Here is a 70,394-nt window from a genome sequence, read left to right as displayed (position 1 = left end):
ATTGTGAGAGGCTTAAGTTGATTACATCTCCAAACCAACTTTATGGCTAAATGGCAGAAGATGCCTTCGGGACAATGAGAAAGGAAAAAGATATCCTCTACGATTACTCCCTTCTGGGTGAGAGATAATGTGAGGTTTTGACTACATGCCTTCTGTGCAAAGGATAGCATATTTTAATTCATTTACAATCTCGCTGTACAGGTAATCCTCGACTTGTAACGCTTCATTTAGTGACTGTTCAAAGATATAACAATACTGAAAAAAGGGACTTATGACCGCTTTTCACACTTACGATTGTTGCAGCATCCCCATGGTCACATGATCAAAATTTGAATGCTTGACAACTGGCATGTATTTATGACAGTTGCCATGTGCCGGGATCATGTGATTCCCTTTTTGCAACCTTCGGACAAGCAAAGTCAATGGAGAAGCCAGATTCATTTAACAACTATGTTACTAACCTAACCGCAGTGATTCACTCAACAACTGTGGCAAGAAAGGTTGTAGAGTGGGACAAAATTCATTTAACGGTTGTCTCGCTTAGCAACAGATATTTTGGGCTCAATTGCGGTCGTAAGTCGAGGACTATCTGTACACCATTCTTCCTAATACAGATAGTCCTCAAGTTATGACCACAATTGAGCCCAAATGTTATGTTGCTAAGTGAGATGTTTGTTAAGTGAGTTTTACCCCATTTTATGATTTTTCTTGCCACAGGTCTTAAGTGAATCGCTGCAGTTGTTAAATTAGTAACATGAATCTGGTTTTCCCATTGACTTTGCTTCTCAGAAGGTTGCAAAAGGTGATCGCGTGGCCCTGGGACACTGCAACCGTCATAAGTATAAGTCATTTGTCAAGCATCCGAATGTAAATCACGTGACCCTGGGGATGGTGCAACTGTTATAAGTGTGAAAAATGGTTATATGTCACTTTTTTCAGGGCCGTTGTAATTTTGAACGATTACTAAGTGAACTGTTGTAAGACTTAAGTCCTGGCTTTCAGTACTTGATTATTGCTTTGTACACAGGATCCAGAACAAGAGATTCGGAAGATAATGGAATTCCTAGAGACGCCAGCTGATGAAAACTTAGTCAAGAAAATTGCACACCACACCTCCTTCAAAGAGATGAGCCAGAACCCAATGGCTAATTATACAGGCGTTCCCATTTCATTTATGGATCACACCATCTCTCCTTTCATGAGGAAAGGTAAGCCTTTCAAATAACCAAACTGGGGTTGGATGAGGTTTCTAATGCTCATAGGAGGAGGAAATAATAGTACTGCCTTCTCCTGCTTGACTAGCTCCGTATGTGTTAGATTTACAATTCCCAGCTATCAGGGCTAATCACTGTGCTGATCAGGGAATATGGAATTATTATTATTATTATTATGAAGCCGCTGGGTGAGATCATTCGTGGTTTTGGAGTTGGGTATCACCAATATGCTGATGATACCCAACTTTTTATTTCCACCCCAAACCACCCCAGCGATGCCCTCGACGTGATGTCCCGTTGCCTGGAGGCGGTCCGGGTCTGGATGGGGAGGAACAGGCTTCGACTCAACCCTGACAAGACTGAGTGGCTGTTCGTGCCGGCATCCCGGGAAATTCCGATTATTCCATCATTGGCCATGGGGGGTGAGCTATTACCCCCCGTAGATAGGGCTCGCAACTTGGGGGTCCTTCTAGATTCACAGCTCTCTTTGGAAGAGCATATTGGAGCTGTGACTAGGGGGGCCTTTGCCCAGGTTCGCCTGGTGCGCCAGTTGCGGCCCTATCTAGACCGGGATGCCTTGCGCACAGTCACTCATGCGCTCGTGACCTCTCGTCTAGACTACTGTAATGCTCTCTACATGGGGCTGCCCTTGAGGTCCACCCGGAGACTCCAGCTGGTGCAGAATGCAGCCGCGCGAGTTGTCTTGGGAGTTTCCCGATACTCCCATGTTACACCTCTGCTCCGCGAGCTGCATTGGCTACCGGTTGCTCTCCGGGTGAGGTTCAAGGTGTTAGTTATGACGTACAAAGCCCTTCATGGCATGGGTCCGGATTACCTACGGCAACACCTGCGACCGGCGTCAACTTCCCTCCGTCCAGTGCGCTCCCACAGAGAGGGCCTCCTCAGGGTGCCGCCGATCAAAGAATGCCGATTGGCGACCCCCAGGGGGAGAGCGTTCTCTGTGGGCGCGCCAGACCTTTGGAACAGCTTACCGGTTGAGCTCCGGACGGCCCCCGACCTTCGCTCCTTCTGGCGCGATCTTAAAACATTCTTTTTCGAACAAGCTGGCCTGGTCTGACGGGGTGGGGTTGGGTTTTTTAAAATTAGTTTTTAACTTAATATGTATTGATTTTATGGGCATGATGTTTAATTGGTTTTTAATGGTTTTTTAATTTTTGTATCTGATTTTTATTGTGTATTGCCCTGTTCACCGCCCTGAGTCCTTCGGGAGAAGGGCGGTATAGAAATCAAATTATTAAATTAAATTAAATTATTATTATTATTATTATTATTATTATTATTATTATTATTATTATTATTATTATTATTATTGTAGTTGTTGTTTTGTTGTTGTAGTAGTAGTAATAATAATAATAATACTAATACTAATACTAATAATAATAATAATAATAATAATAATAATAATAATAATAATAATAATAATAATTCCATATTCCCTGATCAGCACAGTGATAATAATAACAACAATAATAATAACAATAATAATAACAACTACTTTATTGTCACTTTGAATGTACACCAATCGGCATACATCAAAATGAAATTTCATTGCATACAGCTCTCCAAGGGTCAAAGTTTCTGCTTCTAATATCAGCACCCGAGGGAAGGTGGAATAAAGGTCAATAATTGCAGCATGGAAATGTAATGTTGTTGCAGGCAAATAGGGTCCTTTTTATACATGTTACAGGTACAACAATCTTCACCAACCTGGGCAGCCTGCAGATATGGGGGGCTTCATGACTTTCCAGCAAGAATGACCATGATTAACAATGCAGTACAATGGCTTGGGAAAGATTAACATGGGCCATTCTCAGAGAAGGTTGTGGCTGAGGTCTTCAGCAACTAGATGGTTCTTCTTCTATTATTATTATTATTATTATTATTATTATTATTATTATTATTATTATTATTATTAATTATTATTATTATTATTATTATTATTATTATTATTATTATTATTATTATTATTATTATTATTATTATCATCATCATCCTTTTCCTGGGATTTCACTACTTCTACAGGGATCTCTACGTAGGAAACAATCCTAATCAAGATGGGGAAAAAAACATATGGGGAGAGAAATAGTAATTGTGCCTGCCTTGTGCTAGCTTCTGCATTCTCCCAAATACACAGTAATGTTGTACATCAGCCTTTTATTTCCCCCTCTGCCCATTTTCCGATAATTTTTCTCTCCAGGGAACATACTGTATGTTACGGACCCAACTTTATTTTATCCAGTTTTAAATATGGTGATGTTGAAATGGAAGATAATATATGTTATTTAGTTGGGTAATGAAAGGTCTGCAAGCAAACAACCAAGGCCAAAGACCATCAAAGGTTCCACAATTGAACCGTGAGTTGCATACTGTATACTGTTTTCTATTGCAACATCACTACGTTTAACTTGTTACCCAGTTGACTGATGAAATACCTGCAAGCAAGCAAGCAAGCTCAGCAAGTACTAAGGACCTCACAGTTATGTTGACTATCATTTTCCCCTCAACTTAGGAGTTGCTGGCGACTGGAAAAACCAGTTCACAGTGGCACAAAATGAACATTTCAACGAGAATTACAAGATGCAAATGAAAGGAACTACATTGCAGTTTCGAACAGATATATGATTGTTGTTGTCCCCCCCGTCCTTGACTTTCCATTTTCTTACTCAGAATTAAAATAATCCTACACATTTTGTATATGTGCCTGGAATGTAGGTCAGCACACTGCACATGCCTCCTAGTTAATAAGATATGTCCAACAGTACAGGCTGTCAAGGTAATCTCTAAATTGTAGAGAATAGAATAGAATAGAATAGAATAGAATAGAATAGAATAGAATAGAATAGAATAGAATAGAATAGAATAGAATAGAATAGAATAGAAATAGAATAGAATAGAATAGAATAGAATAGGACCTTGGAGGTCTTCTAGTCCAGCCTCCTGTTCAAGCAGGAGGACCTATACCAGGGGTAGGCAACCTCAGCTCTTTTAAGACTCATGGACTTCAACTCCCAGAATTCCTCAGTCAACTATGCTGACTGAGGAATTCTGGGAGTTGAAGTCCATGAGTCATAAAAGAGCCGAGGTTGCCTACCCCTGACCTATACCATCTCAGACAGGTGATTATCCAGTCCCTTTTTAAACACTTCCAGCGATGGAGCACCCATGATTTCTGGGGGTAAGTTGTTCCAATGGTTGACTGTTCTCACTGTCAGCGTGCTTGGAGAATAACACGTTTGGAAAAATTTTGGCTGCACATTTTGGCCAGACACATCAAGTGAAAGTCTTAATTGACCAAACCTATGATAGAAGTTAAAAACAAGAGCAAGTAAATGAAATGGTTTACCTTACTATATATGGAAAACCAATGGAGAAATGTTCAGACAGACGCTGGTAGAAGAGTACTGGGTAGCTTGTGATTTGTTGTGAGCAAGACATATTGGTTGAAAGAAGACAAAATGGCTGTGAACATGATTGGAGTAAGAGTAAATAAGTGCTGAATGAATATGGACGGAATACAAAAGTGAATACCATTATGAAGGAAATACTGCACAGTGAGGAGTTTTGATCATACATTGTAAAGAGCAGGGATCTGCCGTGCTTTGGATTCAAACAGAAAACGAGATGGTTGAGGGGGGGGGAAAGCAGCATGGTGGCCTAGTGGTGAAGAAGCTTGCCTCCTATTAGGATGTTTGAGACCCCAATCCTAGGTAGTGGCAGATATTTATCTCCTAGGGCACAAAGAAAAAAAAACTTGCTACAAACTTCCTGTGGAGTCAGGGAGGGCATCCGGCCAGTAAATGCTCAACTCCATTCAGTTGCCCCAACTCTATCCAGAATTAAGGGATTACAGGGTCGTTAAAAGGACGTTACAGTTGAGAGAGAGAGAGAGAGAGAGATGCTGAAAATATGGGACAACTGCTTTGGAGCAGGGCTTTGTTGTTGTTGTTAGCTGCGAAGTCGTGTCCGACCCATCGCGACCCTATGGACAACATTCCTCCAGGCCTTCCTGTCCTCTACCATCTTCTGGAGTCCATTTAAGCTCACGCCTACTGCTTCAGTGACTCCATCCAGCCACCTCATTCTCTGTCGTCCCCTTCTTCTATTGCCCTCGATCTTTCCCAGCATTAGGCTCTTCTCCAGTGAGTCCTTCCTTCTCATTAGGTGGCCAAAGTATTTGAGTTTTAGCTTCAGGATCTGGCCTTCTAAAGAGCAGTCAGGATTGATCTCCTCTAGGACTGACCGGTTTGATCGCCTTGCAGTCCAAGGGACTCGCAGGAGTCTTCTCCAGCACCATAGTTCAAAGGCCTCAATTCTTTGGCGCTCAGCCTTTCTTATGGTCCAACTTTCACTGCCATACATTGCAACTGGGAAGACCATAGCCTTGACTATACGCACTTTTGTTGACAGGGTGATGTCTCTGCTTTTTAGTGTGCTGTCTAGATTTGCCATGGCTTTCCTCCCCAGGAGCAAGCGTCTTTTAATTTCTTGGCTACAGTCCCCATCTGCAGTGAGCCCAGGAAAATAAAATCTGTCACTACCTCCATTTCTTCCCCATCTATTTGCCAGGAATTGAGAGGGCCAGATGCCATGATCTTGGTTTTCTTAATGTTAAGTTTCAACCCAACTTTTGCACTCTCCTTCTTCACCCGCAACAAGAGGCTCTTTAGTTCTTCTTCACTTTCTGCCATTAGAGTGGTATCATCTGCGTATCTTAGGTTGTTGATATTTCTTCTGGCAATCTTAATTCCAACTTTTGATTCATCTAGCCCTGCCTTTCTCATGATGTGCTCTGCATATAAGTTAAATAGGCAGGGCGACAGTATACAGCCTTGCCGGACTCCTTTCCCAATTTTGAACCAATCAGTGGTTCCATGTCCAGTTCTCACTGTTGCTTCTTGACCCGCATATAGGTTTCTCAAGAGACAAATAAGATGGTCTGGTACTCCCATCTCTTTAAGAACTTGCCACAGTTTGTTATGATCCACACAATCAAAGGCTTTAGCATAGTCAATGAAGCAGAAGTAGATGTTTTTCTGGAACTCCCTAGCTTTCTCCATGATCCAGCGTATGTTGGCAATTTGATCTCTAGTTCCTCTGCCTCTTCGAAATCCTGCCTGTACTTCTGGTAGTTCTCGATCCACATACTGCTGAAGTCTAGCTTGTAGGATTTTAAGCATGACTTTACTAGCATGAGAAATGAGTGCAATGGTGCGATAGTTTGAACATTCTTTGGCACTGCCTTTCTTTGGAATTGGAATGTAAACTGATCTTTTCCAATCCTGTGGCCACTATGGAGTTTTCCAAATTTGCTGGCAAATTGAGTGTAGCACTTTTACTGCACTGTCTTTTAAGATTTTGAATAGCTCAGCTGGAATACTGTCACCTCCACTAGCTTTGTTGTTGCTCAGCTTTTCTAAGGCCCACTTCACTTCACATTCTAGGATGTCTGGCTCGAGGTCAGTGACCACCTCATTGTGATTATCAGGGACATTAAGCTCATTCTTGTATAGTTCTTCTGTGTAATTTTGCCACCTCTTCTTAATCTCTTCTGCCTCTGTTAGGTCCCTGCCATTTTGGTCCTTTATCATGCCCATTTTTGCATTAAACGTTCCCTTCATCTGTCCAATTTTCTTGAAAAGATCTCTGGTCCTCCCTATTCTATTGTTTTCTTCTATTTCTTTGCACTGTTCATTTAAGAAGGCATTCTTATCTCTTCTAGCTATTCTCTGGAATTCTGCATTCAATTGGGCATATGTATGTTTTTCTCCCTTGCCTTTCGCTTCCCTTCTTTCCTTAGCTATTTGCAAAGCTTCCTCAGACAGCCATTTTGCTTTCTTGCATTTCTTTTTCTTTGGGATGGTTTTGCTTGCTACCTCTTGTACAATGTCACGAACCTCTGTCCATAGTTCTTCAGGCACTCTGTCTATCAGATCTAATTCCTTAAATCTATTTGTCACCTCTACTGTATATTCAACAGGGATATGATTTAATTCATACCTGAGTGGCCTAGTGCTTTTCCCTACTTTCTTCAGTTTAAGCTTAAACTTTGCAAGGAGAAGCTCATGGTCTGAGCCACAGTCAGCTCCTGGTCTTGTTTTTACTGACTGTATAGAGCTTCTCCATCTTTGGCTGCAGAGCATATAGTCAATCTGATTTCTGTGTTGACCGTCTGGTGATGTCCATGTGTAGAGCCGTCTCTTGGGTTGTTGGAAAAGAGTGTTTGCTATGACCATCGTATTCTGTTGACAAAATTCTATCAGCCTGTGCCCTGCTTCATTTTGTACTCCAAGGCCAAACTTGCCTGTTATTCCAGTTATCTTTTGGCTTCCTACTTTAGCATTCCAATCCCCCATGATGATAAGGACATCATTTTTTGGTGTTAGTTCTATAAGGTGCTGTAGGGCTTCATAGAACTGGTCAATTTCATCCTCTTCAGCACTGGTGGTTGGGGCATAGACTTGGACTACTGTGATATTGAATGGTTTGCCTTGGATTCGAACTGAGATCATTCTGTCATTTTGAGGATTGTATCCCAGTATTGCTTTTCCTACTCTTTTATTGACTATGAAGGCTACTCCATTTCTTCTGAGGGATTCTTGCCCGCAGTAGTATACCTGATGGTCATCTGAATTAAATTCACCCATTCCTGTCCATTTTAGTTCGCTGATACCTAAGATGTCGATGTTCAGTCTTGTCATTTCTTGTTTGACCACGTCCAGCTTTCCTTGATTCATGGATCTTACATTCCAGGTTCCTATGGAGAAAAAATCTTTACAGCATCGGACTTTCCTTTCACCACCAGACACATCCACAGCTGAGCGTCCTTTCGGCTTTGGCCCAGTCGCTTCATTCTTTCTGGCGCTACTAGTACTAGCCCTCTGCTCTTCCCCAGTAGCATATTGGACGCCTTCTGACCTGAGGGGCTCATCTTCCAGCATCATATCGTTTTGCCTTTTGGTACTGTCCATAGGGTTTTCATGGCAAAGATACTGGAGTGGGTTGCCATTTCCTTCTCCAGTGGATCACATTTTGTCAGAACTCTCGGCTATGACCTGTCCGTCTTGGGTGGCCCTGCACGGCATAGCTCATAGCTTCATTGAATTACGCAAGCCCCTTCGCCACGACAAGGCAGTAATCCATGAAGGGGGAGCAGGGCTTATGACCCCCAATATCACAGCTGCTAGCACCTCCTAAAGAAATGGTATTTGTCATAGTAATCACAGTCTTCTAGGGAAATGCATACTGTACTTCAGGTAGAGCTCCAACAGGGCATCTCTTCCTACTCCAAGCAGATGACCCCCCCCACTCCTCAAGTGTCTCTTTTCCTTATTTTCTGGAGATCACACACCACCATTGTGAAAAACATTTGCTGTGCAGGTTCTGAGGTTTCGCTTGATAAAAAAAATAACAGGAAACCAGAAGTTGCCTTTAAGCTTTATGTTTTGATTCAGCTGAACAAGGACGGGCCCCTCTAAAAGAGAGAAGCCCCGAATGACAAGAAATCCTTGTATTTATTCTTTCTGATTACATAAGCAATCCACCCAGCAAAGCTGACGCACATAAGATAAAGATTTCACCCAGTAAGTCTGACACACTGTAGATAAGAAGGGAGAAAGCAGAAGTAGCTAAAAATGTTCCCTTTTGGGTGTTTCCCTAAAGACATTGTAGGTTCCCGGGTGAGGTAGGGCATTGGGCGTTTTCCTTGCTGTCTTTCATGACCCTGCATCCATGACTCTGCAAGTTCCCAAAGACAGCAGGGCCATCTGCACATATTCACAATTGATACTTCCTATGCTGTCTCCTAATTCCAGGTCAACACACTGTTTCTTCAAAAGAGACATTGACAGATACTCTATGTATGCAGATACCAGACATGCTCACAGCATGGAGATGGAATTGATGACATTCTCAAAAAAAGAGAAAGGTGAATAGTTTAAAGAACAAAAGGCAATAGATGTGACTGTGTACTTCACAAGCAATTGTAGTTGTAAGGATACTGTGCTGCCACCATGTGGCTGTTTTGGAGAAATTACAATGTGGGCAGTCAGACCCTCCTACTCTATGATGTATTTCCTCTTCCCTCCCCTTTCTGGGATGGACTTCCTCCTCCTTTGTCCTGGGAGATTTCCATTCTCCTTGAACCAGCTAACATGTGACAACAGCAGACATGTGCAGACGCTGGGAGTATTACCATTTTCTGACCATTCTGGATCCAAAGCCGTTGTACTGTAATTAACCCCTTGTTAAGACTTCTATGGTCTATATAAGCAGGCCATTACCATTAACAGTTCTCTCCAGATAGTTTGAACTTGTGGAAACACCATTTATCATATAGAAATACCTTTATTGCATGTAAAGACGAATACAGTAGGTGGGGTGCATTAAGATGACGTTGTACAGCATTTCCAAGATATTTCCAAGGTATCTCCAAGGTCAGAAAATGGTAATACTCTGCAAAGCTGGAAAGGGTGGGGAACTCTGGTCTAAGGGTTAAGATATGAGGCTAGGAATCAGGAGACTGTGAGTTCTAATTCCACTTTAGGCATGGAAATCAACTGGGTGACTTGGGGCCTGTCACCGTGGTAGAATCTCCAGCTAGAGTTGGGGGAGGTATGAAGAGGGGGCCGAGCTTAGAATCCTTGCACAACAGAAAATGCCCCAGGCCTTACCTCCTCTAGAAGTAAGCCTTATCTGACTGTTCCCAAGAGACTGCAGTCAGTCTGGCAAGATTTTTGTAATTAGGCATTGCAGACAATAAAGAACTCTGAACAATTCACAGTGTAAGCTGGGTTCCTTGTGCCTGACAGTCATTCTCTCTCAAGCCACAGTCAGGCTTGGACAACAAGCCAGTCAATAAAATCCTTTAGGAACCAATGGATCAACACTTAGTTGATCAGAAAAAAACAACAACCCAAAACAAAGGCAGACCCTCTATTTGCGGGAATAAGGAGGAAGAGGAGGAGGAAGACCTTATATTTATTTTTTTGAACAAACTTCACTCTCAAAGCTGTAGAGGTAATCCTCATCTAGCAACTACTACTCCTTGGAACCTATGATGGTGCTGAAAAAGAGGTAGTTAGAACTGGACCTCAAGGCGATCACAGCATCCCACAGTCACATGACTATGATTGTCAACTTTCCCCACTGGCTTCCTGCCAGAACTGCCATCCCCATATGGCAGAGTTATGTGGCTTTTTGATTTACAATCGCATTGCTTAACGACAGATTTTCCAGCACCAATTAGCACCATTACACAAGGGCTACCTGTACTGTTCCTCTTGGTTTGAGCCAAAAAAAACCGAACTACTCCTCCAGAGGGTGTTTCATTGATGAATTGTTTTAGTTAGAAATATTCTTTATTCATTAGCTTGAATTGGATCACAGCTCACATGTACGTGACTTGAATGGCAAAAGCCGTCTTGAAGCAACCTGGAATTAAGGAGAAACTTCCTAACAGGGAAGGCAGTTAACCAGTGGAACAGCCTGCCTTCAGACATTGTGGGTGCTTCATCACTGGAGGTTTTTAAGAAAAGATTGGACGGCCATCTATCTGAAATGGTCTCCTGCTTGAGCAGGGGGTTAGACTAGAAGACCTCTAAGGTCCCTTCCAGCTCTATTCTGATTGATTGACATGGCTTCTCAAACTTTAGGCTAAGGCCAAGTTTGAAGATAGACAAATTGTCTGGGGTGGCCGTGGCTCCCAACAAGATGCTGTTAGATTTTCTGTTTTTCTTTTCTTATAGGTTTTCAGCTCTATTTCCCTTTGGCTGATGTGGTCAGGTTTTCCCCCACCCACCCAGATTTGGGGCTGAAGTCAGCAAGAACCTTTTCTTTCCCTTGTCCCATTTTCAATCTTTTTGCAAAGTGCTTGTAGCTTTCCTTTTTCCACGCAGGCCCTAAGGAATAACTGGAGCACCTAGCACGTCTCAGTATGATAAAGGGCAAGCTAACACATAGCATTTACATAACCCAAATGTTAATAGCTAAGAGTTGTGTAACAGCAAAGGAAATGAAAATCTATGAAAACTTCCTACTGCGGTTCAACCACAGAAGTGGCCCAGAGCCAGATTGGAGTCGAAATCCAAATTGCAAATGGAAAGTGGACTCAAGTCAAATTAAGCCAGCTTTTTGATCCTTTTCATTGCAAGGATCAAATTGCACTTCATGATTCAGTTCTTAAAAGTATGCTTAAAGTACTTATTTTAAAAGGAATGAAAAGCGCACTGTGGAATGGTATAGCCTTCGGCCGAACTGCTCATTTTTAGGGACAAATGGAAAAGTGTGCTGGAAGATTTTTGAGCGGAGTGGGGTCCCAGATGTTTTTTCTTCAACATAGAAAAGTAGATGCTTTAATTACACCTTTTAAAACATCATTAATATGTCATAACATAGTTTCAGCCTCAGTCAAACAGACTAAGATTTGAATAAAGGCCTCCTTTCCAGATTCATTGAAAGACAGAAATTAATTATTGAAGAATTTTTCTAAGTACAGGTAATCCTCGACTTAACAATAGTTCATTTAATAACTGTTTGAAGTTACAACAGCACTAAAAAAGCGGCTTATGACCATTTTTCATACTTAGGACTATTGCAGAATCCCCATGGTCATGTGATCAAAATTCAGACACTTGGGAACCGACTCATATTTATGACAGTTGCATAAGGTCATGTGATCACCTTTTGCGACCTGACAAGCAAAGTCAATGGGGAAGCCAGATTCACTTAACAATCATGTTATTAACTTGACAACTGCAGTGATTCACTTAACAACTATGGCAAGAAAGGTCGTTAAGTGGGGCATAATTAACTTAATGAGTGTCTCACTCAGCAACAGAAATTTTGGGCGCAATTGTGGTTATAAGTCGAGAACTACCTGTAATCATGCTCCACCATATAGTCGGAATATCTTTATGAATTCTATGAGGTTTGCTATTTTTAGTGTGGTAGGTGGTCCTCATTTAATGACCATGTCAATGCTACTAACATTGGATGTTTTGGCATTGACAACAGATGCAAATGTAGCCATCTTTTTCCTTTCACTTTTAGAATTAGATGATGCTGGAAGGGGGGATGTGAATGAGAGTTTAGCTAGACATAACAACACTAAACATAGCGTGAGAACCAAGGTTATTGAACTCAGAGCAGATAAAGAATTGGCAGGGCTGGAGAACTGGAGAGGAAGCCCGGGCTTCAAGCTAATTGGGGAATGTGATTTATGACTGTTAATTGGAGGAGGGAAATGTGCTTTGATACTAGGTACTTAGGGGAGGGGAATTCAGTTTTTGGCTTCGATTATGCAGTGCCGATGTTACGTTACTCAAATAAAAGATCCTTCAAGGTAAACAATGCCTCAAAGTTCTTTTGAAGAGTTTCATCTGTCGGAAACATGACATGTTCAGCAACCATTCGAACTTACAACTGTGCTTAAAGAGTAGTAGTAACAACCGGTCCTCATATTTATATAGGTTGCAGTGTCCTGGGATCATGTGATTTCCACTTGTGATCTTCTTTGTTAGCTTCCTATAAGCAAAGCCAATGGGAAAACCACAGGGTCTCAAATGGTGTCATGATGCCCTTGCTTAACAATCCAGTGACTCACTTAATGACAGCAACTGGGAATCCTGGAATTTCTGTTGCTAAGCAGTGCAGTCATGTGACAGTGTTTTAGGACTGTGTTGAAATTCTGATCCCTATTACCATTGTTAAGTATTATCTGTATTATCTATGAATGATTGATTTGAAGACCTCTGAAATTTTTAAAATGAGATTGTAGGCTCTCTCCTTTATTTCAAATAGCTGCCTTTAAGGTTTACTTCATTTTTTTATTTTCTTGGTTTTGCTCTTGTATTTCTTTTGATATGAAAATGATAAAACATAAACAAATTTAAACCATTTTTTAAAAATCCTTATGAAACTATTTCAGATTTGTCCCTTTTTCAGGTTTTCCCTCCCCCCCCCAAGAAAAAGATGGTCACTGCAGGTATTATATGCTTCAGGTAAGCTAAAGTTATGAGACATTATGCTATGCTGACTCAGGAATTCTGGGAGTTGAAGTCCATGAGTCATAAAAGAGCCGAGGTCGCCTACCCCTGCCTCAGTCCAATCATAAAAACATTGGGGCACACCAGGCAAAATGATCAAAGTGAGGGATGACACCTGATGCTTAGTAAATGTTCCATGCACCCATAGAAAAATCCTTACCCAAATCTTCCTAACACAATTCATTGAGTTAATCAGCAAACCATTTCCTGGCCTTTAATGAGTTTAAAAGGCCACGGGATAAAGTTCACTACTGTGGGAAGTCAGCCCCCCAGAGAAAGAAATATTAAAAGGGCAGAAAAAATATATTTCCTAAAAGGATCTTAAAGAGGCAGAAAAGCATGCCCAGTTTTTCTAAATAGCTCCAAGTCTCCCTCCCCCCAAGCAGAAACCAGCTCTGTAGAAATGCAGATAATTTTGTCAGAAAGACTGGAATCAGGAAACTGGGATTAGGAAGAAAGATCCCTAGAATCAACACCAAAAATCTAAGAGTCATCAGCCATAGCCACAGGGAAGCAGGATATGACCCTTGGGACATAATAGGATTAACCCACCACCATCTTTCTGTCTGGCTCTGCTCTTCAATAAACTACAACATTCTTTCTATAGCAGTTGCCATGTTGTTTATTCCCAGCTTGAACCATGATAAAGACTTTTCCTTCAACACTACCCAACCAAAAGACATGGGGCTGACACAGACAATGAGAGATGAGAGAATGTTCATTTTGGAATCAAGCAATGGGGAGGAAAAAAAAACTGGCTTCAAAGGAAAGCATATAAAGTTGTAGGGAGTTATTTATTTAGCATATGGCTGGTCACACACAGAATTAAAAGCACTTCATATTTATAAGTTAGAACAGTTAAAACAATTTTTTTTAAAAAAGAAGCAATTATAAAACCTAAGAGGAAAACAGAAATAACATTTCAGAGTTTAATGTCGAGTTTGGAGATCCAGTCAGTAGCTGCCGTTGTTACGCAGAGGAAGTCCTTAAAATCGCCTGGGTATCTTCTATTAGTGCATTCCCTCACTATATGCTGGATAGTCTGTCGGGGAGCCCCGCAATCACATTGTGCTGAAGGTGTCTTTCCCCATTTATACAGAGAATCGGCACACACCCCATGAGTCATTCTAATTCTATTGTATGTCACCCATATGTGTCGGGGTAGATTAAATCCTGGAGGTATACTATTAGGATTAATATGCTCAGAAATATCTTGGGAGGTATAGCTACTCCATGCTTCCATCCACTTTTGTACAGTGCTCTGATGTTCGGCCAGCAGCTTAAGCGCTGTGAGGAGTGGTGGATTTCTTGACTTTAATCGACATCTTAAGAGATCAGAGGTATAGGCATGTAGGGAGTAAACTCTTGGTATGCAGTACCAAGAGAAAAGTCCCAAAGCCAGCAAAATAGCAGTAGCCTTCCATCCTGGTGGTCTATTGATTTTATTCAGGGCAGCAACCCTGGATCACTTCTTCCCTCCCAATCATGCCTATCCTCTCACAGCCTCCTAAAACAGAACAAAACTGACAAATGGTAGCAGGAGCCAGGTTTCTTTGGTAAGATTTTGTTTATTCTGAGTTCAAGCTTGATCTATTGAGGAACACTGCGTCATGCACTTTTTCTCAATTTCCTCAAGAAGAAAAGGTCACACAAAACATTTACATGGCAGCTATTGTTTCTGTTCCTATACAAAAAAAAATCACTTCAAAAATTTGGTAGGTAAAAAAGCCATCTTTAGCTGACACCAACTAGAATTCATTTTTTTTAATTTTCATCATCTCTTTAAAAAGAAACAACACTGTCCTTTTCCCCCCATTTTTCACTAAGTTGGTAAATATTTTTACTGGGCGAAATGTCTATGGAGATTCTTAATCATCCAGGTCATAGTTGTTCCAAAGGTACCTTTCAAAAGGCAACTGGTCTTTCTTGGTCTTTTTCCCTTGAAAACGTTTCTTCTCACCCAAGAAGCTTCTTCAGTTCTGAAGAAACTTCTTGGATGAGAAGTAAAACATTTTCAAGGCAAAAAACCCTACGATGTTTAAGGGTTCTCCTAAAATTGTCAGGGAAGAAGAAAGAAATCAAATGTTTATAATGTCCCCATTTCTGGAAATATAATTTTTAGTTCTATACTTCTTCCTAATGAATACTCTAGAGATTGAGGGCCACCATTATCTGGTCTTTGCACTTCCCAGTAACATTTTTAAAAATATTATATAGATACACTCTCCTTTGACATACTTCAAAAAACTGTTGATTGTGTAATTTCTACTGAAGCCACCAAGCAATTATCAAATGCATTATGAAGTTCTCTTCTTCATCACTAGTTTTTTAATTAGTAGTTACTTCTTTTCTACTTTGCTTTTGTATTTTTATTTTTGTGTGGTTTAAATGTTACAATTTGTGCAGTAAAGTTATGCAATCTGTTCTTTTAAGACTAGTTCCAAGTCATCATACCGAGTTTTGAAAATGTTCCAATCCTGGGAATCAAATCCTATTGGAATTCTAGTCATATCAGAATAGTAACACTTTTAGTTTTTCTCGCAGTGATGAAATGAATAAAAGTGGCAATTGTGCAACACAAACAATTAGCAACATTATCTCACTCATTCTTTTCACCCCAAAATAATAAAAAAATTTCCCCAACACCCTCCTACTTTCCTTTAGAAATTCACAAAGTCAGGTCGAGAGTCTTTGTGTTTCAATTGCTGGATTTAATTCCAAATCTTTTCTTCACACAATCTTCTGCAATCTTCTTCACACAGGGGGAAAAAAAACCCTGGGGGAAAAAAATCTAAAGTATGCAGCACTTCATAGCAGCCTAAGCTGAAATAACACAGCTGCAAGGGGGAAATTTTTTTAAAAAAATAACAGAAATCGACAAATAACAGACAAATTGCCTGTTCTTTACTCACAGAATTTTAGTTGGCTATTTCCAAAGCAGCTAACGATTCTTGCAAATAGTAGTTAACCTTTGTAAGTAATCATGGAATCGTTTCTCACAAAAGCTAACTACTGCCTGTGTTGCAACTGGAATGCAAAAGTCTTAGGTTAATAAATTAAATTCCTGCTCTGGTGGGTTTCTGCTTTATTTACTGTCCCTCTGCAGAAGTTCACCGGGACAGACCTTGTTCTTCACCAAGCTGCGGTTGGCAGGGCAACGTCACTTCTTCTTCGTTTCTTTGCAAGCCACAACGTAGCGCTGAGCTACGTTGAGAGGGGGAGAGTAGCCATCCGCATAGCTGGTATCTTCAAAGAGGACTGAGTAGTCGTCTTGAGGCTGAGGCCAAGAAAAAGAATGGATTTTGTTACCTCCCACAGGGGGATGGATGGCCATGCAGTCATGCTCTCCACTGGATTATTAAGCAGCTTTCTTTTCATTCTTCTCCTCACCTCGTCCTTTTCTGTCTCCTTCTTCTCGTTCTTCCTTCCCACTCTTCTAGCCACGTCCACATTGCAGTCCTGACATACTGAACCGTCTTAGTAAAAATAGACAACTGCATCTTACTGATACCTAAGGCTTTTTAGACCCTAATTATGAATGGATTGGGGAAATTTTGAAAGATGTTGAGCTTTCCTGCTTTCCTGTATCCAGAGCTAGGAAGAACATGCCCTGATACATGACTTCATAGAAGTCATTTGCCAACCCCTGCTGGAAAAAAATTATTTGGTCTTTTAATCTGTCTGATCTATCTATCATCTATCTATCTATCTATCTATCTATCTATCTATCTATCTATCTATCTATCTATCTATCTATCTATCTATCTATCTATCTATCTAATCTATCCATCCATCCATCCATGCTTCTAAGATGCTTAACTTGAAGTGTGTATGTGTGTGTGTATATATTTATTTTATTTATTTATTTTAATTCCATTTATATCCCGCCCTTCTCCGAAGACTCAGGGCGGCTTACAAGCTTAGCAGTAGCCTTCATTCTATGTATATGCCTGCTTGTTAGGACTCTCACACACACACACCCCAAGCGGCATTATTACAAAGTCAGCTTAATTGCCCCCAACAATCTGGGTCCTCATTTTACCTACCTCGGAAGGATGGATATATGTGTGTGTGTGTGTGTGTGTGTGTGTGTGTGTGTGTGTGTGTGTAATTTTTTTTAATTTTGCTAACAAAGAATTAAAGGGAGACTGATATGCATTTCAAACTTATTTGTTTTCGTCATATCATATCATATCAGTCTCCCTTTAATTCTTTGTTATCAAAACTAAAAAATTTTACACAAATATGTGCTGTCACCGGTGTGACTACTGCCTGTCGATGGCCTTCGGTTAGGCTGAAACAGGAGATAAAGATTTGTCCCATGTTTGGGGCCTAGCAAGGTAATCTAAAATAGTTAACAAGCATTTGACATATATATATATATATATATATATATATATATATATATATATATATATATATATATATATATATATATATATATATATATATATATATATATCCCAAATTTCATAATTAGCATAAGATATGTAATGCATTACTGCTAAGCTTGTAAGCCGCCCTGAGTCTTCGGAGAAGGGCGGGATATAAATGGAATTAAAAAAAATAATAACAATGAAGTAGCAACTCTAAACATATGCCTCTGTATTCACATATCTAAATATTTTTTTTCCTTCCACATACTAGCAACTTAGCTACTTCACCATCATGACTCAACACATTTAAAATAGTTGTAGTCTATCCAGAATGCAACATCTCCCATGGTTGCTCCCCAGCTAATTGTGATTTAGTCTCTTTTTTTTTCTTAGATAGCTTGACTTTCAAATCTATTTCCCTTCTATCTGCGCTACTAATTGAAGACAGAGACTGATAATCTGGCTAAACTAGCAATACAGTAGCTAAGGGACAAAGCAATGTAACACTGACCAAGTGAAATCCCAGTGCTGAATAAAACAATCAAGGATTTTGGATTTGGCAAAATGGGATGGAAAGAGAACAAATAATGTCGTCTGGTGGCCCCCAGGGGGAGGTCCTTCTCTGTGGGCGCCCCGGATTTATGGAATCGGCTGCCGGTTGAGCTCCGGATGGCGCCCGACCTTCACTCCTTCCGACGCGATCTGAAGACTTATTTGTTCGAACAAGCCGGCCTGGCCTGATGGGGGATGGGTTGGGATTTTATTGCTGTTTTAAATATATTTACTTATTGTTTTAGCTTGGGCATTTCATTTACCGTATATACTTGAGTATAAGCCGACTCGAGTATAAGCCGAGACCCCCAATTTCACCCCCAAAAACTGGGAAAAGTTGTTGACTCGAGTATAAGCCGATCCGCCGTTCTGCAAGCCTCCGCCGCCGGCGGAGGCTGGATCCGCGCTCTGCAAGCCTCCGCCGCCGGCGGAGGCTGGATCCGTGCTCTGCAAGCCTCTGCCGCCAGCAGAGGCTCGATCCGCCATTTTGCAAGCCTGAATACACAGGAATACCCTGTGTGGCCGCGGCTCTCGGGGAAGCCCTGGCTGTCCGCTTCCTCGCTCCACGCTGCCATTCGGGGCCCGCGCGTTCCCCGGGCAAATCGCGGCGCCCAGCAGGCGAGGAAACACGCCCGCTCCAGTCGCCCCCCCTTCCCTCAGGAGACGCGAAGCACGTGACCGCCCGGAGCTTACCGAGGACTTGCGCGCGGCCGAGGCTTCGGTGCTTCCAGGATCGCGCGCACCTCTCCCAAGCCGTCGCCGTCCGGAGACCTGCCGAAGTTTGGGGAGGTTTGGGGAGGTGCGCGCGCACCTCCCCAAACCTCCCCAAACGTCGGCAGGTCTCCGGACCTCCGTGCCCTGCCTGCCTGCTTCTTTCCGCTGCGGAAAGAAGCAGCCTGCCTGCCTCTTTCCGCAGCGGAAAGAAGCACCCTGCCTGCTTCTTTCCGCTGCGGAAAGAAGCAGGCAGGCAGGGCGCGGAGGTCCGGAGACCTGCCGACGTTTGGGGAGGTGCCCAAACCTCCGGACCTCCGCGCCCTGCCTGCCTGCTTCTTTCCACAGCGGAAAGAAGCAGCGGCCGATTTTTCCTTCTCCAGGCCTCTGCCGCCCGTTTCTGTCTCACACACACACACGCACGCACGCACGAGGGGGAGAAACAACGCTCTGGGCGGCAGAGGCCTGGAGAAGGAAAAATCAGATTACCCCTTCCACACGTAAAACTTCCAGTTTAATTACAAAGGAAGAAGAGAGAAACTTAGATCAACAGCTCACCTTCCTTTTCCTCTAGGTTGCAAGGGGAAAAATAAAAATCAAAGATCCTTGGAAGTAATGGTTGGAAAAGTTTGCAAGTCTTTGGGAAAGTTCAAGAAGTGAAAGGAATACCCTCCTCTTGAAAGACCAGATAAGGCAGACAGGGAGATGAAGAGTTCAACCGAGTTTCCTCTTTTGTTCAGGCTCCCCGATCAGACAAAGAACTAGCCAGCGGCAGGTTTCTCCCCTTTTCCCTCCCATCTCTCTTCCCCCAACCCTTGGGTCCCACAGCAACTCACGAACTCCAGCCGCCCCTTCTCCTTCGAAAGGTCTAGATCCCGAGATAAGATATATACAGAAATATACATAAAGAGAGAGACGGACGCAGGCTGTTGGTTTCTCGCCTCATCCCTGGCTTCCAGTTCAAAACTTCCCTCTAAGTGAGCCTCCCAGAAAAACAAATCTTCATGGAGGCGGAGGAGGCAAGGAGAATCCCTCCGATCGTTGTTTCCGGCAAATGCACCTCTTTGTTTGGGTCCCCTTTGACAGGCGCGGAGAACGATCTCCCCTCGCAATTCGGCCGGGTGGGCGCCGGGAGTCCTCTTCCCGTACCCAAGGACGAAAACCGGGGCTTTCAAGAACCCGGGATGGGAGCCGGGGAGTGGAAGGGCTACTACTCAAAGCGCCGCGCTGGGAGGAGGGAGAAAGGGAAAAGGGGGGAGGGGGAGGAAAACGGGAAGCAAGTTTTGGGTGAAGCCTCTTTCCTTTCACTTTTGGAAGCGCATCCAGGCGAGGAGAACAAAAGCGTCGCCTCGGCCGGGACTCGGCGCGCTGCTTTTCCCGGCTTCTGACATCGCTACCTGTTGTACAGGCAGGGAGGGGGGGAAGCCAGAGCATCCAGCGCATAACAAAGCCTCGGCCTTTTCACCTGTCCTCCTCCTCCTCTTCCTCCTCCTCTTCCTCCTCCTCCTCCTCCTCCTCCTCCTCAGGAGCAGCAAAAGCCACTGGACTCGGTCGCCAAATACCGACCACAATACATTTTGGGGGAGGGGATTGGAAAAGAAAGCAAAGAAGCGCCCGGCCGGCCAGGGTGCATCTGCTTTTGCCAGAGGACCCTCTGCGTCTTCCCAAGAGTCGCGCAGAAGCAACAAGTTGCGGCTCCCGACCGCTTGGCAAGCTGCGAAAAAGGACACCCGGGTCCGCGCCTGGGAGTCCCGGTGTACCCTAACTCCTCTCCGAGCCTCTGCCGCCCGTTTCTGTCTGACACACACACACACACGCACGCACGAGGGGGAGAAACAACGCTCTGGGCGGCAGAGGCCTGGAGAAGGAAAAATCGGCCGCAGCCTCGGGGTAGGCTTCTCCGGGGGCGCCGCCGCGATTCTGCAGGGGCCAGGTAGGGAAAACTCGCCGGGGAAAACGGGTGCCGTTGCAGCGCCCAGCGAGTTTAAAAGCAGCGGGTGCAGATGCCTGAACAAAAGAGGAAACTCGGTTGAACTCTTCATCTCCCTGTCTGCCTTATCTGGTCTTTCAAGAGGAGGGTATTCCTTTCACTTCTTGAACTTTCCCAAAGACTTGCAAACTTTTCCAACCATTACTTCCAAGGATCTTTGATTTTTATTTTTCCCCTTGCAACCTAGAGGAAAAGGAAGGTGAGCTGTTGATCTAAGTTTCTCTCTTCTTCCTTTGTAATTAAACTGGAAGTTTTACGTGTGGAAGGGGTAATCTGATTTTTCCTTCTCCAGGCCTCTGCCGCCCAGAGCGTTGTTTCTCCCCCTCGTGCGTGCGTGTGTGTGTGTGTGTGTCAGACAGAAACGGGCGGCAGAGGCCTGGAGAAGGAAAAATCGGCCGCAGCCTCGGGGTAGGCTTCTCCAGGGGCGCCGCCGCGATTCTGCAGGGGCCAGGTAGGGAAAACTCGCCGGGGAAAATGGGTGCCGTTGCAGCGCCCGGGGAAGCGTAGCCTGCTTGACCCACGGCCTCTGAAATGTTCAAAATCCAACTTTTCTGCTTTTTGAAACGCACCACCGGCTGCTCCGTCCAGAAGCCCAGATTCGGGAGGGCTGCTTGGCTTCCACTTGAGCCCATCTATGTCTGCGACCCCCCCCCACTACCCCTAGACCTCAGCCTCGGTCCCCTGTCCGACCCGGAGGAGTATTTTTTTAAAAAAAACTTCCATCGGGATTTGTTCCTGGAGTTTAAATCCTTGCAGTCCGAAGCAAGAGAGAAAGCCGCGACCTCCTCCTGCGGGAGATTCTCTGCCGGCTCCGAAGAGCTCGACCACCAACGCCGGGGCGGCAGAGGCTTGCAGGGCTGGCAGAGGTGGCGGCAGTCCAGCGTTGTTTCTCCCCCTCGTGCTCCCCCTCGTGTGTGTGTGTGTGTGTGTGTCAGACCCGCAGGAATGGCTAGTAAAGGTGGCGGCAGTCCGGCATTTGCGTTTCTCTGTGTGTCAAGCCCCGTGGGCTCGACACACAGGAAGGGGGGGAATGCCGGAATGCCGCTTCCCTACCAGCCATTCCCGTGGGTCTGACACACACACGCACGCACGAGGGGGAGAAACAACGCTGGACTGCCGCCAGCTCTGCAAGGCTCTGCCGCTCCCTTCTCTCAGCAGCCTGTTGTTGTGATTCAGGGCCAGCCTGTGGGTCCGGCAGCCGGCTCGGATGTCTCGGATGACTCAGACGAGGGGGAGGAGGAGGGTGTTGAAGACGAGCTTGCTGATGATGGCTTGGAGGCTTCGCAGAGCCCCCAGCCAGGGCCCTCTTCTCAGCTGCGCGAGCCCGACAGTGCGGATGATGATGACCCACAGCTGGCCCTGTTCAAGGACGCCCGACGCAGGAGGCAGTCAAGCAGGAACAAGCAGAGAAAGGCTGTGGGACTCCTCGGAAGGAGGCACAGGGAGGCCACGCCCTGAACTCTAATAAAGGGAGTGTTTGGGGAAGGGCTGGTTGCTGAAAGCAACCGCTCCGTTTGAGGATCACAGTTCCGGTGTTTTGTTTCTTGTTCTGTTGTTTGTGTAATAAATCTTGGCAGACGCCTTCCAGCCTCAGACGCTCTCCAGCCTCTGCCGTTTGTACAGGGGTTGCCTTTCTGCAAGGCCGGTAGCAGGCTGGTACAGAACAGTTTGCTTTCAGCCTCCCACCCCTTACTACTAAGATGGAGCAGCTACGTGCCGAGAATGCTCAGCTCACTCAGCAACTCACTTTGCTAGCAGCTCAGGTGGCTCAACTGCAAGCTCAGGTACATGCTGCACCCCCACCCAGGAGGAAATGTCAGATAGCAATGCCGGATAAATTTGCTGGCAATCCAGAACTGTTTCCTGCCTTCCTGGGACAATGCCAGCTTTTTATCAGCGTGAGAGCAGCTGATTTCCCCACTGACCGGGATAAGGTGGGATTTGTGTTAAGCCTTCTTTCGGGGGATGCAGCTCGTTGGGGCACGCCTCTGCTGGCACAACCTAGCCCTTTGTTGGATAACTTTGTGGGGTTTTGTGACCATATGCGCCTAATGTACGAGGACCCAATTAAGACGCAGACTGCCACCCGACGCCTGAAAGCTCTGAGGCAGGGTCAACGCCCCCTACAGGCCTATATCAGCGATTTCCGGCTGCTTAGCCAGGATTCTGCCTGGAATGAGGCTGCGCTCGTGGATGCCTTCCAGGATGGATTGTCGGAGGAGATGTTGGATGAGCTGGCCCGCGTGGACATTCCCTCAGACCTGAATGGGCTGATCCATCTTTGCCTGCGGATCGATGCCCGGCTGCAGCAGCGAAAGAGTCGCCGTGCCACCCCACAGACCCCTGCCGCCCCTGTTGTGCGTGAGCCCCCAGTCCAAAGGGAGGAGCCAATGGAGCTGGGTGCCGCCAGGTCTCGTCTATCGGTGACGGAAATGGACAGACGACGATCGGGGGGGTTGTGTTTTTACTGTGCGGACCCTGGACATTTGGCTGCTTCTTGCCCAAAGAAGCGTCAGCGGGCATCAGTGACCAAGCCTGCCCCGAGAAAGTCCCCTACTTTGCTGTCGGGAAACGCCCCGAGCCCGATCTAGACGGTGTGATAGATCGGGCGTCCCACAACAACAACACCGAGCGACGCCGTTCCGATGGTGCCTGCGAACCTCCCCGGCATTTGATTTTGGAGGCACGTCTGATCCTTCCTGGCAAGCCAGAGGGGATTCCAGTCCATGCCTTAATTGACTCTGGGGCTACCACAAACTTTATGGACTCAGCCTTTGTGGCCAAATGGGCTGTTCCCCAGTGTCCGGTGGATCCGCCCATGTTAGTGGAGACTATCGATGGTCGAGTGCTCCTGTCCGGGCCTATTACGGCCGCCACGCAACCAGTGTGTATGGCCATCAGTTCCCATGTGGAGGCCATCCAGTTCTACATCACTTCGGATCTGCACTTCCCCGTGGTCTTGGGACTGGCGTGGCTCCGGGCGCATGATCCACAGATCTATTGGTCTCAGAACTTGGTCACCTTCCCAAGCTTGCAGTGCGTGGACCACTCCCGCCATATCTGTGCCGGCCAGGTGAAGGGTTCCCCAGGGGTTTCCTTGCCTCCCGAACTGTCCGACTTTGCTGATGTGTTCAGCGAGTCAGAGGCGGATCAATTACCCCCGCACAGGCCCTATGACTGCTCCATTGATTTGGTCCCTGATGCGCCTCTCCCAGTGGGGCGTTTGTACTCCATGTCGGAGCCCGAGTTGGCTGCATTGCGGGACTTCCTGGAAAAGAATTTGGCTCGCGGTTTCATCCGGCCCTCGTCCTCGCCAGTGTCTGCACCCGTGCTCTTCGTCAAAAAGAAGTCGGGCGAGTTACGGCTTTGCTGTGACTACCGGAAACTCAACGCCATCACGGTGCGCAACCGTTACCCGCTGCCCCTCATCCCCGAGCTCTTGGACCGACTCCGGGAGGCTAAGATCTTCATGAAACTGGACCTGCGTGGAGCTTACAACCTCGTCAGGGTTCGGCCGGGTGATGAGTGGAAGACGGCGTTTGGTACTCGCTATGGACATTTTGAGTACACGGTGATGCCGTTTGGCCTGACCAACGCCCCCGCTGTGTTTCAGCATTTTATGAACGACATCTTTCGGGATCTGTTGGACCAGTTTGTCGTGATCTACCTGGACGACATCCTGATCTACTCCCCGTCGCGTGAAGTGCATCATCAGCATCTCCGTCAGGTCCTGCAGCGCCTCCGAGAACATCGGCTGTTTGCCAAGTTGGAGAAGTGCCAGTTCTACCGGGTGACCATCGATTTCCTGGGTCACCGCATTTCTCCTGAGGGCATCGCCATGGAGCCGAGTAAAGTTGAGTCGTTGCAGAGTTGGCAACCCCCGCGTCGCGTGAAGGATGTTCAGCGACTTCTTGGATTTGCCAACTACTATCGAACATTCATCCCTGGCTTTGCTGCCTTGACAGCCCCCCTCACCCGGCTCCTGCAGAAGAAGACTCGGTTCCAGTGGAACGCACCAGAACAACAGGCGTTCCAGGCTTTGAAGGAAGCCTTCATGAAGGAGCCCATCTTGAAGCATCCTGACCCGCAACGGCCGTTTGTCGTGGAGGCGGACGCCTCCGACATTGCCATTGGGGCCGTGTTACTCCAGGCAACGACGCCCAGCGGTACCCTTTTCCCTTGCGCGTATCACTCTCGGAAATTGAACCCCTCGGAGCGCAACTATACCATCTGGGAGAAGGAGCTGCTGGCCATCAAGGCGGCGTTCGAGGCTTGGAGACATCATCTGGAGGGGGCGCGGCATCAAATCGAGGTCCGGACGGACCATAAGAATCTGGAAAGCCTGCAGACCGCTCGGAATTTGAACCAACGCCAGATCCGGTGGTCCCTTTTCTTTGCGAGGTTTGACTTCCGGGTTCGGTACATACCAAGCGGGCACAATCAGAGAGCGGATGCTCTGTCCAGGAAGCCCGAATATACCCGAGTGGAAGACAAGCTTCTGCCCAGGACAGTGATCCCCGTCGAGTCTTTTGCTGCGGTGCGGGAGCCGGTTGATATACGGGCTCGGATCCGGGAGGCGCAGCAGCAGGAGGCGTGGGTGGCTCAGCGGAAGGAGGTGGGGCCAGACTCGCCTTGGACGGTCACGGATGGACTCTTGTATTATCGTGACCGGCTCTATGTTCCGGGAGGGCCACTCAGGGGACTCGTCCTCAGCCAGTGTCATGATAACCCGGCAGCGGGGCATTTTGGCCTGTTCAAGACTCTGAACCTGGTCTCCCGTACCTTCTGGTGGCCCCGAGTCCGACGCGACGTCCAGTCTTATGTCACCTCCTGCATCCCATGCAGGCAGGCCAAGTCAGCGACAGGGGCCCCGCCTGGTTTACTGCAGCCTTTGCCAACACCCAAGAGACCCTGGGGGGCTGTTGTTCTGAACCAGCCCTCTTCTGGCCTTGTAATAAGGCAAACCCCTATTCAGAAAGAAGAGACTGGAGAGCGTCCAAGGCTAAAAGGCATCTGCCAAGATTTATTACGCAGTTAACAAAAACACTAGAGCTTGTCTTCTCAAGCGGAAAAGTTGCTTTCAGCAACCAGCCCCTCCCCAAACACTCCTTTTATAGAGAGCTCAGGGCGTGGTCTCCCTGTGCCTCCTCCCGAGGAGTCCCGCAGCCTTTCTTTGTTTGTTCCTGCTCGACTGCCTCCTGCGTCGGGCGTCCTTGAACAGGGCCAGCTGTGGGTCATCTTCCTCCGCACTCTCGGGCTCACGCAGCTGAGAAGAGGTCCCCGGCTGAGGGCTCTGCAAAGCCTCCAAACCGTCATCAGCCGGTTCGTTTCCCTCCTCCCCCTCATCTGAGTCATCCGATACATCGGAGCCGGCTGTCGGACCCACAGGCTGGCCCTGAGTCACAACAGCTGTGTCCATGGACTTTCTGACGGATTTACCCCCATCCTCCGGCTTCACGACAGTGTTTGTGGTGGTGGACATGCTGACCAAGATGGTGCACTTCATCCCCTGTCGCGGCTTACCGTCAGCTCGCGCCACTAGTTGCATGTTCATCCAACAGGTGTTTCGGCTGCACGGCCTCCCCGATAGAGTCGTCTCCGATAGGGGGGCCCAGTTTACAGCCCGCTTCTGGCAGGAGTTGATGCGTGCGTTGGACATTAAGGTTTGCCTCTCGTCCGCGCATCATCCTCAAACTGACGGGGGTACTGAGAAGGTCATCGGTATCCTGGAGCAGTATCTGCGCTGCTACGTCAACCTGCAGCAGGACAATTGGGTGGACTATCTGGCCATAGCCGAGTTTGCCTTTAACAACTCGCAGCACACCTCCACGCAGATGACACCGTTCTTGGCCAATGTGGGTTATCACCCCCGGTTTTTCCCCCTTTCTCCCGTGGACTCACCGGAGCCGGCAGCGAACGACTTCATGGCAGAGTTACAGGCGATCCAACGATTGGTGCGACGGCAGCTGGAGAAGGCCAAGGCCGATTACAAGAGGTTTGCTGATCGGTCGAGACGGGATACGCCTCCACTATCGGTGGGGGATCGGGTCTGGCTGTCCACCAGGAACCTACCATCCACACGGCCGGCGAGGAAGTTGGATCACCGTTACCTAGGACCATTCCCAGTCGAGGCTGTCATCAATCCGGTCGCCTATCGTTTAACTCTGCCACGTTCCCTGCGCGTGCACCCAGTCTTCCATCGGTCCCTGTTGGTCCCCGAGCAACCGGCTTGTCCACTCCGCCAAGCAGAACTTCCCCCATCAGGACCTCGTGATGGAGGCAGCACCCCCGAGTACGAGGTCGCCAGCATCAGGGATTCCCGTTGGCTGAAAGGTCGTTTCCAGTACCTGATCGAGTGGAAAGGATACGGACCGGAGGACTTCACCTGGGAAGACGCGACCGCCGTTCATGCCCCTGCGTTGGTGACTGCTTTTCACGAACAATTCCCATCCCGACCGCATCTGGATCGGCAGCCCCGGGGGAAGGGCCCTGCGGTGCGGGATAGTGTTGTGATTCAGGGCCAGCCTGTGGGTCCAGCAGCCGGCTCGGATGTCTCGGATGACTCAGACGAGGGGGAGGAGGAGGGTGTTGAAGACGAGCTTGCTGATGATGGCTTGGAGGCTTCGCAGAGCCCCCAGCCAGGGCCCTCTTCTCAGCTGCGCGAGCCCGACAGTGCGGATGATGATGACCCACAGCTGGCCCTGTTCAAGGACGCCCGACGCAGGAGGCAGTCAAGCAGGAACAAGCAGAGAAAGGCTGTGGGACTCCTCGGAAGGAGGCACAGGGAGGCCACGCCCTGAACTCTAATAAAGGGAGTATTTGGGGAAGGGCTGGTTGCTGAAAGCAACCGCTCCGTTTGAGGATCACAGTTCCGGTGTTTTGTTTCTTGTTCTGTTGTTTGTGTAATAAATCTTGGCAGACGCCTTCCAGCCTCAGACGCTCTCCAGCCTCTGCCGTTTGTACAGGGGTTGCCTTTCTGCAAGGCCGGTAGCAGGCTGGTACAGAACACCTGTTCCGAAAGAAGGGACAGTTCTTTTTTTTTGTTGACTGGAGTATAAGCCGAAGTGGAGTTTTTCAGCCCAAAAAGTGGGCTGAAAAATTCGGCTTATACTCAAGTATATACGGTAATTCTTTTTTAACTTTTGTATGTCTGTACTTTTATATGTTTGCCCTGTTCACCGCCCTGAGTCCTTCAGGAGAAGGGCGGTATACAAATAAAATTATTAAATTAATTAAATTATTAACTTGAGAGCAAATTTCTGTAAACAATTTCCAGAGGTAATTGATTTGGAGAGAAGTCAACCAAGCAAACCAGAGACAGGCAGAGATCCTGACTGATAATCTGTAGTTGTCAGGCTCCTTCTCTCATTCTCTATTAGATTACAATTTAACTTTCATGAATAACGTTGATAGATTTCTTTTGTCTTTTTAAAACTTTTGCTCCATCCACACCTGGTTCTATCTAAGCCAAAAAAGTCCTGACACGTTATTCCAGGGAAGACAAATTACCTTGCCTAATAAAAGAGACTAGGAGATATTAGCAACCTGTGGTTTGATGCTCTATTACAGTATTCCCCAACCTTTTCGGCTCGGTGGTCGAGTGGGGGAAGAGAAGGGATGGTTTTACATGTTTGTGCCACTTTCACAGATGCAGCTTTCTGCACGGGCACACGTGCGGACACACATGCCCACTTCCACAGCCTGGTTCCGAATGGGCTGTGGCCCGGCACTGGGCCATGGACCGGGGACCCTTGCTCTATTAGCATCAACAGAGTTACTCTGTAATTATTACCTAGAGAACAGCTCAGGAGAAAGAGCTACGGGCCAGACCAAGAGGTTCCTTGGCCCAGGACTCAAAGAACCTTTGGTCTGACTGAAGGACAGGTCAGCTTTTCCATAAGGTAGACCTGCATCAGCCATTCTATCACCAGCTGGAGAAGACTACAGTTCGGAGCATTTACTGAGGAAAACTCCTATGGTCTCTTTCTTACCCGCTGAGGTGGAGCGTGGATAAGGGCTCGGTAGAAGCAGGTGGTTTGTGGGTACAAGGCCAGGACCAACTGGTCCTTCTGGAACAAGGCCTCGGGGTCTGTTTCAGGATTGGCCTTCCACTGAGGTAGAGGGATGATGCGACGTCGACTCAAGGTATGACGCCTGTGGAAAAACAAAAGTCAAGATGAGCAGATTTCCCACAAACGTTCCCATAATTCAGGGCCAAAATATTTGGGGAGAGGGGCTGAGGGGCACAGGTGAAATTCGGGAAGCAGACTGGGGAACACTCAGGGCTAAAACCTGCAACATTCTCTTCTGAATATTTTCCTATCAAAGTATCAGGATGACTCCAATCTTGCTGGACTTTCACAAGGCCATGAAGACCTGGTTGTGTGCTGGGGCCTGAAGCCCCATGTGTTAAGGGCCCCATTTCTTGGCTATTCTATCTATCTATCTATCTCAGTCTGTCTGTCTGTCTATCTATCTATCAATCACAATAGTTTTACTTGGCAACCATATTGAGTATTTTTTACTTGGCAAGTAAAAGAGTATTCTTTTTATGCACCCTGTCAACCCAAATATGGGGAATATATATACATATATACATATACATGGGGGACGCGGTGGCTCAGTGGGTTAGGACGCTGAGCTTGTCGATCAGAAGGTCGGCAGTTTGGCGGGTCAAATCCCGAGTGCCGCGTAACAGAGTGAGCGCCTGTTACTCGTCCCAGCTTCTGCCAACCTAGCAGTTCGAAAGCACGTAAAAATGCAAGTAGAAAAATAGGGACCACTCCGGTGGGAAGGTAACAGCGTTCCGTGCGCCTTTGGCGTGTAGTCATGCCGGCCACATGACCACGGAGACGTCCTCGGACAAGCGCTGGCTCTTCGGCTTTGAAACGGAGATGAGCACCGGCCCCTAGAGTCGGAAACGACTAGCACGCATGTGCGGGGGAACCTTTACCTTTACCTTTATACATATACATACACATACACACACACACACACACACACACACACACACACACACACACACATATATATATATATATATATATATATATATATATATATATATATATATATGAAGGGATGCGGTGGCTCAGTGGGTTAGGACGCTGAGCTTGTCAATCAGAAGGTTTGGCGGGTCGAATCCTGAGTGCCGCGTAACAGAGTGAGCGCCTGTTACTTGTCCCAGCAGTTCGAAAGCACGTAAAAATGCAAGTAGAAAAATAGGGACCACTACGGTGGGAAGGTAACAGCGTTCCGTGCGCCTTTAGCGTCTAGTCATGCCAGCCACATGACCACGGAGATGTGTGTATATATATATATATATATATATGTGTGTGTGTGTGTGTGTGTGTATGTGTATATACACACACACACACACATATACATACACGTTTCATTTAATTGTAAATATAATTAAGGTTTAATAAAGTGAATATAATGGCACTACTGACTACCTAATTCTCCCTTTAATCACATTAGAAATTACAGGAAGGGTTTGGGAAATCTCTGGGTGCCTTGTTCAAAGCTTCTGGGCCTGGGGCCTGACACAGTGCACCTCGGCCTTTAGCAATCCCTTCATCACTTACTCTTTTCCTTCTTCATCAATGTCATCCACCTCATATCTGAAGAAGAGAAAATGCTGAATAAGAATTCGAAGAAAGCCAAATAGAATGCCCACAAAGTAAAATTAACCAAGATGAATTCTCGCACATCCATTTGCATTCTTTTAGAATGATGACCAGCTGTCTGTAAGGAGTATAAATCCTTCCATTCCCCCCCATCCAGTGAGAGCTGAATAAGCTTCTTGCATGAGAAGCAAAATGTCTTCAAAGAAAAGCAAGAAAGTCCAGTTGCCTCATGAAAAAGCATCTTCGGGATAACTATGACCTGGATGACTGAGAATCTCCATAGGCTCAACGAGCATGAAACACATATGCACCATGCATATACACATTCATACATACTGTAGTATCACCGAGTTTATTCTCTTTCAACTCTTTGCATACCACAACTTTTTTTAATAGTATTAATCATCATCATCAAGTAGGGCAGACTGATTTTGAATACGCACAAACTCTGGGTGACTATATGGGGGAAATCTATTGTTTTCTAAGCAACGTTTCTGGGAGTGGTTTGCCACTGCCTTCTTCTTGGGCTAAGAGGCAATGATAGCCTAGGGTCACTCAGTTGGCTTCTGTGCCCAAGGCAGGTGTGGAACTCCTAGTCCAGCACTTTAATCATTAGACCGAGCTGGCCTTCAGTTATCGAATCTACATACTTCAAAATGACTGTTTCCAAGACAAACAACCCCTGTTCTTAATTAGCAAAAGCAAGAGTCTCTATGACACCATCACAGTCCCCCGTATGCTCACTTGTTGGTGGCATGATTGTAGCTCACAGCCTCAGCCAAGATCCACTGTTCATCTCCATCAACAGCCTTGACGCGAGCTGCTACTTTATCTCCTGGTTTGGCCACATAATCACTAGAGGCGGGGATGGCACCGCAAAGGGGAGGCGGCCTGCACGAGAAACCAGACAAAAAGTGCCTCTTCCATGGCTGAAGAGGGACTTCAGGTTTTCAGAACCCACTGGACCTTCCCAACAATTACTTTTCTCCAGGCTTCCCGATCCACAATGGAAGAGTCATGGCGCTCTGCTGGAGAAGAGTCATCAGCACTCCACGGCGCATGGTTTTGCGTGGCGGTTCGGAGTCATTGTAGAGGCCAGCAATCTTGGCAGCTGTGTGAGGAGAGGGAAGCAGACCAGAAAGGTTTGGCTACATCTAACAAATTATTAAGGATGCAGATATCTCAGCCAGAAGTCAATACTGATAGACAGATGACAAAACAGACAGAGAGAGACAGATGGTAGAAATCAATATTGATAGACAGAGAGACAGACAGACAATCCAAGGCAAAACCAGACTTATGGCTTAAGCTTAGAATGCAACACTTCCAATACTCCAAGGGAGTAAACTTTGCAGGTAGCCTCCCGGCCTTCAGATGAACCTGTCAATCATATTCACTTCCATATCAAAAACATAGTAACTTTTATGTTCTACAACAATATGGAAGAAGAGAAAGCACCGTGTAGGCAAATTTGAGGTCTTGAAGGGAAAGGGAGATATAATCTAAATACAAAAGTAAAAAAAAAGGAAGAAGAGCTGAGGTTGTAAAAACTTTTCATTCCCTCGTCACAGAAAATTGTGACTGTATCAGTACATCAAATTTCTCACTTTGTCTTTATTTATGAACTGCACACTCCTGGCAGAAGCCAAGTTTATGGCAGTGAATTCCTTCTAAGTTTATTTCAGAGGTGTCCTTGAACTATCAGGGGTAAGTTCCAAATTCTGGGAAAGAATGTCCACTTTCAGTTATAAACTCTCACTTTCGCTCATCACCCAGTCTGATGGACAGCCAAAGCTTCCCGCCCAATTTAAAGTCAGATTTCTGAGAACCGTGGGCTTATCTCGGCCAGCTCAGCAGATGCTTAACTGGGAAGGCATCCCAGTGCAATTATTCATATTAGGAAAAGGGCTGGTGCGCCAGACATTCAAGAAGAATGCATTGAGCATCATTCCTTAACCTACCCAGGCTCTGTTTGGGTTTACATAATGCATATAATTTGTGAAATGTGGCACAATAGTTTGCCATGAGTCAGGTCCCTGTAGCTTGTTCCTAAAATATACTTAAGACAAACGTTGGCTTAGAATGATTGCTTTAACTCAGCAACACAAGCCAATTAGCCTAATCAAAATAACACTTCATCTTTTCCCTATTTTTCTACCTATGTCTTGGAAGGAGCAAAGTATTCTTATTCAATTTCTTTCTGGCACAATCTGATTAGGATGACCAGAACTGGGCTGCAAAAATATAGAGAACTACTAAATGGCAGCAAGGCAATAAGGCATTATATATCTATATGCTACCATCTAGAGGATGACTAAATGTCTGCAGTCCCGATCTGACAGAACTAGATTTGTCTACAGGTAGTTCTTGACTACAAGACTTGGACTGCAAGGCGATCAAACCGGTCAGTCCTAGAGGAGATCAACCCTGACTGCTCTTTAGAAGGCCAGTTCCTGAAGCTAAAACTCAAATACTTTGGCCACCTAATGAGAAGGAAGGACTCACTGGAGAAGAGCCTAATGCTGGAAAAGGTTGAGGGCAAGAGAAGAAAGGGATGACAGAGAATGAGGTGGCTGGATGGAGTCACTGAAGCAGTAGGCGTGAGCTTAAATGGACTCCAGAAGATGGTAGAGGCCAGGAAGGCCTGGAAGAACGTTGTCCATAGGGTCGCGATGGGTCGGACACGACTTCGCAGCTAACAACAACAAGTTCTTGACTTACAACCATTTGTTCAGTGACTGTCTGAAGTTTTGACAGTGTTGAATGAATAGTGGTTACGATTGTTCCAGCTATCCCAGCACCCTTGCAGCTATGTGATCTCAATCTGGGCTCTTGGCAACCAACTCATACTTACAGTTGGGTTGCTGCGCTGCGCAATCCAGGATTGCCATTTGTGACCTTCCCTAATGAGCTTCCCCATCAATGGAGAAGCCAGCAAGGAAGACTCCAAGTCCCTGGGATAAGTCTCCCCCACCCACATCATCTCCCCAATTTCATATCTTCTCGTACACACTGGCATCCCTGCACACAAACCCCTCAAGCTTTGCCTCCCTTGCACCTCACCCCTCACCTGGAAGCAACCACTCACCTACCTGTTTGCTTGCAAACCACTTGTGACTTGCAACCCCCTGCAGGCTTCCCCACTGACTTCAGTTATGGCAAGCCAGCTAGACGTTGCGAGAATGTCCTTGCCTAACAATGGCTATCATTCCGTTAATGGAAATTAATGTAGAGATTTGTTGTCACTAAGCAACGCAGCCACAATTTATGACTGCATCACTTAGCAACAGAAATTTGGGTCCCCATTGTTGCCGTAATTTGAGGACTACCTTTATTAATGGAAGACAAGTCCACACCAAAAATTCATATGCATCCTTTTCTTAAGGCCGCTTGAATAACTAAATAATTAAAACTCAATTGTTTAAAAGTTTAAATCTTGGGATAGTACCCAGCATTTTTAAAACAGCTCAAGCATCCCCTTTTCTCTTCCTTATTCACAGCTTGGCAACACTCACCAATTCGACGCTCTTCCAGAAGAGACTTTATCTCAGCAATTTTGTCCAAGTCCTTGCGTAGGATGCTGGGTAAATAGGGCAAAGAAGCAACAAGAGTAATGAAAAGGAATCACTGTCTCTCATTAGAAGCAGGCAACTTAGATATACTCACTTGCATTCAGCTTCTGCATCAGCCTTAGCTGTTGTATAGAGGCCACGTAATTTCGTCCGATAATACGGAGAGACTAGACAGAAGAAATGCAGGTAATATTGAGTTCACACAGAAATCTAGTTTGCCTATTGTTCTAAGCCAAGCTTGCCTCATCAAGTTTGTGGGAGTATATTAAAGCCGACTGGATTAACACAACACTGTGAGCCATAATCTAAAGTTTAGAAGTGACATACCAGGCTCACCTGACATATTAAGCTAAAATCAAATATAACACATTACATATACTAGGCAAAATCCTTTTTTTAAAAATCTCACATAGAACTGGGAAAGATCCAAGGCCTAAAGAATATAACCGACAATAAGGTCACTTGTTCTGAAATGTAGCAACAACCCAATTAGTTTAATTTTCTACAATAAGATGTAAGATGTTCATTGGGAAGCCGATTCATTAGCCTAGAATTCAGGGGTAGGCAACCTTGGCTCTTTTATGACTCGTGGACTTCAACTCCCAGAATTCCTGAGCCTGCTAGCCTAGATGAAGCACTCTACATTATGTATAATTCTGTATATATTCAATCTGTTCTCTGTTTATCCTTTTTTTTAATAATTAAAAAAGCTCCCTGTTTTATTACTCAGTGCAGGGTTAAGAGAGCCATAAATGAGGTGTGAGTAGGAAACAATAACAATACGTTTTGGACTAGGTATATATTTCAATGACATAATCATTCATTATTCATTATTGAAGGAGCCTTACTGTTCCGGTCTGCAAAATGTGCCATATTATTTTGTTGACCTAAAATCAGGGGGAAGCACAGATTGTGAATATGTGCAGATGGTCCCGTTATCTTAGGGTACTTGCAGAGTCATTGGATGCAGAGCCATGGAAGATCAGCAAGGAAAACATCCAATGTCCCAAGTCACCTTTAGGGAAACGCCCCAAAGGAACATTTTTAGCTGTTTCTGCTCTCTCCTTTCTTATCTGTGGTGAGCCAACCTTTCTGGGTGAAGTCTTTATCTTATGTGTGCCAGCTTTGCTGGGTGAATTGCTTATGTCAGGGGTGTCAAACTGCTGGCCCACGGGCCGGATGAGTCATGGCGAAACCGCACCCATCCCATTGCCGGCAATGGGAAAAAAAAGTCTTGACATGTTGCAAGATTGACGTTGCAAGTTTGACACCCCTGGCTTATGTAATCAAAAAAGTATAATTACAAGGATTTCTTGCCATTCAGGGCTTTCCCCCCCCCCCCCTTTTAGAGGCCCGTCTTTGTTCAGCTGAATAAACACGTAAAGCTTAAAAGGCAACTTCTGGTCTCTTGCATTTGTTACCAAGCCACACCTCAAATCCTGCACATCATTTTCATTTTCAAAACACACTTTGCAAGTTGGTCTCTTGTGAGGTAGAATGCAGGAATGAGTGAGGAGCCCTACCGAAGATGAATAAGGACTATCTTCTACCAATTAATTTCATATGTACAAGCAACGACTAGCCAGAACATTTTCCAACTCAAATTCTTCTAGAAAATTCTCACCCCTCCAAGGGAAAAAAATTAGCTTTAGCTCCAAACCTTTTGGAGTACAGCAACGAAATTGTTTAACACATTTCTCTAGCCTGTTGCCTTTTCCATGCAGCATACAATGGCTCCCACGGCCTACAAGCTTCAGAACATCCATGGCCATTGTCACTGTTGGCAGTTGTTAAACAATGGTAACTGAATACACTGGCTCAATTAGCAATAGCACTTAGACTTATATACCACTCCATAGTGCAGACGTGTAAAACACAAGGCCCGGGGGCCAGATCCGGCCCGTGAAGTGGTTTCATGTGGCCCCCAAAGCCATCCTGGAAACTGAGGGAACGGCCCCCACCGCCTTGGCCCTGGCCCAGAGACCCTCCTTCTGCCAGAGACCCTCAGATCTGTCCCACTCCTGCCCAGGCCCCCGTAGGCACCATTGATGCGAACGATGTAGAGCTGGCCATGCCCACCCAGTAGGCCACACCCACTTTAGCCACACCCACCCAGTAGACCACACCCACCCAGGACGCACCCACCCGGCCCCCTGAGGGCAACCGCAATGCTGATGCGGCCCTCAATGAAATTGAGTTTGACACCCCTGCCATAGTGTGTTACAGCCCTCTCTAAGCGGTTTACAGAGTCAGCATATTGCCCCCAACAATCTGGGTCATTTTACCGACTTTGGAAGGATGGAAGGCTGAGTCAACCTTGAGCTGGTCAGGAACGAACCCCTGGCTATAGGCAGAGTTTGCCTACAATACTACATTCTAACAACTGTGCCATCACTCTTCTTATTTATTTATGAAAATGACTCTCTCATCTAGCAGCTGGGGAATGTGGTATTCAAAATGATGCCTCAGAAAAGATTTCTAGGGAAGATTGGCATTTTCTACTCACTCTTGTTCTCCGTCTGCATCCGTTCATGTGTTTTCTGGATATTCACAAGATTATGTTCACTTCTTGATCGTTCCTCCTAACAACAAGAGTGTTTCTGGTTATATTTTTTTTAACAGGGTCTTTATTTTCGCACATAAAGTGTATTCCTTGAGGTTATCACACCACACCAGTTTCATGGCCTCCTCTCAGCATTATGGTACAGCCTCTTTGGTGCATTACTAAAATAAGATATAGCCCCAAATGTAAAAGACACCCTTCCTCTCCAGAAAAACCCAAAGAATAGCCTTCTCCTTTTGTCTTCATTGGCCATGACAAGCTAAGTAGACTTCGTGTCACATACAGACCCAAATATTCCAGGAAGAAAAAAAATCATGTTACCTGGGTCTGTTTGATAAGCTGGTGCAATTCTCCTAGGAGTTCAGCAATCCTAGAATCGGCTGATACCAAAGCCATGTTGCTAAAAGAAATGTAGGGCAGGAGAAAGGAATTTCTCTCAAACCAATTGTCATTTTAAAATTCTGGAAAGACTGTACTGCTAAATCTTAAAACATTAATAAAGGGAAGAATACAGTATTCTTGGCATGTCCTACATTTGGTGCAAATAACAAATGTCACAGAAATTTTGGGCTCATTTTTGGTTGTAAGTCAAGGATTACCTGTTTGGACTTTAGAACACTGTCGAGAGGCCCTCCTTTATACAGGGAGATAGGCAGTCTAGAAACATGAAATATAAACAAACAAACAAATAAATAAATGTTTACAATTTGGGAAAGTTTCTATCTTTATTAGGCAAACTAGCCTCGGGACCACCTTCACTTTATATTCCTGTGTTTATACTTGCAGAATAAACGGAATTAAATGTACTTATTTTCTGAATACTCAGCAGATGTGAGGTGCATATTTTAATCTAAGAGCAGAGTTTGCTATTTTAAATTGACCGTTTTAATGTCTCTTATTTGTTTTTAGCTGGAAGACCCATCCTTCTGGAAAGCAATTAATACCCACATGACTTCCAACCGTTGTTTGTAAATCCAGTATGCATGCTTACAGGGTAAGATGCATTCGGACCACTGCGATTTATGTACTTGCTGTAAAAAATGTGTTATAATAATAATAATAATAATAATAATAATAATAATAATAATAATAATAATAATAATAATAATAATAAAGTTGGAAGGGACCTTGGAGGTTATCTAGTCCAACCCCCTGCTAAGGCAGGAAACCCTATACCATTTCAGACAAATGGCTGTCCAGTCTCTTCTTAAAAACTTCCAGTGTTGGAGCATTCACCACTTCTGGAGGCAGGTTGTTCCACTGGTTAATTGTTCTAACTGTCAGGAAATTTCTCCTTAGTTCTAGGTTGCTTCTCTCCTTAACTAGTTTCCATCCATTGCTTCTTGTCCTGCTTTCAGGTGCTTTGGAGAATAGCTTGACTCCCTCTTCTCTGTGGCAGCCCCTGAGATATTGGAACACTGCTATCATGTCACCCCTCACCCTTCTCTTCGTTAAACTACACATACCCAATTCCAGCAACTGTTCCCTATATGTTTTAGCCTCCAGCCCCCTAATCATCTTTGTTGCTCTTCTCTGTACCCTTTCTAGTCTCGACATCTTTTTTACATCGTGGTGACCAAAACTGGATGCAGTATTCCAGGTGTGGCCTTACCAAAGCATTGTAAAGTGGTATTAGTACTTCACGTGATCTTGATTCTATCCCTCTGTTAATGCAGCCTAGCACTGTGTTGGCTTTTTTGGCAGCTGCAGCACACTGCTGGCTCATATTGAAGTGATTGTCCACTAGGACTCCGAGCTCCTTTGAACATTTGAACATTTTCAATGAACAGTATGACCTTTCATTTCTTACACCCGAGGAAAATACGAGTATCTGGCATCTCCTTTAAGATAACAACAGCATGGATTTCTCATGATGAAAGAAGGGGCCATCACTACATGTTGCAATGAACCCGATCGACCACACGCCGCAGCATAGAATAAATCAGGGGTCTTCAAACTGGACCACTAAGACTTGTGGACTTCAACTCCCAGAATTCCTCAGCCAGCAGGGCTGGCTGAGGAATTCTGGAAGTTGAAGTCCACAAGTCTTAAAGTGGCCCAGTTTGAAGACCCCTGGAATAAATCCTCAACATGCAGAAGGAACCAGTAGGGGGCGACACGGTGCAATTATAATTCCCTGGATGCACGAACTTCTTCACCCCCTTACTCCAGTAAGTTCCCATTACCGCGACAAACACTTGATCCCCTACCGTTTAAAGTCCGTGCCGAGAGTGGCAGAACAACGCTTGACGCAGCCTTGCTAAACCATAAATAAATAAATGAAGGCGGCACGCGCGCCTAAAAATGACGCAGAAACCTCCGCACAGGGCATTTCCTACAGCTAGGCGTCTAGCGCATGCGCCCTAAGTTGTCGGAAGTGGACGCATGCGCAATTCACGGAAATCAATTTCCCCGTTTACGGGCTTTATTTTGCTCATGCGTTCGTAGACTGCCACCTAAAAAAAAAGTCACCCCACAATCCCCCCTCCTCCAAAAACAGTTCAATCCATTTCTGTTTTTCTTCCCATTTTTTTTAAACGGAATGTTTAAATGTGGAACATGGTCATGAGCAGGGGGTCTTCAAACTTGGCTCTTTTATGACTTGTGGACTTCAACTCCCAGAATTCCTCAGCCAGGCACAAGATGTAACCAAGGGGACCTCTAGGGCGGGACAATGAATTAAGCTGGGGGGGGGGGAAATCCATCAAAAAGCAGGAGTTTGATTTATTAACCTAAGCAGATTGCGTTCCAATGCAACACAGGCAGTTAAACTTTGTGGAAAATAATTAATTACTTCCAAAAGTTAACTACCATTGCAGGAAGCCTCCTGGGAATTGTAGTTTTTCTTGATCGACGCGTGCTGTTTACTTTCAAGCGTGGATTTGCTGCGAGCCGCACGGTGGCTTAAGTTTTCAAACTTTGAAGCTTTTGAGACGTGATCGCGGTTCATAGAATACTAATGTTTTCTAAAAAGTTGTTACTTCGTGTGCAAGTCCGAAGGAGAAGGTAGAAGGGGAAAGAATATACCTTTTCCTATGGGGTTTTCCTTAATACTCATTTAAGTTTATTTCCTAATAAGCGTTACAGAACTGCAAGAATGAAACCTAGTAGGGAATTAATATGAAAACAGAATTACAATAGCTAGTCGCAAAATCAAAATATTTTTTCCCTTACCTTCTAAAAAAAAGCTGGAAATTAAGTGTAAAAAATGAAGAAAGATTCCAACGGAAATCGTTTTTTTTTCTTTTTTGTAGCAAGCATGAGTGCGGTGGATTAATGCAATCGTAAAACAAAACTAGCAACAAATACCAAGAGAGATTGAGATACATAACCGGTCAAACCACATTGTGGAACAGCTGGGACACCAACAAATCAACGTTGTTGGCACATGCCCTTCAGGATTATATTCCATGTATTGGATGAAATGGACTGTGGTCCACAAGAATTTATGCAGAATAAAGTTGCAGAGTACCTATTTGCAGCCCACCTTCCTTATTTTTACAAATAACTCAAGGCAGTGAACATACCTTCCTCTTTTCTCCACAACAATAATGGGCGGGTTAGACAGAGAGAGAGAGAGAGAGACTGCCCCAAAATCATGTTTATCTTTTGTTGAAGAGTTGATTAAACAGCTGGAAAAGTTCTTGACAGTGTCATTTTTAAAAAAAAGACAAGCAGATGCAGGAATCCTCAAATTACAGTGACAATTTTATTAGCTGCACTTTCAAGCTTGGATTTGCTGCGGACCGCACGATGGCTTAACTTTTCAAACCTTGAAGCTTTTGAGACGTGATTGCGGTTCATAGAACTGGGTATGTCCAGTTTAATGAAGAGAAGGACGAGGGGGGGACATGAAAGCAGTCTTCCAATATCTCGGGTTGCCACAGAGAAGAGGGAGTCAAGCTATTCTCCAAACCGCCTGAAGGCAGGACAAGAAGCAACGGATGGAAACTAATCTAAGGAGAGAAGCAACCTAGAACTAAAGAGAAACTTCCTGACAGTTAGAACAATTAATCAGTGGAACAACCTGCCTCCAGAAGCAGTGAATGCTCCAACACTGGAAGTTGTTAAGAAGAGACTGGACAACCATTTGTCTGAAATGGTATAGGGTTTCCTGCCTGAGCAGCGGATTGGACTAGATGACCTCCAATGTCCCTTCCAACATCATCATCATCTTCCTTATTATTATTATTATTATTATTATTATTATTATTATTATTATTATTATTATTATTATTATTATTATTATTATTATTATTTTATCTGCTCTGTTAACTTGGCAGGCTTAACTTGGCAGGCAGTTCCTGTCATTGGCCAGTATGATGCTTCCCTCCCCCCATTCAGGATAGTTTACAGCCATTACTCAATTCAGTATGTTCAGGAACAAACTGTACCAGCCCAGCACTATTGACGCTAGATAAGTTATTATGCTACAGCACTAGATGAACTGAAACTGGTAGTCGTCAGAGTCACAGGATGGCAGAGTTCACACCAGAAGTACTGTAGTTTGCTGCTGCTTTTATAGGTAGTTCCTCGGTTTACAACCATTCTTTTAGTGACCATTTGAAGTTGCAATGGTGCTTGTACAACCGGTCCTCGTGTGGTACTTACAACTGTCACAATATCCCCATGGTCACGTGATCAAAATTCAAGTTCTTGGCAACTGACATGCACCATATTTACAGTGATTTCAGCACCCCAAGGTCATTTGATAATAAAGTTGGAAGGGACCTTGGAGGTCATCTACTCTAGCCCCCTGCTCAGGGAGGAAACCCTATACCATTTCAGACAAATGGCTGTCCAGTCTCTTCTTAAAAACTTCCAGTGTTGGAGCATTCACCGCTTCTGGAGGCAGGTTGTTCCACTGGTTAATTGTTCTGTCAAGAAGTTTCTCCTTAGTTTTAGGTTGCTTCTCCTCGATTAGTTCCCATCTGTTGCTTCTTGTCCTGCCTTCAGGCACTCTGGAGAATCACCATTTGCAACCTTCCCAGCTGACCTCTGACAAGCAGTCACCAGGGAAAACTGGATTCGCTTAAGGACCATGTGGTTCACTTAACAACGGCAGCGATTCGCTTATTAAGCATGGCGAAAAAAAGATCATTAAAATCAGGCACAATTCACTTAACAATCACTTTGCTTAGCAGCAGAAATTCTATTCCCAATTCTGGTTGTAAATTGAGGATTAACTGAAAAAACTGTTGCAGCAAAACCCTCTTTCTTTTAAAACATTGTCCAGATCAGTGGTTCTCAGCTGAGGGCCATATGGTCCGCCGGGGATTCTGGGATATTTCAAGAGAGTCATAGCCAGGAGAGGGAGCACAGAAAAGTAAATGTATTTTGCAAAATGCAAATAATGTCTTGTTCACCTCAGAAAATGTAGCTATTACTGTCCTATGTTTGCATTCAGGAATAAAACCTGGGATGAGGGAAAAAGATTTGAGGAACACTGCTCTAAATGATTAACAATGCTGTCAGGTCTGTTTTTATAATGGGTGCTTGCTTCTATGAAGTATTATTGATTGGTGTGCATTTGTGTTAACTTATAAAGTATAACAGGTAGTCCTTGACTTATAACAGTGCATTTAGCGACCATTTGAAGTTACAACAGCACTGAAAAAAGTGACATAACCATTTTTCACACTTAATGACCATTGCAGCATCCCCAGGGTCACGTGATAAAAAATTGAGACGCTTGGTAACTGACTCATATTTATGACGGCTGCAGTGTCCTGGGGTCATGTGATCCCCTTTTGCGACCTTTTGACAAGCAAAGTCAATGGGGAAGCCAGATTCACTTAACAACTCTGTTGCTAATTAAACAATTGCAGTGATTCACTTAACACCTGTGGCAAGAAAAGTCATGAAATGGGGCAAAACTCACTCAACACATTTCTCACTTAGTAACATAAATTTTGGGCTCAATTGTGGTCGCAAGTTAAGGGCTACCTGTAATGTGAATGAAAGAAATAACAAGAAAAGTAGTATAGAGCTATGACATGGGAACTGTGACTGCAGACGTATGTTTCAACTTTCATTGAAGACCCTCAATAGGGAGTTATACATTGGCTACATCTAGGATCTTGATATCTGTATTAAGGGGAAAGAAAAGAAATACAAAACAATTGTCACATTCTGTATAAAATTACACTTCAACAGTTCTATCCGAAATGTATGTGTGCAAAGATCTCTTTTAGTTATCATGCACAGCAGCAAAAAATGCATGATTTCCAGAAGAAGAGACATATAAGCCAATCATATGTTATTAGAACTGCTTTTGTATGTTCTTGATGACATATGTATTTAAACATGAATCTATACCAGGTTTGAAGGCTTGTCAGCAAAGAGTAGAAGCTGTACATTGTAGGATATAAGTAGGAAATTAATTTATATTCATTTAATTATATGAAGGCATGGAAACATTTTTTCTCTGTTATGAACTTTTTTTTAATATCTTGGAGGAGCGAAAGGAAAAGTGGAGTGAGGTATTTGAAAAACAATTCTACATCTTTCACTTTCTCCCTATGTATTTCCTTTTTTAACCTACTTTTGCAGCTATAAACTTGGGGTTATTTTTCTGAGTTTACTTTTTCTAGAGGATGGAAACATAAGCAGAAAACATAAATCCAGAGGAGGGCTTTTAAAAATATATTTAGGTAAGACTACCTCACATCTTTGCTACATGCTTATAATTTTGTTTATTTGTTTATTTAAATTAGTTTTTGCCGCCCAGCAAACAACAGGGTAACTGGGCAGCAGCCTACAATTAGTTAGTTATACCTTTCTTCAGCCTATTGACTGCTAAAATGAATTTAAGTGTTACCTAAGCTTCATTCCTAGCATATATATATATATATATATATATATATATATATATATATATATATATATATATATATATATATATATATATATATATATATATATATATATATATATATATATGTGTGTGTGTGTGTGTAAATTACTAACAAAGAATTAAAGGGAAACTGAGATGCATTTCTGACTCCTTAGTCGTCCTCAGTCAGCTATACCCTTCTGAGATTCGAACCTGGGCTGATTGCATACAAGGCAGTGTTATTTGCCTCTAAGCCACAAGGTCCCTCTCGCTCTGTTAGCTTTTTTCTGCAAGGGAAGATATGTTTCAAATGTTAACTATTTAGATTACCTTGCTAGGCCCCAAACATGGGGCAAATCTTTATTTCCTGTTTTCAGCCTATCTTGAAGGCTATCAAACAGGCAGTAGTCACACCGGACAATTCATATATTTGTGTAAATTACTAACAAAGAATTAAAGGGAAACTGAGATGCATTTCTGACTCCTTAGTCGTCCTCAGTCAGCTATACCCTTCTGAGATTCGAACCTGGGCTGATTGCATACAAGGCAGTGTTATTTGCCTCTAAGCCACAAGGTCCCTCTCGCTCTGTTAGCTTTTTTCTGCAAGGGAAGATATGTTTCAAATGTTAACTATTTAGATTACTTAGTCGTCCTCAGTCAGCGAGAGAGACCTTGTGGCTTAGAGGCAAATAACACTGCCTTCAAGATAGGCTGAAAACAGGAAATAAAGATTTGCCCCATGTTTGGGGCCTAGCAAGGTAATCTAAATAGTTAACATTTGAAACATATATATATATATATATATATATATATATATATATATATCGTATATACTTGAGTATACTTTTTGGGCTGAAAAAATCCACTTCGGCTTATACTCCAGTGAACAAAAAAAAAAAGAACTTACCAAGGACTTGCGCGCGGCCGAGGCTTCGGTGCTTCCGGGATCGCGCGCACCTCTCCCAAACCGCCGCCGTCCGGAGACCTGCCAAAGTTTGGGGAGGTTTGGGGAGGTGCGCGCGCACCTCCCCAAACCTCCCCAAACGTCGGCAGGTCTCCTGACCTCCGCGCCCTGCCTGCCTGCTTCTTTCCGCTGCCTGGCTGCCCTACGATGTAACCCGCTTCATGATAGAGTGCGACGCCTGCAAGGACTGGTTTCATGGCAGGTAACACAAAGCGGTCATTCTCGCCTTTCCCTCCCCCCTCGCCCGCCCGCTCGCTTTTTTTTTCCTCTCAAGCATCACTGGACTGGGCCAGGGAAATCAGAGAGAAGCTGGGCGTGCAGTGTCACGGCGACGGCTGGAAGCCTCGCCCAGCTAGAGACAGAGAGGAAGGAGGGAGGGAGGGAGGGAGGGAGGGCGCGCGCAGGCAGAGAGGGTTTGGTCAGGGTGGCGGCGGCGGCGGACACGGGGAGCTGAGGCGCCGTCCGGTAGGTAGAGGCCGTTATGGGAAGGAGGCGGGAGAAGGGACGTGTGGGGGAAGTACGGGGGCCGTGTAAACGGAGTACGTGCGGCGCCGCGCGGGTCTGATAGAACTGGGCCGGCAACGGGTGCTTGTGAAGCGGCTGAGGGCTGGCTAGGAAGGGGGCGGCGGCGGCGGCGCTGGCGTTTTGCGGGTGGGACAAGGCTCTCGAGAGAGAACATGGTGGAGGCGGAACCGACCCCGCCGCTCCCTGCAGGGGAGAGAAGCCGGGCAAGCGCTGCTCCAGTCCTCGCTCTTCTTCCCTCTCCCGATTTTGCCTTCCTCTCCAAGATAAGTTCGAGCGGTAGGGGAAAGTTAGAGCCCCTTTCTGAGGCCGCCCCTTACTTGGGATTGTTGGGCGAGAAGGCGACGTGGGCATGGAGGAGGAAGTAAGTCGCGCTTTACTCGTCACTGCGGGGCGGGGAGAAAAAAAGTTCTTGCCGGCCGGACTTGGATGGCGGCAGCGGCATCAGCTGGGAGCCGCAGCCCCGCCTAGTCCGGCTGAGCTGAACCAGCTCAACACAAAGCGATCGGGCCTTTCCTCCCCCCCCCTTTCCCTCCCCCCTCCCACTCTAGGGCAGAGATCCCCTTCCTATCGCTCGGGGCCTTTCGTCTCTTTGGCTTGCCAGGGCTGGAGCGGCGAGAGCGAGCGGCAGAGGAGAGATGGTGGGCTTTCCTTTCCTTTCCTTTCCTTTCCTTTCCTTTCCTTTCCTTTCCTTCCCTTCCCTTCCCTTCCCTTCCCTTCCCTTCCCTTCCCTTTCCGTTAGAGAGCTACCTTCGTGATTACAATGTGGAGTGGCCGACTGAGGCTGAAAGCACATTAGGTAGCACTTGAGACATGCAGGCAAATCCTGCTAAAGGGCTTTTCCCCCCCACTGGATCCGCGCTCCGCAAGCCTCTGCCGCCGGCGGAGGGTGGATCCGCGCTCCGCAAGCCTCTGCCGGCGGCAGGGCGCGGATCCAGCCGGCGGCAGAGGCTTGCGGAGCGCGGATCCACCCTCTGCCGGCATGCAGGCAAATCCTGCTAAAGGGCTTTTCCCCCCCACTGGATCCGCGCTCCGCAAGCCTCTGCCGGCGGCAGGGCGCGGATCCAGCCGGCGGCAGAGGCTTGTGGAGCACGGATCCAGCCTCCGCCGGCATGCAGGCAAATCCTGCTAAAGGGCTTTTCCCCCCCACTGGATCCGCGCTCCGCAAGCCTCTGCCGCCGGCGGAGGGTGGATCCGCGCTCCGCAAGCCTCTGCCGGCGGCAGGGCGCGGATCCAGCCGGCGGCAGAGGCTTGCGGAGCGCGGATCCACCCTCCGCCGGCATGCAGGCAAATCCTGCTAAAGGGCTTTTCCCCCCCACTGGATCCGCGCTCCGCAAGCCTCTGCCGGCGGCAGGGCGCGGATCCAGCCGGCGGCAGAGGCTTGTGGAGCACGGATCCAGCCTCCGCCAGCATGCAGGCAAATCCTGCTAAAGGGCTTTTCCCCCCCACTGGATCCGCGCTCCGCAAGCCTCTGCCGGCGGCAGGGCGCGGATCCAGCCGGCGGCAGAGGCTTGTGGAGCACGGATCCAGCCTCCGCCGGCATGCAGGCAAATCCTGCTAAAGGGCTTTTCCCCCCCACTGGATCCGCGCTCCGCAAGCCTCTGCCGCCGGCTGGATCCGCGCTCCGCAAGCCTCTGCCGCCGGCGGAGGCTGGAACCGCCGGCGGCAGAGGCTTGCGGCAGAGGCTTGTGGAGCACGGATCCAGCCTCCGCCGGCGGCAGAGGCTTGCGGAGCGCGGATCCAGCCTCCGCCGGCGGCAGAGGCTTGCGGAGCGCGGATCCAGCCGCCGGCGACAGAGGCTCGATCCGCCGATCTGCAAGCCTCCGCCGCCGGTTAATACCCTGTATTCAGCTCTGGGAAGTGGGGGGAAGGGGGAGAGAGGGGGAGTTTGGGAGGAGGGGGAGGGGGAGCTCCACGGTGCAAAAATAAAGCCCTGCCGCTCTTCGCGTTGCTTGCCCGACTGGCTGTCACGGGACCGCACGGATCGCCTCGCTCCCACCGGCAGCTGATTCCTTCGAGTTTGGTCTCGAGCGATTTTGCATTTTCTCCAGTGCTGAAAGCCACTCGGCGAATCCCAGCCTCGGCTTATACTTGAGTCAAGAACTTTTCCCAGTTTTTGGGGGTAAAATTAGGGGTCTCGGCTTATACTCGAGTCGGCTTATACTCAAGTATATACGGTATATATATATATATATATATATATATATATATATATATATATATATATATATATATATATATATATATATATATATATATATATATATATATATATATATATATCTTCCTGTGATTCTTTGCTTGAATGAACTATTTTTGGCTACTTAAGCATAAACCCATTCTTCCAAAAGTTCAGTGTGGCGATACCTTAATTGTGATAATTATCATTGATTCACATAATCTTACTAGAAATAGAATGATACTCATTTTCCTTGCGTTTATTCCTGCAGATATTTTCATGAAGTAAAACAGGTGTAGGCAGAACTGTATTATGTAAATTTATGTGAAATGCAGTAGATCAGGGGTCTTCAACCCCCTGTCCATGGACCGACCCCAGTGTGCGGCATGCCAGAAACAGTCACCCCCATCCGCAGAATGTAGGCACCACACGAAACCATGCCCTTTCCAGTCTGCGGAAAACCTCTCTCTATGGAACTGGTTCCTGGTGCCCAAAAGGTTGGGGGCCACAGCAGTAGATCATCAGTTATTTCTGATTTCCAGTTGTGTAACAATATTTGCATGAATTCAGTTCATCTCAAATTCAGAAAATGAGCTCCTAGGTTCAGAATATGCTCAGAGGTACCCTGATCTTTAACTCAGGATTCACATTAACACATAGTCTGGATTGTTCGTTTGTTTATTGCAGGGAGATGTATAAATCCAGTCCTTGTGGTTTATAAATGATTATAAACCAGAAGGGTTGGCTCAACTAAAATCGAACAAACTGTATTATAACTTAATATAATCTGCAAACTCAGCCATTTGTGGCTTTGACAACAAAATTGGCTGAACATTGTGCATGTCTTTTGTACCCAATTCTGATTAGTGGATCTTGGACTTGTAATAAAATGAAATAAAATCAAATACATTTGTCAAGCATTCCATGAATTTTATAACATAATAAATAAAATAGTATGTTGATCTTAAGCTGTGATGGCCTTGTTAAGATAATTACAGTGATTAGCACTAATTATGGCTTTATTAGAGGCAACATAAGTCTGTACTTTGCTTCATTAAAATAAAATGTAGACTTAATGTTTTATATCTGCATCCACAAGAATGCAAATACAATTACAGTATATTATGCCATTCTCAAGAATCATGCAGGCAACGGTTTTCCCTGTGACCACCTATGGAAGCAAAAATTGTACTTTGAAGAGAATTTATGCATTTGAACTTTGGTATTGGAGAAGACTCCTGAGAATCCCAAGGATAGCCAGAAAAATAAACAAATGCATCCCGGGAAAAATGAATTCCAGAATTCCCACTCAAGACATAAATAATCCTATTTCAGACACATTATGCAAAGACCCAGCTCTCTGGAGAAGGCTCTTATACTGAGAAGGAAGGAAAGGAAGGAAGGAAGGAAGGAAGGAAGGAAGGAAGGAAGGAAGGAAGGAAGGAAGGAAGGACATAGCCAGTAACAAGATGGAATCCAGTAACAAGATGGAATGGACTATAGACCTGAAGGACCTGGTTACACTTGATTGTCCTGGAGAACAATTATTAACAGTTAATGCCAACTTGACAGCACATAAATTAATAATCAATCGCACCCTTCTCATACATGCTTATGAAAAACATGCTTATGGGCATACGTGATTCTGAAAAACCATGCACAAAAATATGCATTTATTACACATGCTGCATTGAAAAATCAGACATGTGGAGTCTTCCCCAGACTCCTTTCTCAACCTATCTCAAGCAAAACAATTGCTGCAAGAAAGAAGAATGAGGAAATGAAACTTTTAAAATGCAATTTCACTTTCTTTAGAGAAGAGAAAATGTAGATTGCCAGTACAACTTTCTTGTGAAACAAAAGCAGAACTCAAAGAGCCGGAACTGGGGAAAGAAAGAAGGAACAATGAAAAAATGGTGATCAAGGTTTTCTGATAAAGACCTCAGCTGCCCAATAAAAAACAAAACATCGCTGATCCCAATATTAATACACTGCAGGCTCTGATTATAAAATGGAGCTTGGATTTCTTTGTAGTGTTAACATTGTTAGGTGGTACAAAAGGAAGCCATGTTTACTCTGGGCTAGCTTTGCCAGTTTCCAGAAAGGACGCATCTGGTGAGAGCAATCAACCAATGGAATGGCTTAAACATAGAACAATAGAGTTGGAAGGGATCTTGGAGGTCTTCTAGTCCAACCCCTTGTTCAAACAGGAGACCCTATACCATTTCAGACAAATGGTTATCCAGTCTCTTTTTGAAAACCTCTAGTGATGGAGCATCCATAACTTCTGAAGGCATACTGTTCCTTTGGTTGACTGTTCTCACCAGATGTGTCCTTCTGGAGACTTTGGCAAAGCTAACCCAGAGAAAAGACAGCTTGCCTTCGGAAGACCTCCAAAGTCCCTTCCAACTCTTATTATTCAATGTTCTATGTCCTAGGACAGCTTTCATTTGACTTCTGCGGAACCAACTGCTTAACAGCAACCATTCCTTCCCCTTCCCCTTTCTATAGCACCCATTCAGAAGCCCCTGGGCAGCATACCATGTACTATTGACATAAAAGAAGCAACTCACAACAATATTCCTCCCCCATTTTATTCATTTATGACATTTTTAAGGCTGCCCAACTGAACAATAAGGGACGCGGTGGCTCAGTGGGTTAGGACGCTGAGCTTGTCGATCAGAAGGTCGGCAGTTTGGCGGGTCGAATCCCGAGTGCCGCGTAACAGAGTGAGCGCCTGTTACTCGTCCCAGCTTCTGCCAACCTAGCAGTTCGAAAGCACATAAAAATGCAAGTAGAAAAATAGGGACCACTACAGTGGGAAGGTAACAGCGTTCCGTGCGCCTTTGGCGTCTAATCATGCCGGCCACATGACCACGGAGATGTCCTCGGACAAGCGCTGGCTCTTCAGCTTTGAAACGGAGATGAGCACCGGCCCCTAGAGTTGGAAACGACTAGCACGCATGTGCAGGGGAACCTTTACCTTTACCTTTAACCAGTGCTTTTTTTGTAAAAGAAAAAGGTGCCGGAACTCACACATGTCATACAACCCACCTTGCCTATCCTACAAGGTTCCATCCAAAAAAGGTGCCGGAACTCCGTTCTGAGCGTTCTATGAGAAAAAAAGCCCTGCCTTTAACTGAACAATTGCAACTCTGCGTGCAATCAAGGGGAAAAAACCCCCCACATAGGATTAACTGGAATATACCTTAAACTCCTCCAGATAGAAACTTCAATCAATTCGATCCCACCTTCTCAGGAAGACTATCAATAAAAACAAAGCTAATGCATTGCTTGCCCAATAATCACCAGCTTGGTGTCAGATGCTTGTTTTTAAAGATTTGCAATGCCTTCTGGAACATCTTGAATGAAGGAGCTACACACAGCTGCAGGGGTGGCATCTTCTATCACGTGAGGGACAACCACGGAGAAAGCTCCTTTCTGGACCTCTCATGGAGACAAGACCTTAAACAGGGCTTCTCAAGATGCCACCACAGGACAAATAGTGATTTTGGATACGGTTATTCCTAATGTATTTCAATTTTGCAAGCTTTAATGGTAGAAAAATCTTGCTTAAATAAAGTTTGAAAAACACTGCTGTAGATGAACTGTATCTACATGGAGATGCAACACTGAAGTATAATTTGTGCACATAAGTGTAGTGTAGATCTGAATGGGGATGAGTAGTATCTAGATCAGCATCTAGCAACAGATCTCTGCATGATTAGCACCTATTTCAAACAACTAGTTGTTTACCAATAGTAATACAGTAACCTCCTAAAATCGCACTACTGAAAACTTTTGGATACGCCCAGAGTGTTTTATGTATAGAGCCATATTCCATACAGAGTTGCATACATGCCTATATAATGGGCATCCACAGGGTGTCAAAATATTCAAAATGGTGGCTGCAACTGCAATTGAAGTCCAATTGCTTTTTACATACATATGTGACACGCATATATGATTCATATATCTAATTTGACTCCCTCTCAACTGGAAAATAGGGGTATGCCATCCAACACCTTTCCATTTTTTCTCTATTACGTGAGCAACAGCAGCTCCAAGGTGAGATTTTAGACAAACTGCAGAAAGTTTGAGTATCAGAAGTTACCTTTCATTCTCTCAAGTAGAGTCTGCTCAAAATGCTTCCCCTTTCTTCTTTCCCTGTGCCTGATCAAACTGTTTATTTGTTCAGTTATGTAATAAAGAAATTGATGCACCATGATTGGTTTGCACTGGGAACAAAATACCTGTGCCCCTAGACCAGGGGTCTTCAAACTTGGCCCTTTTATGACTGGTGGACTTCAACTCCCAGAATTCCTCAGCCAGCATTCCTGGCTGAGGAATTCTGGGAGTTGAAATCCACCAGTCATAAAAGGGCCAAGTTTGAAGACCCCTGCCCTAGACTCTAGATTTCTATTGAATTCGGGAGGTAAAACCTCATAAATTATCTTTTGATGGGACTACTCAAAATGACCCAGATTTGATGCGTCCAAATTAATACCTAGGTTAGAGAAATTAGTAATGGATTTTTTTTAAAAAAATTGCTGAACAGTTCCTGATGGAGGTGGGTGAGAAAAGACAGTGTTTGTAGAGAGAGAAAAAAAAACTCACGAGTAAGTCACCTTGGAGCTTAGCGATAACATTGACTCAGTCTGTCCTTGTGATTTTATTTGTTTGTCTTGGACATAGTCCAGACCAGAGCAAATATCTTAATAGCCAATGGAAAATGTAAAAAAAAATAAAGCAGCAGACAAAGGGGGCCCTGTCCAGGGGGACTGCAAAGTCCAAATGGGGCAGACACTCCTAGTGACAGGAGTATCACAATAAAAAGAAGACAACTCAAGGATGTTGCTGTGCCAAGGAATTTGGTTCTATGATGGTAGTGGTGAGGTATCTCTGTTGAACGTTTTTTACATTTCAGAAGATTTAAAATCCAATTTTTTGACAGCTGTTTCTTTGGATGACTTGGATTGAAAGCACCACGATTCCCATTCAGCACTCCAGTGGTAGGAAGATGAGAGTTGTAGTGAAATTTCTGCCTGGTTTGAAAGCTTACATAAAATGCAAAATGCATCCATGGTTTATATTACTAACACCATTTTGCAGCAGTACTGCAATGAATAAGAATTTGATAGGCTTAAAACTCAACACTCCAAGCCCAGAATAATAATCCAGTGCATGCCTCTCAGTCCAAATAACAATAACAATAACAATATTTTGTTAGCAAATGGAAGTTTAAGCAAAAGACTTTTACAGTTCACAACCGTTTTTTTCACATGTACTTTTGAAAACAAAACAGGAAATAGAATAATTTTGCTCAAGGTGCTACAAATTTTAAATTGATCTTTGTTTCTAACAAAGCTACCCTTCTGGAAGCCCACCTCGTATATCCCTAGCCCCTTCCCCTTAACAAGTGAGTAGCCCATATTAAGGAATGGTGAATACATATTGAAACAGTGATGAGCAATTTCAATTTTCACCAAAGGCAGTAACGCCCAAAGGATGTAAACAGATTACATACATGCCTAAACACCACAGCACATGGAGGATTGCTTTCATTTATTTGCAAGACAAATCCACATAGCTCACAGCCAGTCAGAATCGGAAACTATGGTGTTATCTAATTGTTAGCACTACTTGTAGAGAGAGGCCTTACAGAAGAATCTTCCAATTGTTGTTATTCTCAAGCAAGGTCTTAATGAAACCCTAAAAAACGTCTGCTAAGAATGTGCTTTTTTTCCCCCTCAGCGGCCAGGCTCAGGACCATTGTCTGAAGCTAAACTCCCATACAGTATTGGCTTGGCATCTGTTGATCAGCCGTTGCATCAGCTGTTTTCTTGCCTGCAGCTTTAAGGGGTGGGAAAAACTGATGCAATTGTGGGCGTTCTTGGAAAAAGAGATATATAGACCGAAATACAGCCTTCCCCCACAAACAAACAACCTCGGAAGATCTGTTGCTGCTGCAGCAAAGCGTCGCGTCGCGTCGCCCTGTTTTGTTTTGTTTTGTTTTGTTTTGTTTTGTTTTGTTTTGTTTTGTCTCTTCTCTACCATCTGGGACCAAGGGACGGGTCATCATGTCCACCTCTTTCGTCCAAGCCGAAAAGCTGCGCCCGACGGCTTTCGAGGTGGAATATTTTGACCAGTACGATTTCTATAGCTTGACCGACAGATACAGCGGTAGGTGCGCTGGCAAAGCTGCCAGATGTGGGGTCCAAAGAGGGGGAGGGGGAGGGAATTAAAGTAGGCTAGATTAAAAATGAAGAGGTTTTAAGGGACTATCAAATCAAGAAAAGGGCACAGGGAAAGAAAAAAAGAGAGCAGCTTGGGCGTTAGGAGGTGGGATGTGGCGTCGCTTAAGTTTGGATAGGGCAGCCGTGGGGCGTGGCAAGGAGGAGAGATAGGTGTACCATTGCACCATCGTGGCTTGCATTGCATGCCTGTGGTTAGATTGTAATCGCTCCCACGCTCGAGATTGCTTGTTTTGCAAACTGCATTAACGTGAAATTTATTTATTTATTTAATGGGACTTATATGCTGCCCTATTTCCCGAAGGACTCAGGGCGGCTAACAACAATAATTACCTATTAATCCCGAATTTGTCTTTCCGGTTAGATGTCTGATTTCGCCTTCATGCGTGTATTGTAAGGAACATCACTCCCGTAACACAGAAACGGGAATCACTGCAAAAGTGCTTTAATGCATACTGATCTAGATGAAAAAAATACTTGCGGCTCTACAATACACCGAGGAGGGGATTGAACGTACTCGCATAATCCATAACAAACTATTTCTGAAAGCTTGTGGGCCAGCCATATCTTGGCTTTACGATCTGACAGTTGTATAGTTTGCTAAATAACCCATGGCTTCACAAAATTTGTGAACCAAGACACTCTCCAGATTCTTGGATTTGGTTAGGTATGTTACGTAAATCCAGGCATTGTGTTAATTAACCAAATTTTCTGTTACTCAGTTACAAGCTGTTGAAAGTCTTATATCCACAGAAACACAGCAGTGCTTACACATTTGTGTGTGCTTGGCACATGATTCCCACAATGACTGGCAAACATGGCTTTGGTAAAAATAAATACATAATTTATGTTTTAGCTCTAGTGGCTGAGAAAAAAAACCCAGTAACCTTCCAAGTGGTCTAATTCCTAACCAAAAAAAAAAATAGGCTGTTTTTCATCCCATCATATATATACATATTTTTAAAAGGTCATAGCTTCTTGAATTTGCTTTTTGCATTTTAAAAGAAGCTGTAGAAAAATCAACACTAGTGCACATCTGAGTTCCAGCCACTTTTTCCATCTAGGAACAGGCCTATATATGGCCAAAAACGAGTCCTTACAACTCATTTTCCTGGAAACTTTCAAAGCTATTATTATCCTTCCTAAAACATTATCCTCAAATTAGCGCTGGCTTGTAGAGTTTGGCAAGCGCACACCCTAAAAATAACCCTCTTAAAATCTGTTTTGAGTAGATATAGAGCCAAGTTTTTCTACAGAGCCACAGAACACTTGTTCATGCGGTCTGAAGTTTATGAACCAAAAGTTCGACAAAATTTCTTATTTTTTGCTAAGTCCGTGTGAAAAGAGAAGGTAGTTTTTTTCAAGCTGATTGCAAAGGGAATAAAGTATGCAGTGCATGTAAAAAGCAGCTTTGAGTTTTGATCATGTGGTGATGGCTGCCCTCTTCACCTTGTTTTTTTGACATCCTCTGGCTCTTCTTGCTCCTCCTCCTTTGCTTAATAGACAGGGAGAGAGGCTGGAGTTGACATTCATCAACATCTAGTAGGAGTTGACATTCAACAACATCTAGTAGACTATCGATTATCTTATTCCTGGGTTGAAACAAAAGCACATGTCAATGGCTCTAGGTAATTAAATGTTGTCCTGGGGTATCCTTAGGTGGCTCTTCACGCAAAGGCCGATCCAAGAAAGAGGCTGAGGACCATACAAATCGTCCAAATCCTGGTGGCCACGAGCGCAAGATCGTTTTGAAGCTGCAACGCACAGAACAGAAGCGAAAGGCGACAACGTCCAAAAAATGAAAAAATGCAGGTGAGAAGTCCAGTCTTGGGAAGCTTTAAGACTTGTGGACTTTAACTTCCAGAAACACCCCTCCCCCCCCCAGCCAGCCAGCCCTTTCTTAAACCATTTTTACCAGCCATTCGGACTTCACATGGAGGCTGCAAATATATATCCCTAGGTAGAAGTTGCACCCACTACTCACCATTTTCTCTTCTCTCCCGCCAGCTCTGAATCTGGTTCTCTACTCAGGTTCTGGACACCATGGCAATGTCAATGAGGATACGGAGACTGACGGATGAACGCCGTGTAATTTGGTGGTTCCTTGAATTACGGAAGATGGTAGACAGTCTTATGGCTCACATCAGGAGCGAGTGAAAATGAAGGCTGCAGTTCATCCCAAAATCATTAGGGGGAAAGAAAAAAACAACAACCCAATGCCTTAACCATTTTTCACAATGGAAAAGCAAATGGAATAATTGTACTTAGGCTTGGAAAAGCAAATAGCCATCCTAAGCTTTTTTTTTCTTCAATATTCCTCCCCACTCCCAAAAATTCAGGATATTGTGATGTCTTAAATAATTATGAAATTTATCCTGAGGGAGGAATTGGCTCATCTAGAAATGCTGTTAGAAATGCTACACCATTTTGTGTCTTTCTCTTTAGGAAGGGGTAGAGATAGTAGATGAATAAACTTTATAGTATGGGGAAAAATGAGTTTGTAGCAATGTCAACTTCACAGAAATTAGGGGGGGGCAGGAAAGTGGATCAAGAGAAACCTATATTGGGCTAAAGGGAATAGCATTAATTCGTGAAAATGTGTGTTTGTGTTTTTCCATGCTAAATAAAATTGGCTTAACTGTTTTCTTGCAATTATGAGTGAAATGAAGCATAAACATTCAGTGAGCAGAAATAAACAGAAGGAAGAGAACCGAGGCAGATTTTACAATAAGCTTTTATTAAACACTCAGATCCCCCACCCCACCCCAAAAGTACCTTGGCAGTATTTGTTGGTGCACATGGCATAAAAAACGAGTCCTTTGATTTCAAGTCAGTCTGATGCCTCAGGAAGAGATGCACTTTAATAAATGATAAGTAACTTCTGACAAATAGATCTAACTTTGGTTTGTCAACCTTCATCTCTGTCACCCTCCAGAAGTTCACGCCAGCAAGATGAGAGCTTCCAGAGAAGCAAAGAGAATGCAAACCAATCCCCCTCCCCCCCCAATTTGATGGGAACAGGGAAAAAAGAGACCAAAATTATCTTAATGTATTACCAGAGCCAGGCTAATGTGAGTCAACTGTTTTCCTATCCCCAAATAGCAAATTCTTGCTTAGATTAAAGCCAGAGGTTAATGTTTTGTGGTTTTTTTGTTGCACTTACTATAAAGGACCCTGTTACCAGATCTGTACAGTAATGTCTCCTCCATAACATGATCAGTTACACCATTTTGCTTAAGGCTGATGGAAGCCAAAGTCCAGCTTCGGAAGGAATTAATACATAGCATCTCAGAAGAGTTAGCAAAGTGTTGTTTCTAGATGCAGCCATGATAATGGCGCTATCCCAGAATTAATGAATGCAGTGCAGTGAGATCAAGTGAGCTGAATTGGCCAAAACAGTGGCCTCTTTTCAACATAACTTATACTTCTTGGCATTGGAGGAAAAGCTGGCTTGGGGTTCCCAGTGTGTTCTGGGGCATGTTGAATAAATTATAAAGGTCAGAGGTCTGGGGAAATCTCAGAGTGTTAAGTACTGAACTGGCATTGGTTGGACTATGACCAACCAAGGAAGAGACTGTTAACAAGGATCCAGGTCCCATCTTCCACTCCCAAGAGATGGTCACATAAAGGCACTTGTCATGTGAAATGGAAGGCAATACAGTCATCTGCATGCCCTTAGCATGCTGGTACATTTAGAAATATGAGGTATTGTACAAATGAGAGATAAAATTAGGCTACGTTTAGCATAATAAGCTTATGTGAACTGTCACTTTAGATCACTGAGCGACTAAGGCAGCAATCCACAAGTTGTACCCTTTACATCTTGATGCAACTACAACTGCCCATTATGATAGGAGCCAACAAAGCACATCACTGGTTTATAATGTTGCCTATTTTAACATCAGGCAGGGTTCTGCCATCTCTAAAACCAGGAGCCAAGTTCAGCTGGATGCAGAATTGGGCTATGCCGCTACAGTCCCCTCGTAAGGTCTGAAAACATCATTCTATCCACAGGGCAGCAAACAGACCCAGCAAAAATGATAACCAGTGAATCAACCCTTTCAGATGTAGGACATTAGAGGTAAGGTTAGTCGCAGTTCAAAAGGATCCAGGATGCCATCCCTATCCAACTGGTCCTACCCTACGTGAAAGAGATGGCAACTGGACTGGATCAACTGGACTTGCAAGGCTTGCCGTTGTAAATGCTCTTCTCTAGGTATTGATAGGGGGCAGGGGGAGAAGAGGGGCGTGGAATCTCCTCAGAATAGGCTGCTTTCAGTTCAAGTCCTGTTCCCCAATGCTTTGTCGAAGGTATTCCTCATAGAGCTTTCTCTGCAAAGAAAGAGTGTAATTTTTTAAATTTCCTGTGCTAGTCAACCCGTTTCTCTGGTTACCACAGAATCCAAACAGGACTCCTATTCTTGACCACTTACCGTATTTTTCGGACCATAAGATACACTTTCCCCCCCAAAAAAAGTGTGTGGGGGGAAATGAGGGTGCGTCTTATGGTCCGAAGGTGATCCGTATGACCAGCCCCAACCTCAGCAAGTGGAAAGCAAGGGAGATTGCCAGGAGCACGAATCGGCACGTGCTGATCTCGCGCTGCTGCAATCTCCTCGCTCCGTTTCAGCCTGTTTTCTGCAAGAGAAAGCCGGGCCGCAGGGCCGCCTCTGCGGGTACTGCTCTAACGCGGAGAGGGAAAGACAAAGAGGGAGGGAAGGAAGGAAGGAAGGAAAGAAGGGACAATGGGAGAGAGAGAGAGAAAAAGAGAAAGAGAGGGAGAGAGAGAGGGAGAAAGAAATAGGGAGGGAGAGAAAGAGGGAGAGAGAGAAGGAGAAAGAAATAGGGAGGGAGAGAAATGGAGAGAGAAAGAGGGAGAGGGAAAGTGAGAGGGAGAGAAAGAAAGGGAGAGAGAGAGAAAGAGGGAGAGAGAGACAAGGAGAAAGAAAGAGGGAGGGAAATAGAGGGAGAGAAAAAGGGAGAAATAAAGGGAAGAGAAAGAGAGGGAGAGAGAGGGAGAGAGAGGAGAAAGAAAGGGAGGGAAATAGAGGGAGAGAAAGGGAGAACTAGAGGGAAAGAAAAATAGAGAGGGAGAGAAAGGGAGAGAGAGAAAGAGGGAGAGAGAGGAGAGAAAGAAAGAGGGAGGGGGAGAGAGGGAGAGAAAGAGAAGGGGAGAGAGAAATTAAATTAGTAATATGGTTGTTAAGTGAATCTGGTTTCCCCACTAACTTTGCTTGTCAAAGGCTGCAAAAGGCGATCACATGACCCTGGAACAATGTGACCATCATAAATATGAAGCGATTGCCAAGCATCCGAATGTAAATCACATGACCCTGGGGATGCTGCAATGGCCATAAGTGTGAAAAATGGTCATAAGTCACTTTTTTCAGTGCCGTCGTAACTTTGAACAGTCACTAAGTGAATTGTTGTAAGTCGAGGACTACCTGTACTTTATCATTTTTTTTCCTTTTGGGGGGGGTGTCAAGTTTTTGACACCTTGCTGGGCGACTGGTGGTACTCGGACATTGCCTTGTCCTAAAAGTGGTGCAATGGATGAAAAGGTTGAAAAGCCCTGTTTTAGTATACCGGTACTATTTGGTTCAGAATATTTTTCTTCTTGTTTTCCTGCTCTACAAACTGGGTGCGTCTTATGGTCAGGTGCGTCTTATGGTCCGAAAAATACGGTAGGTCCTACAGAATAGAGACCAGTTGCCATGTGACAACTTCAAACCACCCCATCCAAGTTCCCAAAGCAGTAACCTTCTTAGCCAAGACCACATCCAATACGTAATCCTGTCGATCTTCCAGCTGCCGCTTCTGCTTTTTGGAGAGAGTGGGCTTCATTCTAAGTGGGACAAAAGAGACAAAGGAAGATTATAAGAAGTGTGTCGAACAGCCCTTCCTGGTAAACAGGAACATGTTCTGTTCCAGTGTCCTGTTTGTGTGTCAGGGACAACCCCTTTTTCCTTTTAATCAATAGGCTGGAAAAAAAAAACCAACCCAAATTTATTTACAGTTCCAAATAATCTTTCAAACAAAAAAGCAGCAGAATATTTTCTTCAACCAAAAATACATGATTCAAAATATCCAACAAGAGTCAAACAAGAGTCAAACAGATTAGCAAGAACAGACCAGGATTCTCTTTGAATGTCTCCGAACGGTTGCCTTCAGCAACCAGCACCACCCACGCCTTCCCCTTTTATTATCTGTCCCAAGACATGGCTTCTCAATGCCTTCTTCTCCTTTCACTGAGTTGCCTCATAGATTTTCTCTGCTCTGCTCTGCTGGATTGCCTTCTGCTTCTAGCGTCTCTGAACAGATTCAGCTGTGACTCCTCTGAGTCCCACACCACCTCCTCACACAGCTGAGCCTCATGAGAAACATGACTGGAGGGGCCAGGCTGAGAGTCCTGGAGTGCATCAGAGTCTCCCTCCAACACCGAAGGCTCTCCAAACCCTTCCTCCTCCTCCTCCTCCTCCTCCTCCTCAGATTCCTCAGACTCAGCTGCTGGGAGCACAGGCTGACACTGAATCACAACAGAACGTTCTTACCTGAGAGTGTAGCTGGCCAAGAGCAGGAAGAGAATCGAGAGGAAGAGAAGACCAAAAAACACTGTTAAGGTTTGATCTTCAGGGACAAGCCTCCAGACTGATGCAACCGGTTGCTGAAAATTAGGATTAAGAATAAATGATATACTTGATATTAGCTGAGGAAAACGTAAGTTTATCCACTTGCACTTTTAAGAAAATAATAATATAAATAAATTTCTGCCAACAATGTCTGAATTCTATGGCAATAATGCACAGGTATCCTTGACTTACAACGGTTCATTTGGCGACCATTTGAAGTTACCGTGGCACTGAAAAAAGTGAATTATGACCATTTTCCACCCTTACAACCGTGGCAGCATCCCCATGGTCACATGATTTACATTTGGATGCTTGACAATGGACTCACATTTATGACGGTTGCAGTGTCCCAGGGTCATGTGCTCATCTTTAGCGACATTTTGACAAGCCAAGTCAACGGGGAATCCAGATTCGCTTAACAACTGTGTTACTAACTTAACAACTGCAGTGATTCACTTAACAAGTGTAGCAAGAAAGGTCGTAAAACGGGAGAAAACTCACTGAACAAATTTCTCAGCAACATAAATTCTGGGCTCAATTATGGTCGTAAGTCGAGGACTACCTGTATATATAATTAGCACACGCCTTAAATATACTTAAAGTAGTCAGCAAAGTACCTATAACAAATAGTCATTCTCTGCATGATTGTTTCTGGACTTCCCCAACCATAACCAAAACTTTCATTAACTTAGAGAAGGAAGACGAGATAAAAGAGAAGTAAAGGTTACTCAATTGTGGTTTTGCTAGTTACGCAAAGGGTCACAAAGTTATAATTTGGATTCTTATCCTATTACCCTAGGCTATCATCTGTTCTACTTATAGCAGGCTTTAGACAGTTCTATTTCTATTGGTGTAAGAATTAGAAACTTGATTATTACATATTTCTCCTGCAAAAAGAAAGAAAATGAAAGAGAAAGAGAGAGAAAAAGAAAAAGAAAGAAAGAAAGGAAAGAAAGGGAAGGAAGGAAGGAAGGAAGGAAGGAAGGAAGGAAGGAAGAAAGAAAGAAAGAAAGAAAGAAAGAAAGAAAGAAAGAAAGAAAGAAAGAAAGAAAGAAAGAAAGAAAGAAAGAAAGAAAGAAAGAAAGAAAGAATCCTGAACTTTGCAATACTGGGCTATTCTTGGTCATTGGTGTATAACATACGTTCCTTAGGTTTTGTGCTGTTTTTTCTACAGCTTTTAGAAGCTGCATCAGCTTGTGTTGCTTTGTGGATGTAGAAACCTGTTTCCCACACCCTCAAGGCGTGAAAGCTGAGACTCTTAAGGATATGGAATCCAATGTCTTGCACCAATTTTTCTACGCAAAGCAAAACGAGGCTTAATTGGGGGGGGTACTGTAAAGTGAGAAAAGGGTGCTTTGGGGACTCTAGGGAAAAAGACGCCAAGATACTCACTACGTATAGTTCCAGGGCCTGACTTTGCTTCTCCCCCAGGACCAAGGTCCACAGTTGGCGAGCAAATGTTGTGCCAAATATCAGTGTCAGAAGAAGAAAAGTAGGCAATAGGCAACCCACCATGCCCATAAGCATCCCACGGAAGAAAGCGCGGAAGTTGCTGTTTCTGGCCTTGCTGGGTAATAGAAAAAAGCGAAAAAGCAAGGACAACATATAGGATTCGGGAAGAAATTTAGCTGAATAGCATTAAATCCTGCACTGCCCCCCAAAATTGCCTACTATCTTCAGCAGATGTTAGTTTCTTAGGATCTTCTCTTAACTATAATCTTCTCACCCCTTTTAAAGTGAAGGTCAGTAGCCAGAACCTTCCAGTCCCAATTACATTTGAAATAACTGAATGTGTAACCATCCTTCCTTTAAAGGAGTCTAGATTATTCGTCTACATTCAAATTCAAGGCACTTAAAGGTAAAGGTTCCCCCCGCGCATGCGTGCTAGTCGTTTCCGACTCTAGGGGCCGGTGCTCATCTCCGTTTCAAAGCCGAAGAGCCAGCGCTTGTCCGAGGACGTCTCCGTGGTCATGTGGCCGGAATGACTAGATGCCAAAGGTGCACGGAACGCTGTTACCTTCCCACCGGAGTGGTTCCTATTTTTCGACTTGCATTTTTTAATGTGCTTTCGAACTGCTAGGTTGGCAGAAGCTGGGACGAGTAACAGGCGCTCACTCTGCTACGCGGCACTCGGGATTCGACCCGCCAAACTGCCGACCTTCTGATCAACAAGCTCAGCGTCCTAACCCACTGAGCCACCGTGTCCCTTATTCAAGGCACTTACAATGCTCCATTTTTGTGGGATTTATTTCCAAGTAAATGTCCGCAGGACTTGTGCTGTAAGTTACCCAACAGTCCTTTGAGGCAGGTCAAGCAAGCAGCTTAAGAGCATGCTTTCAGTACATTTTCTACTCACTTTCTACTCATTTCCACACACACACACACTGCAATCTTTTGTTTATCTCTCAACAGCTGTCAACTCAGACTCTGCCACTCCGTTATCTCAATTTATTTCATTATTACTTATTTATTTAAATTTATTTGCCACCCATCTCTCCACAAGGTGACTGAATTGGCCATCTTACGATACAAATTCACACTCCCGGTTTTCTACCCCGGATCTGATATCCCGTCCATCTTTGGTTGTAAATGTTGTAGAACCTGTCAGATGTTAAGTCTCCCACTCCCACAATGCTCTGTTCTTACCTGTCCTCTTCTAGCAAACGCTGTGTGACCTCTTCAATGAGCCGGCAATCCCTTTCCAGGGCATTGAGTGTATGCTGCACAGTCTGGCTGATGGTCTTCTCAATTGTGCGACAGACCTCCTCAATCTGATTAACACACCGACTTGGCTAAGGGTGAGCGCATAACCCACAGTCACCTTTTTGCAGAGAATCTGTCGGCATTCTTTTTTCAGTCCCAATTTCTCTACCATCCATCCCAAGGTTCACCCATCCTTCCAGAAGCCTGGATTCCTCATGGCTTCTGCTTCAATCTTACATCTAAAAATCACTCCCAAGTTTATCACTCACCTTATTGGGGTTGGGAATGTAAATTGTAGGCATGTCAAACCCACACTTATTGAGGCCGGGACGTTTACAAAGTTCTTGAACAATCTGCATCAGCACCCTCTGTAAGACAAAAAGGAAAAAAAAATCACACGCACACGATTTGACAAACCGCCATTCTCAATTCCTTCTGTTCCATGAGAGAGCCATTCCCCATCCCAATCTGTGCCCATTATCCATGGGAGACTTTCTACCTGTCGATCACCCTCAGCGCCTGCCTCATCGGCTTTGCTCAGATAAAAGCGTAACTTGTCTCCGTGCTCTTCATTGATCTTCTCCACTATGTTTAAGGTGCGTTTGCAAAGAGCCTGCCCCATGGGATCAAAGAAGACCAGGATGAGATCGCAGAGTTGGCCTGAACAAGATTGTAAGAGAAGGAGTTAGGTTGCTGCATACGTGGGGAAAAAATTTCCTACAGAGTCAACACAGTCATCTACCAGGAGGTTTTGGAGCACTTTGTGCTTCCTTCCGCAGACGAGCTTTATGAGGATGCTGACTTCATTTTCCAGCAGGACTTGGCACCTGCCCACACTGCCAAAAGCACCAAAACCTGGTTCAATGACCGTGGGATTACTGTGCTTGATTGGCCAGCAAACTCGCCTGACCTGAACCCCATAGAGAATCTATGGGGCATTGCCAAGAGAAAGATGAGAGACATGAGACCGAACAATGCAGAAGAGCTGAAGGCCACTATTGAAGCATCCTGGTCTTTCATAACACGTCAGTAGTGCCACAGGCTGATAGCTTCCATGCCACGTCACATTGAGGCAGTAATTGCTACAAAAGGGGCCCAAACCAAGTACTGAGTACATATGCATGCTTATACTTTTCAGAGGTCCGATATTGTTCTATGTACACTCCTTGTTTTATTGATTGCATGTAATATTCTAATTTTCTGAGATTGTGGATTTGGGGTATTCATGAGCTGTACGCCATAATCATCACAATTATGACAAATCAGGGCTTGAACTCTCTTGCTTTGCATGCAATGAGTCTATCTCATATATTAGTTTCCCCTTTTAAGCTGCATTACTGAAATAAATGAACTTTTGCACGATATTCTAATTTTTCGAGTTTTACCTGTAATACACCAGTAGATCATTTCTTTCAAGCTAAGGGCTACTACAGTAGAAAATGCCCTAGGCTAAAACCTGTTCTCCCATCACCATGCCGGCATTTTCTTCCAAAACCCAAAATAGCTCTCTGGCACATTTTTCTTAAGACAGAAGCCATTCCTGGGTTACCTGTATTAATCCATCTTCTCTCGGGCACATCTATTCTCTTTTGAGGGCTAGATTGACTTGGCCATGCTCCAATTTAATAGAATCCCTCTTCAGGCACCAAGGCTATTTCCTGAAGATACACTCACCAAACCAGATCAGTGCTCCTTCCACATCAAAAGGGTATTTCATATCACCATCTACCAAGCCTGGAGTGTCAAGAAAAGTGATCAGAGGAAATTGTTTCTGCTTGGAGGTACAAATCTCAGTACTCAGGTATTCCGGCACTCCTAAATAAAGAGCAGAATGTGTGAAAATTTACTAGCAGCTTCTTGCCATTAAGAGATGACAAATACCATGTTCTCCTAATAATCCTAAAACCAGATACCATACTTCAAATTTCATTGCCAATATGAATTATTGCAGGCAAGCTGTCGATGATCAATTACCCCAACTTTTAAATACCAGCTTCCTGATCAAAGGCAATACTCATTGCCAGGGCACACAACACTGTTTTGAATTAAAAGCCAACCCTTGACTTATCTTCAGTTGCAACTAACCTTTGAAGTTCTGCAAGATCTGGAAATGAGGATAGAGGTGGAGTGTAGCATTGCCCTGCAGGAAAGGAGTGGAAGAGCAGAAGGCTTTAGAATACATGACATTAGTATGGCTGTAGCAGATGGCTTTTAAAGTCCTTGTGAAGGTGAAGGTTCCCCCGCACATGCGTGCTAGTCGTTTCCGACTCTAGGGGCCGATGCTCATCTCCATTTCAAAGCCGAAGAGCCAGCGCTTGTCTCCGTGGTCATGTGGCCGGCATGACTAGATGCCAAAGGCGCACGGAACGCTGTTACCTTCCCACCGTAGTGGTCCCTATTTTTCGACTTGCATTTTTACGTGCTTTTGAATTGCTAGGTTGGCAGAAGCTGGGACGAGTAACAGGCGCTCACTCTGCTACGCGGCACTCGGGATTTGACCCGCCAAACTGCCGACCTTCTGATCGACAAGCTCAGTGTCCTAACCCACTGAGCCACCGCGTCCCTTTAAAGTCCTTAGTCAAGTCCTATTGAGCAAGCGTGCACAACTATTTCAGGGCTGAAGGCTGCCCTTGATTTTTTTTTGGTGGGGTACCATTGTGTATGCTCAAAAGCTAGATGGGCCCAGTACAAAAATAAGTGCAACTTATTACAATTGAATTAATTAAATATTATTAATTATATTGTGTCTCCTGCATTTTCCTCTCTGGACACCTGTTTGAAGCCATGTTTGGAAATCCAAACATCTGACTAACCCCAGGACTTAAGTCACAAGCTTGCTCTAAACCACCAGCAAACTCATTGCATCATCTAGGTAGTGGGAAATCCGTGGCCCTCCAGATGTTGTGAAACACAACTTCCGGCGTTCTTCATCATTCCTTATTTTGATTAAAGAGTGCTGGAATTATAGCTCCGCAACCAAATCTGCACTACCTGTGCACAGGAAGAAAACATCAGCAGGTTGGGAGAAACCTAAACCTGTTAAGGGGGGTGGGGAGAGAGGAAAAGGATGGGGAAAGAAACTTTTAAATATCTTTATATAAGCCTATTCAACAGTTATATGTTGACTGGCTGCTGACAGGAAAACAAAACAAAGCAAAACAAAACTGGAGGAGAGGAAGAATTGACTGCCTGGAGGGAAGGGCAGTGGCTTTTGAAGAAAGGCAGGTCTTACTGGTTAAACAGCAGTAGCCATAACAGTGAAACATACAAAGCGATATTACAAATGAGCGTCTCTGTAATCTCACCGTGAGAGATTCTCGCTTCTTTCCACTAGTGATGAAAGTGAAACCCTGAGTCTCAATTGCAACCCCAGTACGTTGGATGTGTTCCTCCACATACCTGCACAAAAATATCAAGAAAACCCAAGACAAAATCTTTCTCTTCTTTGTGGGCAGATCATGGTTAAATCTGAACTGAAGATGGGAAGTGTAGTGTCACAACACGCTCAGACCCAATTTCCTGAAATGTCCTGGGTTGTTAAAATTGCTACAAGTGTCTCAACACCCATTTCTTCTTCCATTACATCAGCATCATTTGTGTCAATGACACAAGAAATTAGGCGTCTCTGGATTACAATCCCTTTCCATGTTTTAAAACTAGTTAGTAAAAATAGGAACTTTTACTGAAACCCAGTTCATATTCAGTATAATCAACAAACTGTATTCTTTCCCCAGTAGCCTTTAATCACTTTTGACATAAAACTGGGCAGAAATACGAGAGGTTTTTTTCCCCTCAGAGGAGCTATTTAGAGGTTCAGCTTCTCATGCTGACATCTTGCATAGAAGTCTTTCCCTAGTATAATACACCCTTTTTTAAACACTGATGTTAACAAATAAATGATAACTTCACCGTTTTTTACCAGACATTATAGTTAAAGTAAATTAGAAACAATTATTGCAAGATCTGAACTCTCCCAAACCCCATAACCTACAGGTTGCCTGCAATTTCTTGTACAGGTAGTCCTTGATTTACAACAGTTCATTTAGTGACCATTCAAAGTTACAACGACCACTGCAGCATCCCCATGGTCACACAATCAAAATTCAGCCGCTTGGCAACTGACTCGTATTTATGATTGTTGCACTATCCCGGGGTCATGTGATTCCCTTTTGTGAACTTCTGACAAGCAAAGTCAATGGGGAAACCAGATTCACTTAATAACAGAGCCTTGGTGGAGCAGTGGGCTAATGCCTTCTTAAGTAACACCAGCTGCCTGCAATTAGTGCAGGTTCGCATCCCACCAGGCTCAAGGTTGACTCAGCCTTCCATCCTTCTGAGGTAGGTAAAATGAGGACCCAGATTGTTGGGGGCAATAAGCTGACTTTGTAATAATGCCGCTTGGGGGGGGGGGCAAAAGCCCTAATAAGCAGGCATATACATAGAATGAAGGCTATTGCTAAGCACATTTATTTGTGCTTTAAAATTGTAAGCCGCCCTGAGTCTTCGGAGAAGGGCGGGATATAAATGGGATTAAAATAAAAAATAATTAAAAAAACCAGTGTCCCTAACAACGGCAGGGATTCACTTAACAACGGTGGCAAGAAAGGTCGTAAAATGGGGCAAAGTTCCTTTAACAAATGTCACTCACTTAACAACATAAATTTGGGGCAAAATTGTGGTCGTAAGTCAAGGATTACCTGGACGATGGATAACTTTCTAGGATTTCCCCAGAATGCCTTGTGCCATACCACCCTCTCCCTTAAGATTTAACCAGAATGCCCTGCACTCACACCAACACCCCTTGGCTCTGTATCCTAATGATGCCATTCCCAGTTTTGACTTCCCTTGATTAATTTTCTGGCAGTCCCCTTCAGCTCACCAGTTGATAAAGCTGCTCTTCCCAGCACTGTGGTTGCCCATCACCATGACAGTCACTCTGCGGCGAGGGGGAAGCAGGGTTAGGCCCAGGCGCTCTCCTATGGTCACCAAACCTGGGAGCAGAGCGGGAAAATTATTATTTATTATTAAACTTATGGCCGACACTTGGCATATTGTTTCACCCCTAAAGAGAAAAACCCTCCCCTCCCCATTTCCCCCCCATCCTATCCGCTCAACTCTCACCCTGACCCGGGTGCACATAAAGCGAGTGGGCCTCCCGGAGGACTCGTTCTGTCACCGACTCCGTCCCACCCCCGACGGCGGGGTTGGCGGCTTCTCGGGGCTTCCCACCCCGGCTGCCTGGCATAGTTTGTGGCGGCTAAACCGGCAACGGAAGCAGCGAAGGCGACTGGGGAAGAGGGAAGGAAAGAACTACAACTCCCGAAAGGCATTTCGCGGAAAGGACAAGCGGGGCGCGCTCGCACTAGCGTGCTTTTCGATCGACGTCTGTCGGCGCTACGTCGCAGAACTACAATTCCCGTGAAGCCTCGTAGCCACAAAAAAACCTCCGCGTATTTAAACCTTCCCGTCAGGATCTTAGGGGATGACGTGGCAATAGGTCTTTGCAGAAATTTGCAAATTTGTTCCCGATCGTACAGCGCTTGTTCTTGGACGCTTAGCGCGAATAAATGATGCAAATGTGGAAACATAAAGTCGTCCGGGCCAGTGTATTTAAATTGGTCCCCGCCCCCTATTCTTCTTGGGTTTTTTTTTCTCTCTTCAGAAGTCCTCTGAATCGTTTGAATGCAAGTAGTTGCGATTGTCCGAGTATTATTTTTTGGAGGGCAAAAGGAATCTAAAGAGAGAGAGGTTGGTGTGGTGGTTTAAGGCACTTGACAAAAGTCAGGAGACTGGGAGTCCACCTTAGACCCAAAGCTAGCTGGATGATCTTGGGCTAATCACTCTTTCTCTAGGATGAAGGCAATGGCAAAAAATTTCAAATATCTTGTCAAAAAACTAGTCCAGGCAGTTGTCAGGAGCCAATACTCGGGGAACCAAAAAAGAGAGAAAATCTTGGTTCTCTTGAAAACAACTTCTCTGACTTGATGCCTTCTAAATATGGTGAAATATATAAGATTTGGATTGGGGGTAAGGTAAGAACTGTATTAGTGTGTGCCAACAAGAGAGAACTGATATAAGATCTATAAAGTGGAATGATAAATTGTAGCCTTGATTCTTTGACCATAGCACTAGCTTAAACAGATGCTTTGTTCTCACAGGCCAAATCTTAGGAATTCAGGCCAGTGTCATAAAATGTTTTATAAAACTTGCTAAGTTTCCATGGGAATTATGGATCTCAGATTTTGAATGCATTCTGTAAATTATTCTGTCCAAACAACTGAACACACTGTCACGGTGTTGTGTATTAATACGTTATGTTTAATGGTTGTGTTTCACATGTAAACAGTTATGAGGTAAAAACCCTTCGGCAGCTTTTGACAACTGTCAAAAGCTACCGGAAGCCACTGCGCAAGCGCAACCGCTTGACAGCTCTCAGCTGTCAGAGCCGCTGGAAACTGCGCAGGCGCGACTCAGCTTGACAGCTCCTAGGCTGTCAAAGCTCACCATTGCCGATTGGTCCGCGCTGACAAGCGGGAAACCGGCACAGCCCTGATTGGTCGCCAGTCAGCCAGCTGGGGGTATAAATAGAGGCATTGCGAGGCTATTCCTCGCCCGGTTCTGTCAATAAAAGTTTTTGCAGTTAGCCAGCTGTCTCGCGTAATTCGTCGACGGACGAAGCACTGGCTACGAAGGTGGGATCTACTGCTTCGCATTGCTGAAGTCACTGGCCGAGGGAAAAGGAATTTTTTTTCTTTCCCTGGCTCTGAGCTAGTGACAGCTGAAGTCACTGACGGGAAGTACAACTTCCTCAACGCCCGCGAAGCAGTACCCACTACCGGGACAGTATGGCCAACCTCGGCCACATTGGGGCCAGGTCGAAGGGTTCCTTCTGGTCAACAAGATCACGGACGACCGGGCCAAGGCAGCGGCGCTCCTTTGCCTCAGCGGACCAGCTGTGTACGATGTGGCCGTAGGACTTTTCAGTCCGGAGCCCATCGCCTCCATACCGTATGCAGAACTCACGGAAGGACTTAGCAAGCATTTCATGCCGACAAAATCAGAACTTTTCTGGCGCGTAAACTTCGCGTGGCGCTGTCAACTTCCCGATGAATCAGCCACTGATTTCATAGCGGGAGTTAGGCATGCCACACGCCGATGCCGGTTCTGGAGGACCGGATCCACGACCAGGTGGTCATCGGGCTGAAGGACGAGCGCCTAAGGAAGAAGCTGATCGCTAAGCCCACCTTGACCTTGGCCGAGGTCTCCATGGAGGTTGCAGCTTACGAAGACAGCCACCACGAGAAAACAGGACCACCCGAAAACGGACCATACGGGTCCGTACACCAGGAGGACATCACGCCCAGTGACTCCAGTGAAAACGACGTCACCACCAATAGAGACGCCGTCCAACGGAAGTTTGAAAAACTCCAGACCCGCCGTGACACCCGCGGGGGCCCCCCAAACAGCAAAAATACCAATCAGCAAGGCATCCGAGCCAAATGTGCCAGCTGCGGAGGAAACCATCCTAGAGCTTCCTGCCGTTTCCGCAATGCCAAATGCCACGGATGTGGCAAAACCGGACACCTCAGAGCCGTATGCCGCAGCCAGAACCGGGAGAACCTAAACGACTTGGAAGTGA

General features: G+C 45.0%; 4 protein-coding genes across 6 annotated transcripts in view; 2 read left to right on the top strand and 2 right to left on the bottom strand.

The window, feature by feature from the left end:
* LOC308676318 (sulfotransferase 1 family member D1-like) overlaps positions 1-3,910 on the top strand; it is a gene marked incomplete at its 5' end in the record, with an annotated part of 7,531 nt that extends 3,621 nt beyond the window's left edge. Inside the window, 2 exons of the mRNA XM_081342131.1 lie at positions 1,028-1,208; positions 3,745-3,910. Coding sequence (XP_081198257.1) covers positions 1,028-1,208; positions 3,745-3,857 — 294 coding nt within the window. The 3' untranslated portion in view covers positions 3,858-3,910. The remainder of the gene's footprint in view (positions 1-1,027; positions 1,209-3,744) is intronic.
* A 10,914-nt stretch (positions 3,911-14,824) lies between these two features.
* On the bottom strand, positions 14,825-39,006 carry LOC308676151 (SAGA-associated factor 29). 2 transcript variants are annotated; one of them, XM_081341896.1, is made up of 11 exons: positions 38,987-39,006; positions 37,269-37,326; positions 36,991-37,069; positions 36,613-36,688; positions 34,201-34,273; positions 34,050-34,114; positions 31,516-31,645; positions 31,279-31,425; positions 30,493-30,528; positions 28,897-29,059; positions 14,825-16,553 (listed from the first exon to the last, which is right to left on the bottom strand). In XM_081341896.1, exons 3-11 carry the CDS (start codon positions 37,063-37,065, stop codon positions 16,437-16,439), a joined length of 882 nt encoding a protein of 293 aa, XP_081198022.1. In that variant the 5' UTR covers positions 37,066-37,069; positions 37,269-37,326; positions 38,987-39,006; the 3' UTR covers positions 14,825-16,436. The 2 variants fall into 2 exon arrangements, with proteins under 2 accessions (XP_081198022.1, XP_081198021.1); XM_081341895.1 differs by having other exon boundaries at positions 38,880-39,005.
* A 14,087-nt stretch (positions 39,007-53,093) lies between these two features.
* On the top strand, positions 53,094-56,066 carry LOC308676577 (nuclear protein 1-like). The gene is made up of 3 exons (XM_081342451.1): positions 53,094-53,352; positions 55,083-55,235; positions 55,431-56,066. Exons 1-2 carry the CDS (start codon positions 53,250-53,252, stop codon positions 55,223-55,225), a joined length of 246 nt encoding a protein of 81 aa, XP_081198577.1. The 5' UTR covers positions 53,094-53,249; the 3' UTR covers positions 55,226-55,235; positions 55,431-56,066.
* A 131-nt stretch (positions 56,067-56,197) lies between these two features.
* Positions 56,198-68,046, bottom strand: LOC308676576 (uncharacterized protein). 2 transcript variants are annotated; one of them, XM_081342450.1, is made up of 12 exons: positions 67,877-68,046; positions 67,635-67,746; positions 66,061-66,154; positions 64,841-64,895; positions 64,430-64,570; positions 63,255-63,415; positions 63,025-63,123; positions 62,699-62,844; positions 61,445-61,619; positions 59,975-60,087; positions 59,184-59,268; positions 56,198-57,755 (listed from the first exon to the last, which is right to left on the bottom strand). In XM_081342450.1, the coding sequence occupies exons 1-12, from the start codon at positions 67,998-68,000 to the stop codon at positions 57,699-57,701; spliced, it is 1,362 nt and encodes a 453-aa protein (XP_081198576.1). In that variant the 5' UTR covers positions 68,001-68,046; the 3' UTR covers positions 56,198-57,698. The 2 variants fall into 2 exon arrangements, with proteins under 2 accessions (XP_081198576.1, XP_081198575.1); XM_081342449.1 differs by lacking the exons at positions 56,198-57,755; positions 59,184-59,268; positions 59,975-60,087 and having other exon boundaries at positions 60,113-61,619.
* Positions 68,047-70,394: the final 2,348 nt, after the last annotated feature.

The sequence above is a fragment of the Vipera berus genome (assembly GCF_964194415.1).
Source record: "Vipera berus genome assembly, chromosome: W".
NCBI classification, from domain to species: Eukaryota; Metazoa; Chordata; class Lepidosauria; order Squamata; family Viperidae; genus Vipera; species Vipera berus.
Note: the sequence above shows the minus strand (reverse complement) of the source record. Positions and strands in the feature narration are given on the sequence as shown.

Coding starts and splice junctions, on each gene's coding strand:
- LOC308676151 (XM_081341896.1), bottom strand. CDS start 37,065: ATGGCTTTGGTATCAGCCGATTCTAGGATTGCTGAACTCCTAGGAGAA. Junction 34,274..36,612: donor GATGCAGACGGAGAACAAGA/GTGAGTAGAAAA, acceptor TCTTCTGTCTAG/TCTCTCCGTATTATCGGACG. Junction 31,646..34,049: donor TCTGGAAGAGCGTCGAATTG/GTGAGTGTTGCC, acceptor CTCCTCACACAG/CTGCCAAGATTGCTGGCCTC.
- LOC308676577 (XM_081342451.1), top strand. CDS start 53,250: ATGTCCACCTCTTTCGTCCAAGCCGAAAAGCTGCGCCCGACGGCTTTC. Junction 53,353..55,082: donor CTTGACCGACAGATACAGCG/GTAGGTGCGCTG, acceptor GGGTATCCTTAG/GTGGCTCTTCACGCAAAGGC.
- LOC308676576 (XM_081342449.1), bottom strand. CDS start 68,000: ATGCCAGGCAGCCGGGGTGGGAAGCCCCGAGAAGCCGCCAACCCCGCC. Junction 66,155..67,634: donor AAGAGCAGCTTTATCAACTG/GTGAGCTGAAGG, acceptor ATTTTTGTGCAG/GTATGTGGAGGAACACATCC. Junction 61,620..62,698: donor CGTTTGCTAGAAGAGGACAG/GTAAGAACAGAG, acceptor TCTATTACCCAG/CAAGGCCAGAAACAGCAACT.